Below are 72,089 nucleotides of genomic sequence, written 5' to 3' on the forward strand. Positions count from 1 at the left end.
ACTTTATTTAACCGACTGACTACTGAATTCTATGAATAACCTAGGCTTCCTTTAGGGACCACCTGGGGGGTGTTTCACAAAGATTTAAGTATGACTTAGGTCGAACTTAAATGTCGACGCGTACATGATATGCAACGCGCAATCTTACTGATCAATACGCAGTAGTGCGCGTCCTCTTGGCATGATCTGACCAATGCTGTCATGCCTTTTATACTGCATGCAACTAGACATTTAAGTGCAACTCTAAGTCATACTTAAATCTTTGTGAAACACTCCCCTGCTTTCAGTTGGCAACAGGTTAGAAAAAGAAGAACAGTTTATAAATCTACTGCATTCAATATGAATCTATTGATGCTCAATAAATTACATATCCTCAAGGAGAACTGCACTTGTTTTCACTATACTAGTACAAACCAATGACGTCAATCAAGTTCCATCAGCAGCATCTTGTCTTGCTGCTAATAGACAATAAATAAATATCTACACATAACTGAAACGACCTTTGGGTGATGATGTGCATTTGGGGGCAGTAAACAAGGTACAGGATACCTATATCGTGATGACAATTTTTTTTCTAAAGGGAACAAAGATTCCTGATAACACCCACAATAGAAAACCATATGAGCCAACCTATGTGAATGTCCTCTTGACATTGTTACTTTGGCATCACACCTGTATCTTGGTCAGTTTCCTATTCCTAGTTGGGCGTTGGACTGATCATCGGTGGGTCACTTCAAGCCTACCAAATCACGGAACAAAGCCTAGCTCTTCGGATCCAGGTGACACTATGTGGGAGAACCACATGGATCACTTGTATGGAGTCTCTTCCTCTTGATTAGGCTTTTGATGACCTCAACAGGCAGCACTTGCTTCAAGACCGTCCGGATTCTGGACTTGGATAAGCACTTTCAACTCTGTTTGGTTGGACACCTGATCACACTACATAAATAAAAGTGTCCCGACCTTGGCCAGTGATGCCATGCTATCAAGATCCTATCTTTGTGACATCATCGAAGACTTGCTTTTATGTAGCAAATGACATCACTTGCTTCAAAACATTCAGCGAGTTTCTGGACTGGGGTAAGCACTTCAGGTCAATTACATAAAGGTTGACTACAGGACACTACTGGACACGCTACATGAATGATCATGTCTTGAGCTTGGTCAGTGATGCCATGCTATCAAGATCACATCCTTCTGGACATCATCAAGGATTTCGCTTCCATGAATACCTGAGGAGTTCCAGGACTATGGCTAGTTTGGACTTGACGAAGGATGGATTCAATACAAGACAGACTGCTCATACCAAGACTCTACCGGGCCGAACAAGGATCCAGGATGAACGACACCGACTGTTATCACAAGCGACCACCATGGTCCTACAAGAACTGCAGCTATCGAGTCTTTGTCTCGTCAGTTATTCCTGCATGGCTCACTTGTTTGAAAACCTATCTATGAGTTCCTGGAGCGGCGCCAGCTCCTTCCGGTCGATGAGGTTGAATTCCTGGACAAAGTAGATGAAGTGCTTGAATGAGGTGTTTAGGTGGGCTTCCTCCTGGAGGTTGACGATCTCGTCAAAGTGTTGGTGGTAGATGTGGGCATACACCCGGAATAACCTCTTCAGAATCGTCTTTGCTATCGTCATGAAGTTCTTGGGGAAAGGCACACCTGTTGAGGTATTTAGTAGAGAAAGTGAATGTGATAGTGAGGATCAGAAAGAGAAAAGTTGGTCAAATCTTTAATTAGTATGACCGGTAATTGATAAAATGACTATTAGACGTATGGATTATTTATTGACAAATTCTCCCAAACCCCTAAGTTCAATCCATGTAAAACCCTTTTTTGCAGCCAATAATTAACAGCCGTAAGATGTATCTTCACATAATATTTGAAGACAAATGAATTCTCCTAAACACGGATTACCCCCCTGGCACTCTTGCATGAGGTAGAATATATATCTCTATAGATCATATCTGTTGACTGATGTACTGGCTCATGAATTTCCCAAACCCTACCTGTAATTTTCAATACATGGATGAAACCTCTGATGCCAATGAATAACAGCGATAAAACTCTCTGGCACAAGGCATAAAATAGTATCTCCCAACTTTTCATCTGAAAACATGGATTTTTTTGTCTCCATATTTTGCATTTTACATTCTCACCAGTCTTGAAAGAGAAGCTTGACATTTCAGTATGTATGTTCTTACTGTCTCTTGAGAGAAATAGAAAATGAAGGAAGCATGCCATTTTAATACACACTTGGAACGAGACTTTATTCACAAAACAGATTCCAGGGGGTGTTTCACAAAGATTAAAATGCAATTCAAGTCATGCACAAAGCCAAAGCACACCCGGACCCCATCATACGAAAAGTTGCGATTGATCCGATCAGCAACAACTATGGATGGCAAGCATCGTCAACCATCTAAAATGCAAACTTGTTCAAAATGTTTTCTAGATATGACATATAACCACACATTCACGATTCTCACAGAAATTCAATGTGATTCTCTTTGTTTACTAAGGAGATTGTGCAACTTTCCAGTACAAAAAAATTATGGTTTGGATGGATTTCCATACAGTTGAGATTGATTGGATCAATCGTAACTATGGAAATCCAGCAACGTCATCAATCTAAAACAAACATTTGTTCAAAATACATGTATAGTCTTGATATGCTATATGTTCATACATTGTTTTCTTGAAAATTCTGTGTGCTCCTCTTTGATTACAATGGAAAAAGTGTACATTTCGTGTAGAAAAATTTATACCATTGAGTTGATTCTGTATGAGGTTGATCGGATCAATCGTAACTCTTGTAAGACAGGGCCCGGGTATCAACCTCATTGTTAATTATGCAGTACTCAAGCACACGTCTTTAATACATGGTCTGACTCATGCAGGGATGCTTTCTACATGGCACGCAGCTGGAAAATTTTCAGTATCGCTTTATGTTTTGTGAAACACCCGCCTGCAGAACAGAACTCATTACAAGATTATAGAATGGATCCTCGTACAAACCTATTTTTGAAGGGAATATTGTTTCATCGTCCAATTGATCTTGGACCCACGTCATGAGGTAGTCGATATATTTAGGAGCTGAACATTTGATAGGTTTCTTCACAGTCTGACCATCGGCCCAATGGTATTCATATCTGTAAAAAGATAATAATAATTAGTCACAGCTATACATTTTACGTACAACCAGTAAATCTAATAACCATTTAGTCTATATACTGTAGACTATATGTGGGAGCGTCGTGGTCTAGTTGTTATGACTCTCATCTTTCAATCACAGGGGAGTGGGTTCGAATCCAAGGCATGGTGTATTTTCCTTCAGCAAGAAATGTAACCACATTGTGCTGCACTCAACCCATGTGAGGTGGATGGTCACCCGGTAGAATTTATTCCTTGAATGCTTTTAATAGAGCCTAAAATGTATACGGCGGCTCAGCTAATAATGATACCAAGTATCAAGCGCAGTAGAGTACATGTACATGCAATTATAGTAGCTGTGCTATACAACTGGAACATATTATTATTACTTTTTATTAAAGAGGAACTGATAATTATTGATCAAATGGCTTTGAAACAATTTAGGGTACAATCTACAATGATGATTTACGGTTTGAGCCATTATAGCTAATTCTGACATTTTGTGAAAACAGCCCCCCTCCCCCCCCCCATTATCTATCAAGGTCTGGTAGCAAGATAACACAACCTAAATTTTCAAACCAAATATTTTGCAAATGGCATGGGATAAATTCATGAAAGACCGTCTCTTTAGCGGATCTCTTGAAAGTTCAAAGCTTTAAAAATATATACAGTACACCCCTGTCCTGAAAATGTATGTTTTTCAAAGTTTGACAGTATCAGGAGTAAAGACTTACTTTGGTCCGGCGGACATGACAGGACATTTATCTGTTGTGCAGAACTCTGTGATGGTACCATATAACATGTTGATTTGATTGAAGAAGTCCACAGCTGTAGAAGGAAAGAATCAAAGAAACAAAGAAAATGATAATGATAATAACAATATTATGCTTTCATGTAGAGCTATATTGGAATTAAATAAATTACAGATTACCCTGATCGTCAGATCCCGGCTTACCTGTACATAAGGCAGTGCTGCACCATCCCGAGTTTGCTCAATCTCAAGATTTTAGTCCGATCAGAATGCTCAGTAGTGAGCATATTATTTACTAACAAGCTATACTTACCTATACCATCTCATCAAATTGCTATTCGTTACCCTGACTCGAATAGCCACCGGTAAAAAACTCCCCGAAAGAGGCTAACTGCAATCAGATAGCCTGGGAAACCCGTCACGGGACGAGACCCATAAAACCCCCTCGCCACATATAAGCCTCCTCTTTCGTTGCCAAGGAGGGGCGAGGTCTGCTGGGGAGGACGGGAGGGGAGCTATAGGTAAGTATAGCTTGTTAGTAAATAATATGCTCACTACTGAGCATTCTGATTTACTACACTGCGCTATACTTACCTATACCATCTCATCAAATTGCTAGAATAGCACGGAAAAACTGGAGGAGGGGCAGAAACGAGACCCTTTCCAGACAAGTAGGCAAAACAATGATAAAGAAACTGATTTACTATAAAATTGAGTAGTCTCCCAACTGGAGAAGCTACTCTTGTAATAAAGGGATAAGAATCATCAACCACGTTAATGAAATATATCAACTGGAAATAGTCTTGGAAAAATTAGGACAAGACAAGAACCGCCAAGGCAAAACCTGTGTCTTGGCTATTACATCAAATAAGTAATAAGATACAAGATATTGAATAGGTCCAATAGGATGCCTGGAGGATCTCCTCCAAAGAGGTACCCTGAAAAGTGCCCAAGATGCTGCTATGCCCCGTGAATCGTGGGCTCTAAAGGATCCTGATAAAATGGCATTTTCTCCATCTGACCTGATCCCCTGCACTAACCTTCGAGAAATTGTAATTGGATTAACAGGGCTGTGAGGTTCTATTGAACTAATGAACAGTTGGTGGGAAGTGCGAATGTACTTTAATCAATGTACCACTTTAAGGCACGTACGGGACAACATAACAAAGGCCATATCGGCCAATCGACCCATATCGGCCAATCAATCAATCAATCAATAACCTATCTTCGGAAACTGACGAGAGACTGTAAAATCACATTGTTCACCCCAGGACTTGAACCTGGGACTCCAAGGACGCTAGTCAAGTGCGTTATCCATTCAGCCATGATATCCCCCTTGGAAGAACATCACAGGATTTAGGGGTTTCTATTTCTTAGCTAGGAAATCAGGTCTAGGGATCAAGCGGACTCTGTCCTTCTCCCAACGAATATGACCCGGTCTCACCGTGGTGTATGAAGCAAACTACGTCTTAGACTTGAAGCTATAGTCAACAAGAAGGCTGTCTTAATGGAAAGATCAAGGGAGCAATTATGGGTTTAAAGGGGAATTTGGCTAGGGCACCGAAGGACTCTTGGCAGGTTCCAATTGGGGAAGAGTCTTCGGCTGGGAGGAATCTGTTAAGAAGGGTCTTGTTAGTCTGGTAAGGACAGCTGAGTTGAGGTAGTTTCCCTATTATAGAAGCCTGAATGAATGGCTGCTATGGTTGACCAGTAACCCCTTATAAAAGAGACTGATAAACCTTCATCAAATAATAAAGGAAATAAATCTGCTATCTGACGAGGCAGAAATTGGATCAATTTGTAAACTGCCACACCATCTGAAGTATCTCTGGAGTCTAGAATCATGAGTGTTCTAATTAAGATGTATATTCATGCATTCATTGTTTCCTTAAATTTTCAATGAGCTTCTCTTGTTTACAAATGACATGCAAATTTCCTGTAGAAAAAAAAATTTACGACACTGATGGATTTCAAATTCATGATCAAACCAATGACATTTGCATATTAATGAATATCGTACAGATGATGTGGAGCGTTGTGGCCCTGTGGATTAGTCTTCCAACTTTTTTTTTTTTTTTTATCCACATTGCGCAGCACTCAATCCAAGAGAGATGAATGGGTACCTGGCAGGACTTTATTCCTCGAAAACCCAGGGTAATAATATCCAGGTCATTGGACATAATGTGATATGTGCTAAACAAGAACTGATTTATTATCATTAACCAATTCCTGATGAAAGTTGCAGGCAAAATATATGAGATACCATATTGGCCTTCAATTTGATGTAGGCAAAAAATTGACCACCCCTTGTACACTTCCAGAACCAGTTAGTTGGATCAGTTGGTAGAATGTACTTCTCACAAACAGGTGTGGGGGGTATTTGCTACCACCCTGTTCGGCGTTCAACATTTAGAGTACAGAGCCTCATCGGTCTGGAGCTGCACAGTGGCTGCCGGGCTCACAATAAATTGGGTAAAGAGAATTATGGAATATTTCTTAACTCAGATTTCTATTACGAACATTAAAATATTATCTTAATCACAATCCCTGATTGAAAACTCTGGGATTGTATGGGAATCTTTATCATTGGAACACACAGTAGATTTATGTCATAAATATTTCCAAGGAGAAGCTGATATCATTGTGGCAAGTGTGGTAGAAACTGATGGACAATAGCAGCAATTCTTAAGGGTTCACTACCCTCAGGCCTTGGTTTGAGATCTCAAGACTGTCTGAGCATCCAAAGACCACTCCATAAACCACATCTACAAGTTACTTCTGTCATTGCTTTGTAAGCCAAAAATAGTGTAGATATACACCTCAGATGCCACAAAATTATCAAGAATATTACTAGGTCTACATTCTATACAAGTGAACGCAACTTTGTAAGTAACCCAAGTTTGGCAAGTTTTACCATTATGCCTGTATGATTTGCCTGGTATGATTTTGACAACCTCATCCATCACCACTATTTCCTCCTTTCTACATTCTTCTGATATGAAAGGGTATTTTTTTTTTTTTTTTTTTTGGCACATGAACACCTCAATATTACATATTGCTGAGGACTTGGAACAGATTTCAAATAATGAAAAGTAAAGGCAAAGAAATAGTCTTCTCCCTACTGCTTGTGGGGAAGGGTTAGTGTTAGATTGTCATAAGTCCCGGTTATGAGTGGGGGCCCTGAAATATGGTGCATTGAAAGAACGCCTGGCGGCCCCGTTCCCCACCATGAGGATTCCTATGACTTTCCCAGCGGCCCCTTTCATTCCTGGCGTCGCTACCAGAGCAAGGGAAGAGGGGGATGACCTTTTAAGTTCATTATAGGTCTAGGGTATGGAGCTAGAGCTAGCGTATGGAGGTCTCTGGTCTGGGCCTGGCCCTGGACTAGGGCCTGGCGGACTACATGTGTAGGTCTACTCGAGGAGAGCTAATAACAAGTCTTGTCAGCTGTGGTGTTGGCTGAAAAAGAATTGTGCAATACTTCATGAAAGTGTCCATAAACAAGTCCTTACCTTCGCAAGGAAGCTTATTGAGAATGAGAAGTCCAGCTCAGTAGCTGCCCCTTTCTCAATCATCTTGAGAGCATCTAGTCTTTAGCCCTCCTTGCCCTTGTGCATAGCAGTGTTGATTGCTGCTTGCTCATACTGGAGATCAGCGATTTTGTGACTCTAGCAATAAGTTCTTGTCATTGGTAGAGACTCAGTCCAAGCCGCTCAGCTTCACTACGAGCGGATATCAGATACCCCTAGTAGTACATCGCGAAAACCATACCGCTCCGGGCGGCCACGTCCAGCGCTGCAACTGTAAGCTGATAGTCGGCTGAGTGGTAACCAGTGCCGCGGCGAGGGTTACGGCCCGATCTAGTCTTCCTCGCTCCCGCATCCCCGACACGGAAAGCAACGTCCGGGGCCGAAGGGATGCACAAAAAATCCTCAAAGTCTTGAGCGGTAAACCGATAAAGTTCGAGACTTCTTTACTGATGGGTATAGGCCGAGAGTGTTGCTTATCTGGGAGCGGACGTCCCGAAAGCAGGATCTATATACGGAACGTCCATCTTGATCGCAGACGGACGAGTTCAGGCGGAAGATTGACTTCTCTCTCGCTCATTATTCGCTAGCTACGTATACGCTACTGGTATACTGTTTTCGGCCCGAAGATGAGGGCAGTATTTAAAAGGCATGTTCCCACTAGTCGGAGTATCACGTTTGAGTAAGCCAGAACTCTCTCGTACCCCTAATGGTGAATCTCTCGATCGAATCCCATTTGCTGGGCAGCTTTCAGGGAATGCAAGGAGCTGCTACACTGTTAGAAAATTTATCCTTAAAATAAAAGAAGTTCCTGCAGCAGAGTCTCGAGAACACCTGTAATCTTAGCGAATTGCGTAATCTTACAGGAAATTGGTATTTGGTGTATGGAGACTTACATATTTCCTTGAATAAAACACCCTTTTTCCCCTTTTTAAACAGACCTGTTCTGTAGAATTGCAGAAAAGTTCCTGTTTAATGAATTTACAGAATGATTCTGTTATTGCTTTCTGCATAATCTTCTGTTTATTTTCTGTAAAATCACGGTGTTTTTTTTTTTTTTTTTTACAGTGTATAAGGATTTGATTGGGGGAAATCGCCCCCAATCTCTTCTAATGAATTGGGTCGGTGGTAATCGAATTCCGAATCAGATTCTCCCACGATGGAAAACTATTATCTACGGCTAGTACGAGGCGAGTTATCATTAGCCCCAACTCCGCGATCTGTATGAGGCGATCTAGGCCTCTTTCTCTCTACGTCTAGAGCATTGAATTATGGTCTAGAATGAGTCGAGTTTTCATTAGCTCATTGTCTCGGGCGGCTAGGGGTCGGGATGGGTCGATTGCAGCACCCGATGGGGGAGGATCGCCTGCAAGGCTTCCAAGATCCAACTACTACAATTGTTAATAATTTCTCTTAATTATTATTTTAAACCGCATGTACGTAGAATAGATCTTAATTCCACAGCACTGAATGAACTCCTGCACAATTCTACAAGTACGATGATACACCAACCTGGTGGACTGTAATGATAACTGATGATGACCCGTCTCGGCGGGGTCTGGCAATGAATGGACTGACCGGTCACAATCCGGGCCAGTCGAAGCTTCTTATAAAATATAGGGGTTGTAGTGGGTCGTTAACTCGAGCCTGATTGTCATTAGAACACGAGTGGTCATCGCGAGGCTTCTTCTTGCCCGCCCTATACTCTTTGATGAGAAGTTTTAGTTACCCCGATCGGAAGGAGTGTAAACAGCTTCTTCCGATTTATCCGTACCCTTGTCTACTTCCCGCCTAAGGGGCTGGGTGTCTGATTGTGTAGTGTCATTAGCCGGCGTTGTCTTGGCCGGGTTACAAGTGTTAGACTTCTTATTCTTCGGCTTTATCTTGGCCGCCTTATCATCGTGCTGTTATTATTTCTCGGCTTTGTCTTGACCGAGATAATGGCCCTCGGCTTTATCTTGACCGAGTTGATCTCCCCTATTTATTGAGATCTTAGGGTTGGAAAATAATGTTTATTTCAGTTATTTCTTCAGACATCGTGATTCATAAAAAAATAATTGCGCGGTGGCTAAACGTTTCGAGTGTACTCAACGACGTCGCGGTAACGAAAGAGGAGGCTTATATGTGGCGAGGGGGTTTTATGGGTCTCGTCCCGTGACGGGTTTCCCAGGCTATCTGATTGCAGTTAGCCTCTTTCGGGGAGTTTTTTACCGGTGGCTATTCGAGTCAGGGTAACGAATAGCAATTTGATGAGATGGTATAGGTAAGTATAGCGCAGTGTAGTAAATCAGCCCTCTTTGCAATTAATCTTGATATTAAAGAAACCTTGTCTCCACCATCGCAAGAAGAGTGATTCCTGCTTAAGTGAGGCATCGATGCATTAGGGTCTGACGCCATGAATAAATGATCCCGAGTGCGTCTCCACCTACGAATTAGCGCGATAATTCGTAAAATAGCACACTATTTTGCATATAATCCCAAGTTGACTTGGGATTGCAATCTCGAGATTAATCCTACGAACTAGCACGGTAATTGCGTCTCCATTGCAAATAATCTCGAGATTGTTCAGATTGAGATAATTTGCCGGATCAGCAATAGCGCGCTAATTTGAAAACTCGGGATGGTGCAGACGGCCCTATAATGTGTATGCACCTTTTCCACTCCCAGGGGAGCATGATAATAAATGTATGTAGAATATGGAGTGCTTCATACCAATGTACTTCACCTGGGGGTATTAAAGATGAAGAGTTGGAACTGCATTATTGATCTTCACATTCTCAACTGATATCCTTAATGTGGGTTGACAATATTTTTCATTGTGGATATCAAAGCATCACAATCAATACAGATTCTGATACTTCAGTATGTTTCAGACTTTCAATATATTATCTGAAGGAAGAATTTCAAAAAAGATGGGAGAGAAAAATAGATGGAGGTGGGTGGGGATGGGGATGGGGGGGGCAGAGACTGGAGTTACAGTAAAGAGGGGAAGCATTAGGGGTAAAAGAAAACACAAGCATTGGAAGATAGACTACCTCAGCGAAGAGATGAATTACTGATTTGAGTGTTGAGTCTACTGGGGCCTGTTGCAGAAAGAGTTGCAATCAATCGCATCTCTAAATATGTTGTGCATCTCTAAATATCATGCGCAACTTGATTTTCAACCAATCAACAGCGCGCATTTGGGACCTGCGATTGATTTTTGCCTTGCGTTAAAACGCAACTCTTTCTGCAACATGCCCCAGATTTGGAGTTGAATACAGCCATAGGAAATGAAATCTGAGACACGTTTACAGGGACATTGTGTAAACACATCACTCTCACTTATTGTCACATTCATGATGTAAGTAAAGCCTACAACTTGCTATAAAAAAGACCCCTGCAGTTAATGATTAATCTCAATTAGCATTTGGGATGATCCATTATTATTAAACTTCCCAAGAGGATGGAGACCCATGGGGAAAAGAGTGAGAATTAGAAAGAGCGAAGGAGGGAGAGGGAGAATGAGAAAGAGAGAGATACAAACAGACAAGACAGACTGAAGGCAAAACAAACAGACAGATAGACAGACAAACCCTCTAGAGACAGAAAAAGACAGAGAAACAAGATTAAAAACAGTTTAGATAGTCTTGTCAATAGCATATTAAAAAATGAGTTTTCTTTTATCAAAAGTACATGTATATTTGACCAAAAATGCAAAAAAGCAATTTGATCAATTTACGTCGATCCATACTGTCCAGCATGATTTGCATACTTCGAAAAAAAAGGGATTAAAGAAATTAAATGAATTCTTTTTATTGTATTTGTGAACTATTTCTTTATATTCATTTAAAAAAATAATTTTATGTTAAGGGCCAATTTTGATTCATCTTTTATTACTGATTTAATAAATGATCTTGAAATGAACTGTGTGAGTAGCATGCTCTGTGCATACTTTACATTTACATATAATGTAGGCCTACACATAATACACACGTATGCCAGGGGGGGAACTCAAATTATATTTTTGATGGGGATGTGCCTCATGAAACCCTGAAATGAGGGTCTAAGGAACTGACCACAAAGTTAAAATACTCTTGGGAACTAAACATAGGACTATACCACGTGTCAGTGTGAAAAACAGGGTCTACGGAACGGGATCGCAGTAACTGGGGTTTTGCAAGCGGGGCGATTTCTGAATGGAACTTTTCCTCATTCGCAGTATCTAGAGAACTGAAAATTAGGTCTGAAAAAGGGGGTCATGAAAGCAGCTCGTCCCCATAAAAAAAAAAAAAAAAAAAAAAAAAAAAAAAAAGTCATCAACTACAAATTTAGGGGGGGACTGTCCCCTCCTCCTCAAATTTAGGGGGGGACACGTCCCCCCCCCGCTTCCGCCGCCTGGGCATGTACATGTATGCCCTACTACATTACAAGTTCATTCATTATACGAACTATCTTCCTCTACTTCCTCTGATCCCTGTCTATACCAAGGATACACACAGAGGTAATCCCTGGCTGCTGGAGCTGAGGTGTTCGGGAGGATAATCGCCACATAGACCCCATCATGCATTACATAGCTTGCATTCTTCTAATAGATTCTCATGGATTTTGGCCTACGGTGGCAGCATTACATGAGAAGTGCGCAGAAGAGCTTGATGTACTTACATGCCTCCATTGCAATGCATTATGTACAGTTGGCTACAGCTGTAACATTATGTACAATTAATATTCATATTGATCAGTTATTTCTGGTTTATTCTCATTTGTTTTATTGTTATTCTCTGAACAGAAATTACACATTGGTTTGTGTTTTGTCACAATGACAAACTAATTTTGAAAATATTTACATAAAAATATTTTTTAATGGAATTGAACAAATTCTTGCGAAAGAAGATAACATTAACAGTTGAAATTGTTGAATGCCCCCAACCTCAAGATCATTTCCAATGAACTATGTAGTGAATTACAATGTATTGCATTTTCATTTTTCAAATCCAAATATTAAAATATTTTTGCCAACTTTCAAGGTTACAAAATTTTCATAACATTAAACAAGATGAAATTTAAATGTTAAATATAGATGACCATATGGCAACGTTGGATGGAAAATTAATCTGCAATCCAAATTTAGAGAGGCAGCTTGTCAACTCTGACACTCCGTTCATTTCATCGGCAATGCAAACATTACAGTACCCACGCAAATCAGCATGAGTTTTTGCCTTGTGTGTGGGCCGTGCAAACACAGCTCTCCTGATGATTGAGTGAGACGATGGATCAATACCCATCTAGGATTGCATTTCCAATTCACATCTTTCATCTACTCAGTTGCCAAGGACACAGCCGAGGGGCTTTGGTGATGAGAATACGGAGCATTCCCTTTTATTCCCCTTGCATAATGTCACAAAGTGTATAACTTGACAACCCCCCCTCCCTTAAAGGGATGGTCCAGGCTGAAAAATGTTTATATCTAAATAAAAAGAGTATTAAAAATTCACAGAGCAAAGTGCTGAAATTTCATCAAAATTGGATAACAAATAACAAAGATACTGAATTTTAATGTTTATCAATATTTTGTGGAAACAGTATATATATAGGTGGGCTGATAATGCCACATCCCCACTTTCCTTTTTCTTATGTTTTTTTTACATGAAATCATAAATGTTTAATTTTGTCATACATGTGTAAATGATGTATCTCCATTATGATGACATAATTTGTGGCAATAAATAACTAATGCACTTTAATAATCAGTTGTCAATCCAATTGTTTATATAGTTCTTGGTAGAAAATGTTTGAATAAGCCTACATGAAATTTCAAAAACATGTAATAAAATACAAAAGAACAATTTTGGGGATATGACATCATCAGCCCACCTAATGAATATTCATAAAGACATGCCCAGAAATGTTTATTATCTGAAGAAAGAATTAAAAAAAAGATGGGAGAGATTTGATTTTGATCAAATTTTCAGCATTTTGCTTTGTGAATTTTACTCAATTTATTGAGATATAAATATCTCCAGTCTGGACTATCCCTTTAATACCAAGGTGGTGGTAGAGCAATATCACACAATAGGTATTTCATCAGTTGGAAAAAATAAGGTGAATTACCTAAATGAGATACAAGTATTGCAATTTTTATCTCAAATTGTAGTTTTGTAAACAATTTGTAACATGATACCACTACAGAGAAATTAGAGTATTCAAACTTAACACCACAATTCTGTATAATGTACATAACGCTACTAAGAAGTCATTATCATCCCATAATTTCCTTTTCCATGTTTACATGTATGGCTATTCAGGTTTAAAAATACATGTGTACATGTAGGTACTTTCAAAATGGCATTCATCAGTCCATGTTCAAGTATATCTAACTCTTTTATTAATACATGTATTAAAGTCTACAGTTGTTTGTTTTCAAAATTTCCATGAAAATTATGTCTTTTTTCAGCCCAGCTGTTCCAACCAATCACCCTAGCTTGGCTTCAGGCATAAAACAAAATCCTATCCACAAGATCTTGCTTCAGAAATCCCCTGATAAAAACAGGCAAATATTTCATAACAGGATTATGTATAAGATTATTTTTCTCAATGAACTTTGCCTGACTTGGGGTCGGTGAGTCATCAGCAGGGCATTCCATTATTGACTCCTTACACTGGAATTCCTCTGGTTCCACTAGAATTCCTTTACTATTATGAAATATTTTTTTATTCAATCAAAGTTGCTGCACTGGCAATATTGCAAGTCTTGATTAAAATATTTTTTTCACATGGAGCTCTTTTGGTTGCCTCTGCATGAATGCATGAGGGACGACAGACATAAAGAATGTTGTGTCTTCAATAGAGCGACAGCCAACAGTATTATTATGAGAATTAAAAAAATGGCAACCAATAATGGTGATAAACCTACATGTACTACTACTACATGTAATAATAATACTAAATACATAATAATAATTTAATAGAAATAGAATAATAATAATTATGAAAGTAATAATTACAATAATAATTTACTAATAAATAATTGTAAATATATGTATGAATTAAAGATACAAGCAACCCATATACAAATAAATTAAATTTTGTTCCTTATAATGAGAATAATGAAATGCAAGTACAAATTACCCTCAGAAGCTTGGTCAATTCAAATGTCAACATTATGAATTTAATCCTTGAAAAGCTTGTCATAAAGCACTTGGCAAATAGGCTAAATTCAATTTAAGAGTATCTGCCATTCATCATCAATAAAGCCATCTTTGCAAAAGTCAACAAAGAGCCTTTTATATTCAAAGACCTTCTTTCAAAGCAACAAGGACAGTGCCCTTTTAAAATTCAAGTACATGTATCCTTTGCTCAAGGAAAAATAAAGAATGTTTTGATTTTCAGATGCTCACCATTACTACAGGTACATGTACAAAGAAAGCAGTTTTGACTCATAAGTATGTCAAAAACATATCAGGGTTCCCACAGAAATTTGAAAACAGAATTCCATGACTTTTCCATGGCTATTAAAATTGCTGCTTTCCATGACTTCCCGTGACGTTCCAGAGAAACTTTGGGATGTCACAAAACTGGGAAAGCCTGAAAACATGAACATCAACTACATGTATAATAGCAGAGTATGATCACAGAGTATGAGAGATGCAAGACACCACAAACTGGAAAGCTGCCCCAAATTCCCTGACTTTCCATGACCACAAATTTTTCCAGGATTTTCCATGACTGTGGGAACCCTGCATGAGGATCTACATACAGTATAGGTGGTTTCAGACCGCCTCGAAGTTCGCCAGTTCCAGGTATTCTCTGATCGGGAAATATACCCCGATCAGAAAATACCAGGTATTTTGGTAATGTGAAAGCAAACTACGCGTAATTTCCCCGAAAGAAAATACCCGCTAAATAGTAGGTACTTGGCGAAATTACGAGAACTTTCGTGGGGATTTTTCCAAGGTCGCAGGTATTTTGGCGATGTGAAAGCAAATTACGGGAACTTTTAGCCCAGCGTGTCGTTGGGCGCGGCGGCGTGGGTGGCTGCTGGGCTAGTGGTTTTGAATCTCGCGCCTTGCCTGCTTATCAGACCATACTGCGCATGCTCGTAACTTCGGGAACTTATCCCGAAGGATGTGTTTCGGGGCGGTGTGAATGCAGGAATAATTAACGGGTATTTTGTAGCCTTAAAAAGTTCTCGTAATTTAATGGGGATTCTTGTGATCGAGGCGGTTTGAAACCACCTTTAGTCTTATTTGTGTGTTTCCAAATATGCCAGCAATTACATTCTTTTTAATAATCAATTCCCCATCCCCCCCAAAAAAAAATGATACAATGTTTACAAGTCATTAGCGGTATTTTTCTTTTTCTCTGATAAATGCGCCTTTATCAACCGGACCATGCAATGCTATGATCCTCACAAACTCACAGAACTCAGTTTGGCAACCTACAAATACCGTGTTTACACAGTGACACGGCTCGGGGGTTCGACACGCGAGCAGTGCTCAACACGGCAATTTTATGCTGTGTAAACGCGATCAGTGTGATCCGCGAGCCGTGTCGAACACGGATTTTTTTGATCCGCCAAAATCGTAGGTTTCAACCCGCGAGCCGAGTCAGACTCGGCAATTTTTTCGTGTGTAAACAGAAAGCCGTGTCGAACTCTCTTGACCAGGTCACTGCGCGTGCTTTCACTTTTGGCATTGTTGTTGTTCGCACGGACAAGATTCGATTCCGGCGGTGAATTTCCCGCGTTTAATTTGCGACGTCATAATTCTTCTTCCGTTCGAGATCCGCGAGCCGTGTTGAACTCGCCTTTTTATATGTACGTATAAACGCGATCTCTGATCCCTTCTTCGCAGTGTTCAACCCGGCTCGCGGATTCAACACCCGAGCTGAGTCAATGTGTAAACACGATAATACTAATAGTGAGTGACTTTCTTTCAGGCAATTGCTCTCACCCCCCCCATAACAAAAAAAAATGTCTACTGCTAACTCGTCCACACACCACATGGTCTATATGTATTCATAGTCTATGCCACTCTGACCATCAACATTTTGTCTACAACCTTTTGGTCCAATAACCATTTGGTCCAATCATCACTTCGTCTTTAATCACTAGTTCGTCTATGACCATTTCGTCTCAGTCAGTTGGTCTAATATCCATTTTATTTTCATTCATTTTGCCCAATGAACACCAGTCTAATTAGACCAAATGGTATGGACTAAATATGGCTATTGGACCAACTGGTTATTAGACTAAATGGCAAGTAGACCATGTGGATATTGGACGGACTGATGGTAGACCAAATGATAGTTAACAATCAAGTTGGCAATTGGACATAGTGGCATCAGACCAGATGAAAATAAACTGAACCACGCCCAAGGGGCCTGTTGCAAAAAGAGATGCAATCAAACGTAACTTGAAAATGCGTACAAAGAGGGCAAGTTTTACAAAATTCAACCTTTTTTCAGCGAACAGCCCAAGGGACAAGTCTTTACAGTATTTTCATGAATTGTGAACAGAATTAAACTGTACCAACTACAAAGTACAAATAATGGAAGACCAACTCTAGTTTATTGGCTATTATACTGCACTTTGACGCAATCAATAATTCAATATGCTCCAATGTAGGCACTCATAACAAGAACACGTGTAAGCTATTAAAGACGAGAACTACATGTAGGATTACTACTTGATCTTTATCTTGTATCATAAAAAAGGGTGTGGGCAGTTAATAATAAAGATTACTTTATTTGAGCACTACATCTGTAAACTAATGATACTAGTTTTTGTGTGTGTGTTTTCCAGTTAAACATTATGTTGTGGTAACAAAATTATATTATATATATATTGTGTATAAATTATAGTTCTATTCAAAGTTGTAGATTCTGGTATTAAAAGCGATGAGAAATTACCCCAAAAATTACTACAGCTAATATTATCTACATGTACATGTATACTGCTCAACTTTGGCAAAAGGAAGCAAGTGACACATCAGTCAAATTTGAGTTATTGTTATTTCTGAATCACCCATGTTGCACGTTCAGGCAAAATTTGGGGAAGAAATGATCGTTCTGTGGAAAGATATTGAAGAAAATAGGCTGTTCAATTGCATTGACGCCTAAATGACGAACACACATTGCTCATTTACAACAAATAACACTTTTGTAACTTGCTTCCTTTTGCCAAAGTACGGCAGTATACGGTATTGTTTAGGTTGTATTTATAGGCCTTTCTCTATGCATTATTGCCCTCTGCGATTCTTTAGCTTTAATTTTTTTTTCCACTTAGTTTTGAAATTTACATGTAAGATGATACATGGAATCAAAAAAATCTTCAGAAGATTATCAAAGTACATGTACATAGGATATGGACAGGAAATCAGGAATATCTGAGAAATATCACAGGCTTTCCCTTTCAGATTTCAACTTAGAATCTCATGTACATTAATTAGAAAGCCTGACATGATACCAGGTGGGTGTTTCATAAAGCTGTTCGTAAGATAACTTGAGCAACTTTAAGAACGACTGGTGATCCTTTCTTTTGGTAAATGCAATACACCATTGGCGATGGTTTAGCGCGTAAGAAAGGTTCACCAGTCGCTCTTAAAGTTGCTCTTTACTTACGAACAGCTTTATGAAACGGCCCCCTGATACTACATACACTACACATGCTTTTTTTAAGAACCTGTAATACTGGTATTACATTATTACCGGTGTGTTGGCTCAGTTGGTAGAGTGTCATAAAGACGTAAAAAGATGGGAGTTGCTGCTACCCTGTTTGGCGTTCAACGGTTAAAGGGATAGAGCCTCATCGATCTGGCGCAGCACAGCGCTGCTGGGCCCAAGATCAATTAGGCAAAGCAAATTTTCAGAGTATTTCATTTCATGTCTATTTCGAACAATATTTTGGCTATTAAAGGCAGTTTACACGTACTGCAGTAGATGTGTGCGCAGGACTATACTGTACTTACTGTTAACGGCAACCCACTCGTTTATGTCCTCTCCGTCCGGTAAACTGACGGCCTGCCGCAAGTTACCGCTACCGAGCGTTGCCTCCGCATGCTTCATCAACTCATACTGATGGAAACCCTCTGGAATGTGCTTCTTGGATTTGGTGCGGAGCGTCTTGTTGCGATTCGAACTACTGCAGATTTCGAGAAAATATTTTAAAAAAAAAAATGAAATAACAATACACTGTAATGATTGCTCCATGAGTGTTTAGCGCTTTTCACATTTATGGCTCAAAGCGCTTTCCAACATATTATTACCCTGGTCATTGGATTCATTTCAATCCCGCACAAAAGTGCACAACTTCCACTCCCTGGGGACCATTCCTTGCATTCATCGCAGCCTCATAATGGCACTGGCAGATTCAAACATACAATAGCTTTCGCATTCTACCGGGCACCCAATTAACACTGAGGTGGAGAGTGGGAAATGCAGATCAACGCCTTGCCAAAGGACGCTAGCGCCGGGTGGGGTTTGAACACACAACTCTCTGATTGAAAGGCAAGAGTCAGAACCGCTATACCACGACACCTCTAAATGTAAGTCATGGAATAAACAGTCAAAATGGAGTTCTTGCTATAGACATAAAACAGACTTTATGTTTTAATTGGGCGCCTCTCACTGTCTTACAAAATTTGGGTAAAGGGAGGTGACTGCCACGTCTTCAGCTTGCCAGGATTTTAGCCATCCTCTCACAGCAGTTGAGTATCATACATCTAGATTTTAAAAGTACATGAAAGAATATCAGTGTTGGGAAAAGATATTCAAATATTAAACTTTGATGTTAACAGACTAACATACATGTACATACATGTAGATGTAAAATTGCCTAAATTTCTTATTCTGCTATTCACTGCAACGTTTATAAACAACTCGACTTCCTGATGTAACGATCGTCAGATCATGTACAAAAGCTTGTAATGTAGCCTTTCATAAAAAGCCTATTTCCAAATATATAAACTTAAACTTTATACTTGCTATTTTCCCAATGCAATATCAATGAGAATCATCATGAGAATTCATTATTTCAAATTTCTCTTCTGATTACTCTATTAATGTGTTCTCATATGTTGTGTAAAAATGAAAATTTAGGTATATGATCCCCCGTCGATACAGAAACAAGCCAATTAAAACAAAAAATAAAACTTTAGGAGAGTAAAAATCTCAAGAGATTATTTGCAAGCACACGCTAGGGGTTTCCCTCATTAAAATCAAAACCAGATGAAATTGAGAGCATAAATTGGTTTTGATTATGGGAACAGTGTGTTAAGTTTCTTCATGGACAGCATTATAATTCACAGCATGAATGCAAGTCAGAAAGAGGGAGAAAGACACCGTTCTCACTACCGTCCTAAAACTAGCTATACTGGAAACTAGTATAGTGGAAACTACATGTAGCTTGATATGTAATGAGAACGGTCGAAGCAGTCTTGGAAGCAATCTTCCAAACCGGTTCAGAAACCACCTCGCGATGTACATTAGTTGTCAAGATTGCACTGCCTCATTAAACTGGTTTAAGAGTGAGGACACAACCGTTCTTCTAGAAGCAATCTTTGCACATTTCGAGCACGCTACTCCACACACTGTGTGTAGAATGCCTACGCTGCAGTTTCAAATTTCGTGCAAAACGTGTCACCCCACTGAGAGTGTTCCCATAGCGACAAGACCGCTTTATTTGAAATGGTTGAAAAACACTTTTGGGTGATCAGATGGGAATTGGGAACGCTAGCAAAACGATCTTCCAAACTGGTGTCCTGAACCGGTTTCTAGCAAACCAGTTTAGAAGTACAATGAGAACCGTGTCCAGAGGGGATGAGGGCAACAGGCTGTGTGTGACCGATGTAAAATAAAACAGAACAGCTAAAAAGACAAAAAACAGTTCTACAGCCAGGAATAAGAACCTTTTTAACAGCATACATGTATAAACCTCATGGTCACTTATAGAACACCTATCTATCACATCTTTTCTTTTATAATGTTCATTCACCTTCATGTAAAACACGCAGCATTGCAGGTTTTTATACTCCACAAAACATTTCTGAACCAAACCCCCAACTGATAAATTGTTCATAGTTTTAATGTCATTATGATCTTGTTCTATTCTTTCGATTAAATTTGTGAATACGAATATACATGTAACTATGTTTAAACATGAGGGGAGTGTTCATCATTTTGTGCCAATGCAAACCATTTCAACTCCTGAGACATGCCTTCTAACAGGAGCAATCGCTTTAATAAGTTTGCGCAATAAACAAGGACCTGACCAGTAAAAATCCAATTTTCATGACTGATTGCAATCAACAAACTACAAAAACTCGATGTTCATATGAGGGCACTGTCTGGTACGAGGAGGGTATTTATAATATTCAATTTTAGTTTTCCTTCGGGTGATTGAATATATATCTAACAATACTACAAAAGAATTTACAAAAAAGATTGTGAGAATTATTTGCTTTTAGGTCCGTTTTGCTGTCTTCAACAGATAACAAAGTGAGCGGAAATCGGATGAATAGCCTTGGCATAATTTCATAAAGAATTTTTTCTGTCCATGAATTTCATGCGATACAGCTGTGCATCCATGAAACTAGTCCATAATTGCTACTAAGTTATGAATGAAAACCTTTCTTTGTACCTTACTCTAAACTTGACATGAAAGAAGCTTCTTTGTACCATGATGTCAATGGATGCATGTTCTTGAATGATATGTCTCACTAGCTTCCGTCATCGAAGTCTTTGGCCTGCTTTAACCTTAATAGCCACACAAGACAGTGTGCTTGTTAAAAGCCACAGAGGATTGAGGGGTTGAGGGGAACCTTTGACCCCTGTTACATCTGAAAGTTTCCTACCCGAGACCCGACCGAGTCCACTTGCAACCTTGACTGGATTATTGTTGGATTAGCTTCGCGAACGGACCGAGTCCGAAATGTGGTCTGTTTACATCACAGTGTTCATTCCCTCCCCTATCACCCTATCTGTACTGTTTCGAGCGGCATCCGATTGCTGACACCTTTAAAAGGCGCTCTCGATCTATCTCCGAATAATTCGCGCGCGCTAATTGAAGTTACCCGAGATTCTGAAAGAATGCTGATGATCCCAGCAGTCGTGGAAGATATGATCGACTTGAAAAGGATACGTTTAAAATGCTTCTTTTCACTCAAATCAAAGACTTTATCAATCACAATTCACATGTCGCATGCCGCAAAAACATTCGAAGAACGACGGGGCTGGGGAGGGGATAGCACGCACTATATGACGTAATTTGACAGCTGGCGAACGGACCGAGATAGGTTCGAAAGCTTGTGTGCGTTTACATCTACCAATCGGTGGACCGGGGCCGGCCCGATACCTACCCGAGACTACCTCTGGATGTGGTCTCGGGTAGGTTCGCTAAAAGGTGGCCCGAGGTAGGTTTGGGATGTTTACATCTGATTTCTTTCCGACTCGAGGTAGGCCCCGGGCCGGCCCGAGGTAGGGAATCTCTCAGATGTAACAGGGGTCTAAGTTCATACAGCTAGAGATGCTGAAAAGAGTCTGATATACTAAGGTTTTTTACCCGACTGCTAAGAAAGCATGAATGCCTGTGAGCAAGCAACAAGGGGACCAACAGCTTAAGGTCCTCTCCGAGGGACCTGGTAATGAGGATAAATGCCTTACCAAAGGGCACTAGCGCACCTCTTGGGAATCGAACACGGGTCACTGGAATCTGAAACCCCGCTCTACCGACTGAGCTATCGCGCCTCCCTCATCAACTATCAAGATCGATTTGAGGGAATCTGGGAGTTGAAACATTTTGGGAATTCTGAAACCTAAAAATGAATTGGATCACACCCTTGTCCACCGAAGTGATGCTTACATTTCATAACAGAATGGTACATCAAGTTTAAAAGCTTTGCCTCCCTCAAAACAAAGTTACTTTCCAAAATGCAAAAGAGACGATGCAGATGAAAATGGTACCAAGTCTTATCACATGTAGAACACATCACTTTGGCCCTTGAATTTACATTCTGAGCCCCCCCCCCCCCTCCCTTCACTTCCTACTGTACATAAAGACACATTTACACTTGCTTGCTAAAGATCAACTTTTTTTCAGGGGGGGGGGGCAGGGAAAGTCTTGAAATTACAAGGAGTTTGCCAGTGTAGTGGTAGATTTTAATCCGTCATGCCAACAAATTTGGTCTGACATCTAAGCTTCCTTGAACGATGTATACAAAATGTACATGATGTAGGATGTTGACTCATCTAGATGTTTTGACCCAGTTTCTTGATTTCACTTCTTGATTTCAAAATTTCTAGGAAATGTACACGTATGTAGGACTCCCACTTTTTCAATCGTAACGTTGATCTCAACATCGATGCCCCAATGGTACTACATGTTATACACAATATCTTCAAAGCCCACAATGAGCTTCTTTCCTTCCGAACTTATGGTATGAGGATGCTATCCCTCAGGCGGTTGGAGATAATTTTCCTGACATTTGAACCTGAAATGAAAATAATCTTCAGCGCTGCACACCACTTCCTGTTGTTTCCACACGTGCTTTGTTTCCATTGCAGAACCATGTGCGTCATTTTCTCTACACTAATAATAATAATAATAATAATAATAGGCATTTATATAGCCCCATCTATCTAGATATATTCTATTCCGAGGTGCACAAGAAAAGAAAGAAAGAAAATTTGGATGAGTGTCAAAGTGCTAATAACTAATACTGTTAGAAAAGAACTAGCTGCATAATGATTAAAAAAAGGAATAGAGCAAAAAAAACATTACAGCATCAGGAGGGAAAATTTGCAAAAAGATGTGAGTGAGCAAACGGAACGAGCCATAATGTTGACCTAGAATGAAAAATCAAGTTTTTAATAGAATCTGATATAATGTTCAACAAATGTATACCATCTTTTTCCTTTCCAGACCTTCCACTACTTATTTCCCCTTGGTCTGGCCATCACTAAAGGGAACTTTTTTTTGGGGGGGGGTAGGGGGGTACATCTGCCACCCCCCCCCCTCCACCCCACAGATAAGACACACCTTCAGAGCTGGAAGGTTGGAGATGTTCATGTGATTTAATTGTGGGTGATTACCAACACCCCCCCCCCCCCCCCCCCGTAATGTCTGGAGATGGGTTAAAATTTGTCTTTGACAAATCCGGATGTTTATATAAGGTTTCTGAATGACCATTAAAAAAAACACTGTATACATTAAGGAATCAAAGTTTGATGATAATCACCATAATATTTCTATGGTACTATAAATCCATGTAGGCCTATCTGTTTATTGGTGCAGTTTCTTTTTTAAAAAATTGGGTGTTCAAAGGTTCAAAAAAATTGTATTCTTCATGAAGTTTTGAAGCAAGGGGATCTGTAACACAAAGTGTAGCAATTGATAGCTGAACAATTGTTTTATGATTGATTGCAAATCAATGACAACAATGTACAATCAACTGTGAAAATCAATCAGTCGCAATAATAAAGCTTTGTGCCCAAGGACCCAGGTCAAAAATCAAAGAAAATATCACAAACTGTATGCCATATAGAATTGGGAATACAGTTACATGTAAGGCATGCACCTTCTGTACAGTAACATGTATATTGGATTAGAAAAAAATGCAATTTCTCTATGCATGGTGCTTTAAAGCGATCACAGCATCTCAACATGTAAGTCCATATACAGCAAGGAGCTTCAGTCTGCAAACCCTATTCACCATTCATTGTATATATCGTGTCACTATTGTTGAACTTTTCACTGAATGCTCCATGGATCAGATCACTTTGGGGATCTAAACACAAAGTCAGTAACCTTCTAAAACTGATATACCGTACATATGAATTCAGGGGGCCCGTCTTACAAAGAGTTGTGATCAATCCGATCCCTCGCAACTCTGTGGAAATCCCTGTGGTATAATTTTTCTACAGAAAATGTGCAAAATGTCCTTTGTATAATCAAAGGAGAACACACCAAATTGTCAAGAAATCAATGAATTTATGATATACATTTATATCTAGAAATTTGGTGAAGAAACATGCATTTTATATGTTGATTTTGCTGGCTTTCCATAGTTGCAATTGCCACTGTAATGTTGTGCCCTGGATTGATTCACAAAGATACCACTTTCATCATACTACCAAGAATAGTACGTTATAGACCAAAAATGCTAGTTTTTAACATGTTCATATAATGTTGGGTCTACTAGTTTCATGATCTGAACACCCCCCCCCCCTTTCCCCCCCCCCCCCCCCTAGAACCATGGACCTAACCCCTCATTCAAACCTGTACAGGATGATAAGGCCATCTGAAATGTCAAGTCCACACCAGGGACACATTGAAACAGTTTATTTCCAATTCGTCTAATGCCAGTTATGCCAGTTCATCCAATGACCAACTTGTCTAAGTTGGTCTACCATCAGTTCATCCACTCACCACATGGTATAAAAATAGTCTAATGCCATTCCATCTAATAACCAATTGGTCAATATAGGCATTTAGTCCATATAACATGGTCTAAGTAAACTTAAGTGTTAATTGTACAAATGAAGAAAAAAAAAGGGTTTTAGACCAACTGGTTATTAGACAAAATGGTAATAGACGAACTGGTGATTAGACAAAGTGATGATTGGACCAAATGGTTGTTAGATGAAATGTTGGACGGAATGGCATTACACTAAATGAAGGTAGACCATGTGGTGAGTGGACGAGTTGGCAGCGGACGAATTGGTAATTTACCCATTCAAACAAGTAATAATGTTTTTGTCATGATAGGATTGTAAGGAAAATCAGAAAGGAAGCTATGACATTTTTAAGAACATTTTGCTTATTTCTTCCACAATAATCTTTATTATTCAAAGGAGCAAAGATATCAAAATAAAAATAAACTCCAGACTTCACTGCTGGTCAGATGCAGTCTCTAATATTAAAGGCCAAAATTATAATTAAATTTTAAGTGATTTTCTAGGTAACTGAAAAGAGGTTTTGAGACAATGCGTGGTCACAAAGAGTGGCCAATGACCTCAAATGGTGTCATCTAATCTGCTATTTTGGCCAGAGGCTATCCCTTACATCAAAGCCAGTACAGAAATCATATACCCAATCACCACACGGACAGGGATCTCTAACAATGCACTTGTATTGATGGTCCAATGGATTATGCCTCTTTGGTTATCTTCTGATGACAAGAAGAAGAGGTCAAAAGCCAAATGAAAACAGGCAAAGAAGCAACAATGCACCACCAATCACAGAAAAAAAAACATCGGAGAGGTTTGAAAACCCTCAATGCACTAAATGAAATATCAAACCACAATCAATGTTTCTGGAAAATACATTCATATTCCAAAAGTTGCAACAACAGTAAAAAACTGATTGAGCACTAAAATGTACATGAATGACTATTGCTTGTCCTGAACGGTATTGAAATTTAAAAATGTATCTCAAAATAAACTAATTGAACAGGATTTGATTCAAGAATTCATAATGCAAAGTTGCAATAGATATTAAAATTATTGCTTGACATATTTTGACATTGGGTCCAACGTGTAACTTGTCGCACATCTCATCATGTCTTGCTTTAGTTGCTGTTAATGTGCATGTACAGCAATAAATTTGTTGACTTTGATTCGGTTGCAGTTTTAAAAGTACACTTTCTGACTTCTTTTATAGGCAAGCCTACTCTTGCAAAAACTAGTATAATTTTAATACAGAATGTATGCAAACTCCATTACTATCACTGGGGGCTATTAAGGCTTTCATTGGCCCCAAAGATCGTATGGGCAATACGGTACTCTGAGCAAAAATTAGCGCGTTAAAAGCCTGAGCTACGTGTACGCCCCCAAAGCATTTCATAAAACAAATAATCAGTGATATTCACTATTTGTTATAAGCTACTGAAATCCTTGCATCTGATTGGCTCTGAGCAAAGTTGACAGTGTAAATCACTGTCAAGATGTTTCATGGAACATTGCCCCCGGAGTGGTGCCTCCCACTCCCACCATGATCTCCTAATTAATGAGAAAGCAATCTGGGCTACATTTGGATTCCTCGGATACCTCTAAGATCAGATGACAAATCAGCACCATTCATCAACCCTCATCTTCTCTCAACTTTACGTTTTAGAACGATCATTAGAGTAAAACTCACCCCAAGATCTGTGCACTATTAAAGGCCAAGTCCACCCCAGAAAATTGTTGAATTGAATCAATAGAGAAAAATCAAACAAACATAACGCTGCAAATTTCATCAAAATCGGATGTAAAATAAGAAAGTTATGACATTTTTAAATTTCGCTTATTTTTCACAAAACAGTTCATTGCACAACTCGGCGATATGCTACTGAGAGAGTCGATGATGTCCATCACTCACTATTTCTTTTGTTTTTTGTTTGAATAATACCATACCTCAAATTTTACAGATTTTACACCCAATTTTGATGAAGTTTTCAGCATTTTGCTTGTTGGATTTTTCTCTTTTTTTTCAAATCAACTCTTTGTTGGGGTGGACTTGTCCTTTAATAAATTAAGCAAGCCCTCTTTTCTCACCCTTACAATTAGAATGATTAGAGTGAACTTCGCCTCAAAATATGTGCTACTTGAAAATGAAAGTGCAAGCTTTCAATGATTTTTACAAGTCCATGCGCTATTGAAGCACATCTTTCAGTTCAGAGATATCAAACTGCATAATAATTGGTGTTAACACATTTTTTCTGACTTTAACATAAAGGACCATTTTTTTTTTAATTACTACATGTATTCAATAATAAAATATATACATTTCCAAAATCAAAATTTAAATGCTTTACTACATGTATATTACATCAAGAGTATTATTTTAATTTAAAAAAATAATAAATTTAAGAAGTTGGCATTTTCTTAAGATCATATTCATTCATATTGGAGAGAAAACCGTTCAGAATCCATAGGGAAGTCTGTGCATAAAAATATATGGTGCAAACAGAAATGAAAAGAGGATTGAGTATGTTCAAAATGATGATGCTATGAAAAAAAAAAGTCAGAAATTAGTTTCTGTATTAAAAAGTTATGAATCCAGGGCTGATTAACATGTAATATATCAAAAGGCCTTGGAGGTAAAAAAAAAAATCATTGGGTTAAGGACTAAAGAAGGACAATTCAATGAACTTTGAATTAAGTCCGATCGCTAGGCATACAGGTGGATCCTTACTCAAGCGAATATGCTTCTACCATGAATAAATTTGCATTGAAATGTGCTGAATTGCGTGAAGAGCAGGCCTTGGTAAATGTATGTCTGCTTAATGTACCATCAAATATCATGTTCTACACTTTTTCTATCATTCCCATGTACATGTAGAGTGTACCATAGACGGTGAGAGAGCCACAAATTACGCCCAAGAATGGTTTTGACGATTGAATGACCAAATTAACAGAGAGGTTGATTCCTCTGATCTTCCATTTGTGTGATGGCTGCAGACTGGAGATCTACGTACACGCAGTCTGTATGCATGGTTATTACCATGGCAACAGCACACAACATGACCATGTATCTCTAAAATAGAGAACTAATCAAAGACTATGTACAGCATATTTTTTCAAATTCCTATTTTCGTTTTGAATTAAATTAATCACAGACAAGTAGAACATATTTCAAAATGAATTTATGGTTGGCTGGGTTTTAGAAATAAAAGAGTTCTGAGATACTCAATAGGATGTAAAAAAATTACCTGCTTTCTCTTTTCTTTCGCCTGGAATTGTTTAACCTTTTACCGAATTACAAAAGCTGAGAACAATTGGAAGTACATTGAATCATACTTCTAATCACATAAAGTACTTAATTATTAAATCAAATGGAGGCATTGTGGTCTATTGGTTATTAGACTCTTGTCTTTCAATCTAATAGACATGGGTTCAATTCCCAACCATGGCTTGTTTTTCTTCAGCAAGAAATTTACCCACATTGTGCTGCACTCAACCCAGGTGAGGTAAATGGGTACCGGCAGGAAGTAATTCCTCTAAAAGCTGTGAGCACCAGAATCGGTGTTCTACATACAGGAGCACCTTGAGCACCTACTGTAACAAGGAGGATATGTGCGCTATATAAATTCTTTATCATTATTATTACGTACATGTATAACACAGCAGTTAAATAAACTGTTTTTTTTCATATTTAACACAATCGTAGTATATCTGAAAACAAGATCATTGGTTCTCCAGGCATGGACCATTTCACCCCTAAAGGGGAAGTTCACCCTGAAGAAAACTTTGTTGTAAAAATAGCAGAAAAAATAGTAAAAAAATATTGGTGAAGGTTTGAGGAAAATCCGTTAAAGAGTAAGAAAGTTATTAGAGTTCAAAGTTTTGGATTTGTGACGTCATAAACGAGCAGCTGCCCCATGTGTTATGTAATATAAAATGCATGAATTTCAAATTTTGTATGGTTCCTGATGACTTAATTTTGTTTTCTATTCATGATCGGGTGTGAAATGATTTGTCTATTGATATACAAAAGGTACAGTGAAAACCATTTTCAATTTTTTGAGAAAATGACATTTCATTGATTTTTTACCATTCGCTAGTGTAGGAATTCTGCTCGCATATGACGTCACAAATCAAATAATTGAAATTCTAATAACATTTTAATTACATGATGAATTTTTCTCAAACCTTCGGCAATATTTTTTGTTATTTTTTCTGCTATTTTTACAATAAACTTTTTGTCAGGGTTAAAGGGTGCATGCCCTTACCCTGGTCAGTTTTATAGGTTGCCAATTTGCAGCTTCATCATGACCACAAATGTTTGATGGATAGGGTGGTGGAGAGATATTGCTCTGGATGACTGCAGTAGTAACTCTAGTTTGATAATCTAGTTTGCAGATACATGTACACAGTACACATGTACAGAGAAAGATTTTTAAAATCAGGGGAAGTGTGAGTCCTCACTGGTAAAATTATTAATTCATTCATTGCACCCCCCCCCCCCCCTCATAATCAATGTTCAAGTGTTGGCAATAAATCCCTTTTTGATATGCACCTCTCTGTGTCTATTCAATTGACTGAGCATTTTTAAAAAGTGAACATACAATTATATATCTTTATGTTGACTTCATTACCCTTTCTTTAACCTTTTTTTTTCTCCCTATTTTTTTTTTTGGGGGGGATGAGGGGTACATGTAGGTGGGGTTACTTTTTGTCAGTTTTGTCTATTTCTCTGTGAAAAAAAATCTGATTAGAAAGATTAATGTATTGCAAGGTTAAATCTTTTGTGACGTATTGAAGAATGGCATGTCTAAGACGTGTTGTACATGTATGTATCCTTGTTATAAGCTACACTGTACATGTATACTTTCAACTTCCCTGTCCCTGACACGCATTACTACGAACTTTTAAGAAGATTTAATGAGAAGGTGAGACAGTGATGCCTCAGTCACATTTGCTCTATGTCAGATGCAATGTTCATGTACTACTGTAATAAAGAGATATGGGTGAGTGACAAGTGGAAACAAAATAAAGGATGGAGAGAGAGACTTACCCCCCCCCCCCAAAAAAAAAAGAGGGGGGAGAAAATGCACGATCAAGAAATCAGGGGAGTATTTCATGAAAGGACATGTCAGACGTTTTATCCGACAAGTCCCATTTTATCCGACAGTTACCATAGTTACAGTGCTTCTCAGCCAATCAAAATCAAGGAAAGATGTCAGATCTGACAACTTGTCGGACAAAAATGTTGATGAAATGCCCCCCAGAACACAACTACATTGTACAAACAGTACTTTTGTACATGAATATCATTAATAATATCAAAAGAAATATATCTAGTAAAGGAGATGGCTGAGGAGAAGACACTGTAAGGCAGTGGACATTACCCATGTCATATCATGGTATCATTGCAAAGCAGTCTTTACTTTGCTCATTTAATATTGGGTGTGGCACAGTTTACCTGGTATAGAAACTGAGTCATAATAGAGGATGTACATGTAATAATATCATACAGGGATGCTTGATGCATCCAGTGTACAACAGTATTGTATTCAGAAAATAATTCTTCAGCATATTGAAGGTGCATGTACATACAGAAGCTTTCAAATCAAATAGAGTGCTAGGATAATTAAAAAGCCAAAATGGGTTACAAATCTGTCATTACAAGCAAATGGATATGAATCCATCTTTATCATGGTGTTGGCATTGAAAATGACAGCTTTGTACTGTACATGTATGTTGCAATCCAATGTCTGTTTAATTTCACATGATAATTTTTGTTAATAGCCCATCTGATGGCATGTGTATAGGACTACATGTAGGTGCAATATTAAAAATGTAAGTAAGATTTCAAAATCAGGTATAAAACTTGCATAAATTCCCATACATGTATATCAACCTAATCTCCCGACAATATCAACATAGAAACATGGCTTGAGCTTTACACCTGTATATTTGCATGTCATCACATCGTTCCACAATCATTCATGAATGCATCAATAGTAATGAATACTCCCGTGGCAAGTTCATCCACATACAAAATTCATTCCCAATATGATCATTGGTGTCTTGAAAAGTCTGTGGGGGTTGTCAACACCCAAGAATAGAGCAGACTTCAGATCTAGGCTCCTGTGTGGCTGTATGCCGTGTATGGCCCCTCTTCATTGAGGCTCGTAAGATTTTGTTTACCTCCATTGTAATCGAACTACGTCATGCCTCACAAATAAAACAACCAATCTATATTGATGCATTGGTGCGTACAGACTTTACAAGTTGTTTATTGGAGGTCCCTTACACATTGAATGAAATGAGTGGGTTTATAGAGTGATATACATGTATCTCCTTGCTTTTTAATACAAGCCAACAACTGTAACTGATTGGCGAAAAATAATACAAACGACGTACAGAAATTTATACTCTTTGACAAAAAATTATGGCAATTACTGGCATACAATTTTTGATCTTGCCTAAAATCAGGTTATTTTATGATTCTGGTCTAGTTTAGTTAACCTGAGCCAGTCTATATGTGCCCCCCCCCCCCTCCTCTATCCCCAGGGGTTTTGAAAATCAAAGTTTAAAAACCAAAAAGACTTAAACTTTGGGAAATCCATGTAATAAATCAACAAGTGCTGTAGTGCGAATTCAGTTGTTGTTTTTTAATTCATTTAGGCTAGCATCATTAAAAATACAATACTTGTTATTTTCTCATGATCATGAGGGCACAATTAACTGGCTTAAAAAGAACTGCTTGTGTTATAAAGTAAACCACTGTTATTATTTAGAGGAAAATGATGACAATAGCATTGGAAAATTAAAGGACCTGAAGGCAATGGTGGTTAAAACCCATTCAAGATGATTATACTGAAGAGAGAAGATACAGTAACAAGTCCAAAAGGGAATGATTTATGCCCAAACACCTCTTCCTGGCCTTTGTTATAAAAAAAAATAGGAAAATATACAACCATACAAGTTATCAACACATCAATCATGAACACAAATAAATTCAAGAGGATGATAAACTCTATGCACTTTTCAGGAAAATTGGAGGCAAAAATAAAAAATACATATGTAAATGGGATTTGCAAACTTTAGAATATCATTCAACGCTCTACGTCTTTGTTTCTTTCATGATACACCTTCATCATACACATGTAGGCCTAAAGTGGTGCTCAAAAGTTTAATAGTGAACCCCACCAAAAAATAATCATATTTTAAGTATTCAGGTTCTATGGTGTTTTAATTATTTAATTGTGAAGTGAGGTGAAATAATACTACATTCAATAAAGTTTGTTTCGCTGGACTCGCCGAACAATTTGTAATGATGTTGTCTACATTTAACCATGGAGCTTAATAGCTCTATGATTTAACACTTACATGTACAATGAAGGAATGCATTCTGTGCTGGTGTTCACTCTCTGTTAATAGCTCCATGCTTACACTGTGCAGTACAAGTACATGTAAATCACATAAATTTTTATCCGGGTAAAAATAATTCTTTTCACATGGGATTATTTTTCACATAAGTTTATTCCAAATGACACTTGGAATTGAAACCAGGAGCACTTTACAGGGGCTCTTTTGCATCAAAACAATCGGGGCTACAATTTTCTTTTGTTTCCATTTATTTATTTTTTGGAGGTGCCCTCTGTCCTGTGTATTTTTTTTTTTTGGGGGGGGGGGGCTGAAGTCATCCAATTTCATCAGGCTTGCAATGAACTGTATAGGAATGCATATCAGACAAGACAGATCGGTCGGGTAAAGGATATTCTTGGCAAGAAGACTGATGGTTCAGTTTTTTTCTCAATTAGGAAATGCGATTATAACTAAATGATTTAATGATTAGAGATTTTAGGAGGATAGGATAAGCTGCACAGGTCTAGAATTTACATGTAAGGCTCTCAGACTATGAATAAACGCCCTGATAAACACCAAGATAATTCTGTCTGCAGATGGTACATAGAAACCACCAAAATAATAGGATTTCTCAAGAATTCATAGATTTGAGACTTTCCAACTACTATTCATCCAGACCTCTTGCTTTTGTTATGAGATTTTTAAACTGGTATTATGCAAGACTATAATCACACGACCATAAAAGAAGAGACGCCAAGAGGTATATAGTACATGAAGTGAAACAAACTATAGATATAAAATGAAAGTGCAATATTATATTCATTCACAAAAGACACAAAGTAAACTTCAAATAATTTTAATGTATTCCATTTTCATTTCATAGTCTGATGACTCAGATCAATGTATAATAAACCAGGTAGGCAATAATTTTCTGACAATAGATTTCAAAAATCTTTTTTTAAAGAGATGTACATGAACATACAAGTAAAACAAAATAACGAAGGGTACATTCAGATGATTATTAACAGATAGAAGGGAGACACAAGAATAAAATATGCCAATAAACATGCATATGTACATGTACATGTAGTCATGGAGAGTAAATTAATCGCTGAGAGCAGTGCAACTGTCAATAATAAGTTTTAGCATAATTGTCAACACACAATTCAGTCAGAAAGCTGTCATTAACATACAATCCAGTCATCCAATTCAGAGACTGATCACTTTCTATTAAAGTAACAGTGTCTCCAACAGACACTGTGAATCTACTTTAGGTGCTATTCAAATATCAAATTTCCTCTAAATTTTCATGAGATGTGTCTTTTAGCAATCGTTCCAAAATGGAGCTCGATTCCGCAACTCCGGTTGGCAGATGTGTGCAGACAGAAGCACATTGGTGACACAACAAATGCCAACCATTGCGGTTTCACAACCATTGTCATAAAGCAGTGAGAAGAATGAGAAAAATGAATGGGGAAAAATAGCCCATACATCACACTTGACAAGTATACCATTTATTTTCTATGCGTATAAGAGTCAAGACATTTATCAAGAGGGGAAAATATTGGAGTGGACAACAAAATAGCGCAATTTTTGAAGTGCAGGGTAAACAACGAGTACCAAAGGTCATACCCATATATTAGGCAAGATACAGGAGCACTACGTACATTGTACTTGGGTTACCTATGTACAGCAGAATGGGCTGTCCAGAGACAAATGCCTGTAGAGAAGGGAACCCTACCAAATCAATGCAAACTTGATATCAAACTTCACAATTTCCCATCAGATTCTCATGAAATTTCACATATTTTGCCAGGTTAATTCTACTTTATTCACATTATTTTTTAGCCTAGAGTATCCCTTAATACTTTTTGCAAGTGAATATATACTGTGTTAAAGGAAATCATCTTGTTTTAAAGTCCATTAGTCCATGGTCTAGGTTGTTTGGGCCCGCTTAAGATGTGCAATTTGTTTATTTTCAGTTGGTCTAATGCCAATTCGTCCAATTTAATACCAACTCGTCTACTATTATTTGGTCTACCATCAGTTCGTCCACTGTATCCACATGGACTAATTGCCATTTCGTCTAATAACCAGTTGGTCCAATAGCCATTTAGTCCCTATACCATTTGGTCTAATTGGACTAAGCGTTACTTGGGCAAAATGAATGAAAATAAAATAGATATAAACGGTATAGATAAACTGGTGATTTTACAAAGTGATGATTGGACCAAATCGTTATTGGACCAAATGGTTGTAAGACGAAAGTTTGATGGACGGAAAGGCATTAGAGCTTTAGACTTACTGAAGGTAGACCATGTGGTGAGTGGACGAGTTGGCAGTAGACGAATTGGCGATTTCATATAAAATTACAAATTTCAAACAATGATTCTGAATCATTGAAAGAGGGTACTACATGGAGTATAACGAACCATTTACTGTAGAGGTGTTGTGGCTCAGTGAATTTGCCTTTGGGCTTTGAACCACAAAGTCCAGGGTTCAAATCCCACCGCAGCACTAACTTCCTTTGGCAAGGTGTTTATCTACATTTGCCACTCTCGACCCAGGTGTAGTAAATGATTACCCGGTACATGTAGGAAGAATTTCCTTGAATGCTTGATGCGCCTGATCAGGGTAGCCGTGCTAAAGCCAGGGTAATAGTATGCAGCACTTATACCCTTTTCATAAACCTATCCTCCAATTAGCCGCCTAAGAGTAATGCGGATAATTCAATAAAAATTGCGTTCATAAACTCCGAAAATAAGCCGCATTATTTTTACGAGCGCCCGTCCTGAAAAAGGCGGATAATCGCCATGACAACTGGACACGCCCCCTCCAATGCGGTTGTGTTGGAAAAGGGTGACCTTGTGACCGCACCATGGCAATTATCCGCATTATTTGGAAATGCGTTCATAAACTCAAAATCTTATCCCGATGCCGCTATTATGCGGATAATAGCAGCATCAGAGTAATGCGGATAACTCTTGTCCTCCTCCAATTTTACGACCAAATTATGCTGCTATTAGCCGCCTAATTCATTTTAATTGGGTTTATGAAAGGGGTATTAGAAACACTTTTAAATCGCTATACAAATGTTGCATATTATCATTATTACTATTACACATGCAGCAGTGATCATGATTGGTTGGTGACATTGATTTGGCATTCAATCGCAACCCTTTATACAACAAGGCCCTTGTTGCTTGCAAAGTAACAATGAAAAGGTTAATTTAGAATGAATGATGATGGCACTGGGTAAGGGCACATGAATATTCAATTATATCTGAAGGCAATTCCTAATGAAAATGGAATAGGGGCAGGCATTATTGGTATTAGGGTCTACAATGTGTATGCCCGAGTGCTGATGTCAAAGAGAATAAATATGTACAAATGTTCATGTACATGTACATGTATACTGTATAACTGTTGACATAATACTAAAAAGGTAGGAGACAATTAATTGGAAAAAAAATTGCAATTTAAAGATTGTCTATAAAATTTTTCAGAAAGAAATTGTCAATGAAAATAATACCTGATTTACAGTATATCACATTGATTCTTTGTGAAAATATGAATTTGAACATTACATTTCAATGAGAATTGGTCCCTTTCATGCTATAGGCCTACAATGTATATAATTTTTTTACATGAAATAAGTGCACTTTGAACACTTATCCTACAAAATCAAGTTATTTCATAACAAAACACCTCCATGTAAAAAGAAAAGGTTTTAGATCTGGTAAGTTTCCTCACAAGGTTCATCATATTCTGTGCTTGTTGAGTTAATTTACTATCAAAATGAAAACAAAATACATGTATTATATTTAGATTAGGCCTATAAAATATTTTAATTGTATTTTTTCCTGTTTCCATCACACCTGTGGCACAAGCGTTGATTCACAATCTCTTTATTTCATGTAAGTTTCTACAAAAATTGGTCCAGTCATGCTTCACATTTATTTAAAATTTAATTCATAAATGCCATGAAATACAATACATGTAAGACATTCCTTCTCACATCACATCCATCATACAAAATACTACAGAAGATGGGACTAGACTTGGGCTACCCTTTCAATCAAAGTACCAGCATTTCCTTCTTGCATGGTGCTACCAAATCCCTGGTGCCAGTTTTACAAAGAGTTGCGATTGATCTGATCAATTGCAACTATAGAAAGTCAGCAAAGTCTAGTATATGAAATGCATGTTTGTTCAAAAAATTTCCTAGATATGAATGTATATCCATATTGATATCTTGACAATTTGGTGTGATCTCCTTTGTTTACAACGGAAATTTTGCAAATTTCCTGTGAAAATTTTTTTGACACTGATCAATGGATTTCTAAGGAGTTACGATTGATTGGATCAATCGTAACTCTTTGTGAGACGGGGCCCAGGTGCTACCGTGCACAAGTCTTTTGGTAGGCTTTTTTTTATTACAGTAGGGCCTCCTGAGCATTATAATTTTGTAATTTAATACTGAATAGTAACTGTCCATTACAATTCTACAGTATGATTTTCAGCTATTAATCATACGTGTACATGTATATACTGAAAAAATAATTTACACTTTAATAACTATATTTATGATTGTACAGAAAATGCATCTAGTTGGAGGTTTTAAAAGAAATAAAGGACTTACTATAGCCAATTGGTACATTTATTCAAGTCCGTCAGTGTGTACAGTGCACACATAACTATGTTAAGCTCAAATGAGTGCCCCCCCCCAACAAAACATTCACACTTCACAAGTGTATCAAACTGTCCCACCATGGTGACATGTACATGTATGTCCATGTAAAATAGACAATGTAAATAGTAATTAAGGTCCATCCGACAATGAACTGAATGACACAGTCCTTATTCAAACAACATAGGCCTACTCTACATGTACAGTATGTAGGACAAACAGAAAGTCAAATAATGATTACATAATCTCGTGGGAACAAACACCTGTGACATGGGCCATAGGAATGTTGTTTTCACATATAGTATCACTGAAAATGTAATAAAATTCAATTAAATTGTTTTAAAATGTACTTTATATATATTACATGTATAAGCAAATCTTTCTACATGTGCAATTGTAACATGTAATATAAATCAGAAGAAGGTGTAACGGATAAAAGCACACCCACCATGGGTGCATTTATGGAAGGAGGGAGTGGAATGGGGAGAGATGGTGGAGTGTACCCCAAGTGAACTTCTCGCCTCTGGACATTTTTCAGTTTGTAAACTTACAGTGCTCAACCCCATGGTACATAATCTTCATGTACTTTTCAGTGTTAGTACAATAAAAATAACTATAAAAGCTCGAGCAAATTCAGGTTTTGCAATTAGTTTCAGATAATATTAAAGACTGGGGTCATCCTGCACTTGGTAAGTTTTCAACAAGCTAAACTGGAAGAACCTTTTTATGAATACACCATGTATTCTATGATTCAAATTCATGCAAGATTTCCATTCCAATCTTTACATTTTCATGTACATGTAGGCCTACATGTAATACATCTGGTGTACACAGTTTTTTAATCTCTCTATGATTCAGTATGGAAAGTGGTCAAATCACAAGACTAAATGGTAGGCCTATTATTGTAAACTACAAACAAAAAGGCCACTTTCTATTTCTTTCAATGTAGAACAATATGCAGAAGCACACTCCTTTGTGCATGTGTGTCTCTCTCTCTCTCTCTGTTCTACCTGAGCGCCTGTTGATTTTTCAACTCTAACAATAGAAACTCAAAGACTGTTCATAAAATCAATATCAGAAGAAGGTATTATCAACGTACAGTACATGACAGAATAGGATACTGTAAAACAAGATGTTTACAAATAATAGTATGTCCATTGACTCTGTCCATACATACATTGTGGGAGTATAAAGACAGTTTGTGAAATCTGATAATTACATGAAACTGCCAAACTCAGAACACTGGATTGCTTATCAAAGATTGTTAAACAATGGCAATTCACATGTTCAGGGAGGAATAAAACTTAACAAATTATTTTCACCTGGCAATGAGGAGAAATATTTCACATTTTAATTTCAAATATAAAAAAGAAATAGTGAGTGATGTCATCACTCCCCTCATTTGCATGTACCTACAAGAATGTGCACATTAAATTAAGCAAAACTTTATTACCAAAGTTTAAAAGGTCATCTTATTTTGATCCAATTTTGATGAAATTTTGCATTCTGGAATGAATGTACCTTCCAAAAGATTCCCGACACTATTTTGTGACCACCTTGCCCCCAGGTGGTAAAAAATCATCACAAATTCACACTTGTCTTCTCCAAAGACAACACTCCACAGCGCTCTATGCTCTTCTAATATACTCTTTAATGAATCAAAAACTCACAGAAAACAGCCATTCATTTCATCTTAGCTCTTGTATATTCATTACCAAAAACAACACCAGTCGATGCATTCAACCTAAAGTCTGATGAAGCATACTGATTATTAATAATTATGATAAGACTTCAGATGAATCATTAAATACATGTATCAGGAGCCCGTTTCTCAACACCATCATAAAATAAGTCTAACTTCTTGACTAAATCCGTCCAACGTACAGCTAAGCGAGGTTGGCCTACCATTTCTTCTATGCATTTCTTTGGCACATAAACATGATCTATTTTGCTACTTTTTCAGAAGTTATATGGATTCTCTGTAACTTAAAAGTAATTTTAATTATGTTTTAGGACTTGAAATTAAATTAAGAGCTTTCTAAATTTTGTTGTCTTACTTAATTTTGATTTTTTGTGGGCTACAGACTCATTAGACCAATAAATAGGTCGTCCTGTCAAGTATATGCTCTGCCGAGACTTCATCTGGCTCTGCGGCATCCCCTGTCAATAGATTGATGACCGGCAATGGACTCATAATAGTGGAGCAAACAACCGCCGCTTAACTACAGCAGCGTCTATGGAGAAAGGGTGCCCAGCGCACCTAGCTAGGCCTAGGCGGCTTCTTGATAGTAAAAATCATTTACTGACGTAACGTTACTCTCAATGACGCCAGATATTCCTATCCATTCATTTGTGTGTAGGCCGCCAAAACCTGAGATTTTCGCCCCAGAGATTTCTACTTTCCTTCTAAAAGGGCTAGATCTAGCCCTAAATCATGTACATGGGATGCAACTTCATTTCCGACATTTCTGCTTCATCGATTTTATTTTTAAACAAGAATTCATTAAAATAATGAGAAAAATATCATGACAAGACGAAAGAGACTTACCAGATGTTTACGCCACCATCTTGTTTCCTATTGTTCTTCGCCAACGTTACTTTACAGACGCGTGCGTCGCGTAATGTTGGCGAAGAACAATAGGAAACAAGATGACGGCTAAGCGCCTGGCTAAGCGCACCCTCCTTGATTATTCCTAAATTTTGCTTTTTGATGAGGAAAAAAAAAGAATAAAGATAAATTCATATTTATAATACATTCAGCTTACCATCTTCCTGAAAAATATGCCGGAAAATAGCGAATTTTTATGACAAACAGATCAGGATCAGCCAGGTGCTTCTTCGACAAGTTCAACTTCAACTCAAGTTCGATCGCTCGATCGCCGTCAGCCATATTGCCAGCACAGCTACAGCGTAAGAACGTGCCAGCCAATTTCGTGAATTGGGTTTAGTATTAGTAAGATTAGTAAGATTGGATCTAACCCCGTGGTTGGTAGATATGACTATTTTGTCAAGGACAAGATGTTGAGAAACGGGCCCCAGCCGCAAGGCAAGTTAGTATTAAACGGCACCCGCGCAGCGCCAGCGGCATTCCCAGACTGCATCACCCCTTAACTCTCCGGGCGCATTCTGTCAGTAAATAGAATGGTAACCAAACAAAACAGCGTCGTTTTCGACAGGTTGCAATACTTACAAGAAACTCATTTTCCCTGCCACGGTGATGGATATTGGAGAACAGCAAGAGGGGACAAAAATTCATCAGCAAATGAAGCCAAACAAAGGGTCAGTTTTAATCCTACATCACTTAATAAAATCTTGAGGAGATACCGGTAACGTCAATAGTCGTTTCTTCGATATCCGCGCCTGCATGCAGCATCTAGTGGAATGTGCGCTCGCACGGCCCATCGCATCCGATACGGCGTACGCAAAAATACTGAAACTGTCGCCTATTTCCTGGGTGAGCCAATATGGAATGAACGTTGTAACGGCAAACTGGATAATAAGAAGAAAAATGAATAAAAATCATATTGTGATTTTTGGTTTAATCGGCAAAGTGTAATCTCCAATTGAATGAATGAATCTTTATTTCCATTTCCACAAAATATCTCAGGAAATACATTGTAATACCGTACTACCGAAATTGGTCACTCAAACAGCGAAAGGTATCAAAATTATTTTTTATAAAAAGTTTTCACTTCATGTTTTGATTGGTTGATTCCGAAGTGATTCATTCATTTGTTTCCACATTTCATTAATAAACACAACAAAATACATGTAGTGCATAAATGGCATAACAAAATTTAAAGGACAAGTCCACCCCAACAAATAAAAAAAAACAAAATAAAAAGAGAAAAAATCAACAAGCATAACAGTGAAAATTTCATCAAAATCGGATGTATAATAAGAAAGCTATGAAATTTTAATGTTTCGCTTCATTTCACAAAAAAGTTATATGAACGAGCCAGTTACATCAACATGAGAGAGTCGATGATGTCACTCACTATTTCTTTTGTTTTTTATTGTTTGAAATATGAAATATTTTGACTTTCTCGTCATTGTCATGTGAAATGAAGTTCCATTCCTCCCTGAACACGTGGAATTCCATTATTTTAACATTTCGTGCTTCAGGCAAGGAGGTCCTAATCATCAAATTCGTAAAAATTGAAATATTGTATAATTCAAACAATAAAAAACAAAAGAAATAGTGAGTGAGTGACATCATCGACTCTCTCATTTGGATGTAACTGGCTCGTTCATATAACTATTTTTTTTTAAATAAGCAAAACTTTGAAATGTCATAACTTTCTTATTTTACATCCGATTTTGATGAAATTTTCAGCATTGTGCTTGTCTGATTTTTCTCTATTGATTCAAACCAACATTTTTCTGAGGTGGACTTGACCTTTAATACAATATATACATATCTGCATATATATATGCATATATTCCATTGCCAAAAAAAGAATATCCATTTACATAAAACAATTAACTGAAATCTAATACTTATTTAAAAACAGCCAGAAATGTGTTAATGTGGGCCGGGGTCTCATTTAAAAAGTCCAAGACTTATTATCCGACATCTGTAACAATAAAATGTTTTAGATTTTCAGAGAAAGACTAGGGAAAAGCAAATGTGGAAAAATAATCAGATCGATGAGGGTAATTGATGTAACTAACTAGTGAATTAAAGAATATAAAGTGTTTGAAGTTTATATTTGAAACTTTAGAAAGAGCGGAGCGGTGTGTGCTCTGAAACCATGCATAATTAAGATATCATTCTGATTATTATTATTATTTGTGGGGACTAAATAAAGTTCTATCTGATGCAATATTTATTTGAAGACCCCCAAAACGATAATTTCAAAATTGAGGTATGACAATATGCCTATTCAGATTTGGGGTTTATACACTCTTAAAACAAATCAGTCAAATTTACTATAGACAAGTAGTCAGCTGGGTGCAACTGATAGTCTCAAGTCACATTTCTGTAAAACACGACTAGGGAATAGTTAAATATACGACCAAAATAACAGTTGCACCCAGCTGACCCTATTAACTAGTTATTTTTTACTGATTTGTTTTTTAGAGTATATGGTCTATAAATTTTAGTATAATTCAAACATTGGCTAAACCTATATTTGATCAATCAGATTAATTTGATTAATCAGACTGAGTTCTCACTTTAGTCCAATTGATCTAACTTACACTTCGTCTACTCATTATAAAAATTTGTACTTGATTTAATCCTTCAATAAACAAAAAAATACTTTAAGAATAATGCAGTTCTTGTATAGCGCATATTAAGTTGTGACTTAAAGGGGTACTCCGGGCTATATTAATATCCAAATAAAAAGAATAAAATTCACCGAGTAAAATGCTGAAAATTTCATCAAAATCTGATTACAAATAAAAAAAGGTATTGAATTTAAAGTTTATCAGCAATATTTTGTGAAAATTATATACACGTCATCATTAATATTCATCAGGTGGGCTGATGATGTCACATCCCCACTTCCCTTTTTCTTATGTTATTACATGAAATTATAATTGTTTGATACATGATTTTGTGTGAATGATATGCCTCCCTTAAAATGAAGTTGCAGCAATGAATATCTAATCATTTGTTTATTTTTAGTTATTGGTACATTGAATAAACCTGAATTCATGTAATGAAATGCAAAAGAATAAGTGGGAATATGACATTATCAGTTTGCTCATCGAATATCAATAAAGATATGCCTATAGTGCCCCCCCCCCAAAAAAAGTACACTTTTGAAATTGCTGCCAAATAAAAACAAATACATCAGTTTGGGTGAAAACACTTACATAATTAACTTTCAAATGACACCAAAAAGTTTGAAAACTATTCATGCTTGAGCGAGCACTACCCACTTAAACAAATAGTATAAAAAATAGGCTGGGCCAACCGCGTAGCCAGGATTTAATTTTGGAGGGGGCAGTAAGTGCACGCGAAGCGCGCTCCGGGGGGTGCAGGGAGGGGGAATTTCCCGCCTCCCGCGCGGAGCGCGAAGTTTTTGATATCTCATCAAATTTGAATCAAAAGAATACGTCTCTTGTGTCTCTAATACCCTTATCAACTCGAATTCATTTGACTTGCTGTGATTAAAAACAAAACCTGTTTTCAAAAGAAAAGTTGAGCTCCCCAAAAGTGGGAAAAGATTGAGGAATTCAAAATAATTCCTCTTACCGCGCCAAGCGCGAAAGCTAAGATGGTTTATAAAAAGAAATTGAGAACAGAAGTGGTATAAAATGCCTACGGCTTAGTCACATCAGATTTGATTGTAGAAACTTTAGCCACATTAGATTTCTTAAACTCGCAAAACAGAGTAGATGCGGGTATATGCAGGGAGGAATTATTTATTCCCGCCAATGGCGATGAAGATCTGAATTTTATAAATTTCTCTGATACTTTAACCTGCTCTAATTTTGATATTTCGATAATGCGAAGAAAAATGTAGCTCAAAACCCGGGGGAATAGGTTCTCAGGAGAAAACCACAAACCCTGATAATAAAGTACATGGCCTATGGAGAAAGTTGCCCTTGCCCTTTGTCATAATTTACTTACCCAGTTGCCAATTTGAAATATACAGAGTATTAGTGATCTCAATTTTAAAGCAGCAATAACTTTCTTATACTGCTTGTCCGATTTCTTTCAAACTTTCACCACTCTGTTTAATTCATTTTCTCCCTCCCAACACAACTTTTTAAGGCCAAGGCTGGATTCCCCTTTAATTGTAATTTGTAAAAGGACACAAAGAAGAGGAATGCCCTTTTAACCAAGTCTTATCATATCTCGCCCTCTTGCTTGTAACAGGCACCATACTCTGACTCTCACGAACACACTGCTGAGGTCCACAGCATAAGCTTAAAGGGGTGGTCCAGGCTGAATATATTTATATCTTCATACACAGAGCAGAATTCACTGAGCAAAACGCCAAAAATTTCATCAAAATCGGATAACAAATAATAAAGTTATTGAAGTTTAAAGTTTAGCAATATTTTGTGAAAACAGTCGTCATGAATATTCATTAGGGGGGCTGATGATGTCACATCTCCACTTTCCGTTTTCTTATGTTATTACATAAAATCATATTTTTTTTCATTATTTCATACTTGTGTGAATAATATGTCTCCCTTATAATGAAATAAGTTGCAGCAATAAATATCTAATGCACTAAGTCAGTTGTCAATCCAATTTTTCTAGTTCTTGGAGGAAAAAATTTGAATAAACCTAATTTCATATAATAAAATACAAAAGAACAAATGGAGATGTGACATCATCAGCCCACCTAATGAATATTCATGACGACTGTTTTTACAAAATATTACTAAACTTTAAAGTTCAATAACTTTGCTATTTGTTGTCCGATTTTGACGAAATTTTCGGCATTTTGCTCAGTGAATTCTACTCTATTTATTAAACTATATATACTTTCAGCCTGGACCACCCCTTTAAAATGCTACACTAAAATTACAATTTTTGTTCACTCATGCATTAAATTTAAATTAAGTAACTCATGAAATTCGCCTAAGAAACCAAAAGTTATCCCACTCATTAATTTAGCATAGCTTTGCAAGTTCCAAAGGAATAACCTCCCAAAAAACTGGAAGGCTAATCCTCTCAGTTGGAGAGAAGTGGGGGGGGGGGAAGGAGGGAGGGGTGGCTTAATGTTCTGTTGACCTTTATCCTCGTGATTTATGTTTTATTTGGCACCCATTTCCACAGGGGCCGCGGAACGGTTTTCAAAGTGGGGGGGGGGGGGCTGATCATGCAAAAGATCACAATCGTATGGTCATTTTTACGTTTTTGTACCATGATGGTTTTTGAAAAAAAAGTGGGTGGGGGGGCTGAAGCTTCCGCGGCCCCTTTAAAAGTGTATAGTTTTGTAAAAATAAATAATGCAAATCTTTAAAATGCCCGTAACTTAAATTCGTTATTCCTTGTCAGATTTTGATCAAATTTTCACTGTTTTGTTTGTCTGATATTTCTTTATAAATTATGTTCAAATCATTTTACTTTCAGCCGGGAGAACCAGTTTAACGTCCATATATATGCGCTTCCAAATGACTTGGACATTATTACCCTGACGCTTTATAGCCCCATGACTTTAACAGCGTGGAGGCATTTCATTAAGGGAATAAGGCTGCCATGAAACCCATTCCCCTCACCTGGGTTAAACAAGGGAAGACCGAGGACAATTTTAACAAAATTTTCAAAATTTGACTTATGAATTTTGTTAAAGCTATTTACTACCTATGCATATCTTAGCTTAACTTATAAAAAAGTTTCGATTAAGTTAAACATTTAAGTGTAATTGCCAGGGGCGTAGATAGCGGGGGGGATGGGGGGGATGCATCCCCCCCAGAATTTTAGGTGGGGGGGATGGTGTGTACAATCATCCCCCCCAGGTTTCTGTGGGGGAAGAAGCAAAACTATACAGTAATAAAGCAATGAATGCTAGTTAAAATCAATCAATAATAATAGCAGTAATAATCATAACGTACAGCAATGACAAACATGATCAAAATTGGACTTTTATTCAGAGTCAATCATCTTATATGCATTTACAACTTGCAAGTTTTAAGTAATAACAACTGTCTTGCGTCGTCATATACATTTAAGGATCGTTATTCAGAGTTTCACCAAGTACATTTCCTTATAATAATTATGTATTTGCAAAGGAGAAAAGTTCAAAATATTTCATTACAGATTTAAGAAAGTGTCGCTTAATCACTCCCTTTCAGAGCAATTGCTTTCATAACACATTAACACTGTTCAAACGAATTAATAAAAAATTACCTATACACATACACTGACCCTTTTCCCTGCTGGCCATGTCCCCAACCCCTACTTTGCAAAGGAAAGGTGAAAATTTTCAGTCTCTAAGGAGCGAATTAGTAAATGAATGATTTTGGAATGAAAGTGCAAATTTTGGATGGCCTCAGTGATCATGGTGATATCCGAGGTTTTTTTCACTCAATATTCACTCTTTCATATATTCACTCCTTAAAGAGTGAACTATTTCACTAATTTTTTCAGAGTACTTTGCGCTTTTCAAAGAAGGTAGAATCATCCAATATATAGACATGCCTTAATTCACGAAGGCAGATTGAATCAATCCATGGATAAGATTAATTTATGGTCTAAGATCACTGAACAAGCCTAACTCGACCCTCAGCGTGTTCATTGTCGGACCTTTGACAAAAAACATAATCATCTCGCGCATTTACGCGATAAAAATTATCTATACAGTTTACTTCCGACAACCCGGTGAGGTTTATTTCATTTCCATACTTAATTCAATCAAGCCTTTGTAATCATGGTAATTTTAAACAGAGTGTGCTTATCATTTTAGTGTCCGCATATCTGCACGTGGATAAGAAATATAACGTTGAGCTTTTTTTATTTTACCCCTATTACTATAATTGTAATTGATATTTTTTTAGTTATTTGGCTGTTTATTTGTTTATTCCTTTAGTTGTTGATTCATTCGTTTGATCATTAACAATATCGCTACTTTTAAAAGAGTATACTACTATACTAGTAAAATAAGGAATACTAGTTATTCTAGATCATGTTTAGCAGGACTGTCATGACCAAGATGATAACTAGACATCCGACAAATGACATTTCTCTTATGATCATCTTTACTCATTGTCATTAATCAAACAAAAGATTACTGCCATGAAAAATGTGCAAGGAAGTTTGTTTATTACTGGATGCCCTGTTTATTGCTGAAAGCAAAGTGATTAAAAGACACACGAGATAATCCATGAGGCAGATCGTGTTACTTTGTTATCTTTAACTCGTCTGCTTTGGCCCATGATATTTTGTTTTTATCGAGTACGTTATCTCCTTCATTCTTTGTATTTATATATTAATTATATATATATATATATATATGTATATATATATATATATATATATATATATATATATATATATAATATATATATATATAATGAGAGGGGCGTGGTTATATGTACCAATCGCTTTGATCATTGTTTATAATATATATATATATATATATATTATAGTAGAATCAAGGATGAAGCAAAGTATACACTATGTTGTAAAGCTTTCGGCCCTGGCCTTCTTCAGTTTTTATTTGCTGACATGGGTCATAGCAAATTCTCCTGAACTAGGGTGGTGTTGTGTACCGTGCGTGTGTTATTTACAAAGTTTTTTTTGTATATATATGTATATATATATATATATATATATATATATATATATATATATATATATATATATATATATATATATATGTATATATATATATATATATATATATATATAAAGCAAAATACAATGTGAATAAAAACAACCGTAGATAGAAAAGTTGATCAAATTTTCGCCCATAGGGCTTCATCAGGAAATGATGAATTTATTAGTCAACAACACCAAGAAACGCAGTGCGCAAAACGCAAAGCGTAAAAAACAACGCGCTAAGAGGTAAGACGCGAAGCGCAACAGTACAAAAGAAAAGAGAGAAAGAGAGAAAACAAAGAAAAAAGAAAGAAAGGGGAAGGGAAGAAAAAGAAGAAAGCCGGGGAGACAAAAGGAAGAGAGAAAACTGAAAAAGAAAAAGAAAACCGACTAGAAGAAAAAAGAGAGAGAGGGAGAGAAGGGGCAGAAATAGAGGACAGCTGGGGAGAAAGAAAGAGAAGAAAAAGAAAGGGAAGGACAACAGAAAGAAAGGAAGAAAACAAGAAAGGGAAGCAAGAGAGAGAGAGAGAGAGAGGGAGAAAAGAATATCACATCACGGGAAAAGAATGGAAAGACGCATTCATTCCATCAGGTTGGAGAGAGCCGAGTGAGTGGATGAGGCGTTCCTCCTTCTCTTTCCTTATCCCATCTGAACGAAAACCAGCCAGAAGAACGCACACCTTGAAGTACCCGATGTTATGGTCTGGTTGGTTGAAATGATGCGCTACCGGCAACCCTGCTGACTTGATCCTGATGGAGCGAAGATGTTCGGTCACTCTGTCAGCTAGCCTCCTCGTTTCTCCGATGTAGATCTCCTTGCACTTCGAGCAGTAGATGCAATATATGCAATCCTTGGTGACACATGTAAAAGAGCCGTGGATATGCCAAGTACCCTTTGGTCCGGATATCTCTGTCACTGAAGAAATGACCCCACACGTGTTGCAGCGAGGTCTACTGCATGGTTTGCTTCCGACACCACATGTAGCATTGATTGGAATGAGCTCGGATTTTACGAGGAGCTGGCGTAGGTTCTTGTCCTTCCGGAACGAAGTCAGAGGGGGTTCGGAGAAAATTTCTGTAGTGGCAGGGTGCTCAGTTAAGATGTGAAAGTTATATATAAAATTATATATGACCCAGCTAGGGATCATCCCCCCAGGTCTAAGGACCTGTCTACGCCACTGGTAATTGCCCCCACAACACGGGGTAAATGTAACACATGAAATTGTAATATTTTGTTGTTGTTTTTTTTTCTTTATCAAAGTTTATGCACTTGCACTTCGTATACATTCGTAATTCCGAAGCTTCGTTATTCCGAAAGTTCGGATATTCCGAAGGTTCGATAATCCGAAAACGAAATAAGGTTCGATATTGCGAAGGTTCGTTAGTCCGAAAACGAAATAAGGTTCGTTGTTCCGAAGGTTCGTTCGCCCGAAAACGAAATAAGGTTCGTTAATCATTACGTTTTCGGATTACGAACCTAATTTCGTTTTCGGATTAACGAACCTTCGGAATTACGAACCTCACTTTGATTTCGGACTAACAAACCTTCGGAATTAAGAACCTCATTTCGTTTTCGGACTTACGAACCTTCGGAAATGCGAACCTTTGGAATAACGAACCTTCGGAATATCCGAACCTTCCGAATAACGAAGCTTCGGAATTACGAATGTATGCGGAAGCTGATTATCTGCTCACACCTAAATAAAACGAAATATGCATATCTCAGCTTGACTTATAAAAAGGTTTCGATTAAGTTAAACATTTAAGTGTAATTGCCCCCACAACACGGGGTAAATGTAACACATGAAATTGTAATTTTTTTTCTTTATCAAAGTATGCACTTGCACTTGACAAATCCAATATGTTTAACATTTAAGCAACAATAGCCCATTATAATAAATATAACTATGCATGAATCATTTACATTTTCCACTATCAATTGTTTTTTTTTGGCTTCAGTCACCCTAACTGTAGAACTATACATCAATTTCTATTTGGGTAACTCTGTATACTTTAAATGATTAATATCCACCTACCCAGCATATCTCTTTAAATGGACGACTGTGGTAAAACATTATGTATATTGTGCTTTTTAACTTTAATATATTCATTTCCAAATAAAGTAATTTTATTTCTTATAGAGGAGAAAGAAAGCTTTGCTTAAAATCAATCTGTTTCTGTTTCTGTTTGTGGTAACTCCCGTAGGAACTCGGCAGGACAGCATTTTTTTTGCTGGTAAACGCCAAGCAGGCATATAGCCAATTACCTATGAAACGTTTTACGTCTAGGTTAATCAGTCATAGTGGCTGACGTTATAGACGACAGATATCACTCTCTATCAAAGTGAAGACAATGGCAGAGTTGGGATTCGAACTCACAACCTTGCGATTATGAATCCAATTCTCTAACCACTGGACCACAAGACCCGTAAAATCAAAAATATATTCCGGACAAAATCAATGTTTCTTCACCTTGATAACAAATAAATCGAATCCCGAATTATTTTAAGGGCGAGCTCAAATATTTGGCTATTTGATGTCTTTAGAGCCCGAAATGATTTTTTTTCATAAGCGTGAAAAAGATATGCAAGCACGAAGCGCGAGGTGAAAGTTTTGATATACTGACCTGATGATTTTATTATTTTTTTTTATCAAGTTATTAAAAAGAGTGTGCTGTGCTGTGTGATATACTTTTGTTTTGTGTTTGGTTTCGTTTTTTTTTTTTTTTTTGGGGGGGGGGGGGCAGGGTCGATGATCTCGGATACGAGCTGTTGTATATATATAGGATCTTACTGTTTATGTTCTGTAAATAATTGGCCCCAAACCATTTAAACTTATTTTATCGTAGACTATATAGCCTATTATGTAGACCTAAATGCCCTTGTTATGCGCATGACTGGCGGAATGATGGTGATGGCCGGGGGGGGGGGGGGAGCTTGCAATGTCCTCTTTCAAAGTTTCACAGCCAGGGAAAAGAATAAGAAAGCAAAAGAAAATTATATGAAATATGACATTGATATAAGTCTATATATCAGATTGCTGCAAAGCTGTCGCATTAATATATTTTCATTTTAAAAAGTTATTGTGGCAGGGGCTCGCTTATTAATTTTGTTTCGCTCTCCTTAATCCGGCCAGAGCTCCCTGAAATTTCCCATTTCTAGTGCACACCATGTCAATCTACCCTCTGGAATATTCTTACTCATTACTACACAGATCTTAAATACTTCTAATTTGGGACACAGGTTCTGCTATAATGCCTATTCAGGGGCGGATCCAGCTTTTTATAAAGGGGGGTTGGGGTGGTATGCGAGGGAGCGTAGCGACCGAGTCCAAGTGAGCGAAGCGAGCGAGGGGGGAGGGTGTGGGAGAAATCTTTGAAAATCTGTGTGTGAAAATGGCGTTTTCTTGGCATCTAAAACACCGTTGCCAAATTAACCCCCATGAAAATTTGTAAAATTAAGTTGCATTTTCCTGCAATGTAAGGCCAGTTAACAACACAGATACAAAGAATTGGGCACCTTGGAATAAGCACTGTCAGCCTAATACTTTTATTGTGAACGACTTGTCACTGATACTCACTTGTGAATACATAGAAATAGAATATAATAAAATTACAGGTTAAAAAAAGATAAAATGAAATTTTTTTTTTTTTGGGGGGGGGGTTGCAACCCTCCCAACCATCCACCCCCTCTAGATCCGCATCTGTATTTTTTAGTGCTCCACTCATAATACTGGATATATGAAATAAGAAAAAGGTATAGACTTTCAGAAAGTAGTTGAAAGTTTCAGTTTGCGTGCGTAATATTGCGTGGGAACCGGAAGTAGGTTTTCATAAGAATGGCTTCTTTCAATCAACCGACAACTCAGCCAAATAACCCTGTATCAGGAAGAAGCAGGATGGCGACTTCAAGCCCAAGAAAAGTACTTTTTCGTTCACCAGTTTCTGTAGAGGATATACGGTCTACTGGTGAGATTTTTACATTCTTTCCTTTAAAGTTCAAGCGATTTCTTAGCCCCTGTAATTATTATACAGTCCCACATGTTCATATCTATGCATGCAAGAGGGTGACCAGATTTCACAAAATGAAATACGGGACAATCGACAAAGAGAGAAAAGGTAAAAAGTAAGAAAAAGGAGGGAAAAAGAATAAAGGAAATGAAATATTTCCTTCATTCTTTGAAAGAAACACAGGAAGGAAGGGAAAGAAAGAATAGGGGAAATGAATGGAAGAGAGGGAGAGTGGCCCAACAGGCCCAAAACGAACAACAACAAGAGGGAGGGTGGAAAAGAAAAAAAATCATGGAAGGAGAGAAAGAACAAAAAGAAAAGGAGATGAAGCGAGGAGGAAGCAAAGAAAAGTTTAAGGAAAGAGAATGAAGGAAATAAAAGATAAAAATTCAAAAAAGAAGGAAAGAAAGAAAAAATGAACAAGAGAGAAAGGATCAGGAAAGAAAGCTAGGAAATATTTGAATAATAGATGGAACAAAAAAAAGGCAAGCAGCTAGCAGGAAGGTAAGAAGGATAGATAAGAAAGAAAGAGGAAAAAAGTTCAAACCTCGGCAATTAAACAAAAGCAAACATCTTAATGATATTCATATTGTTTTTTTATATATATATTTAAATTGTTTTAAATAAAATCTTTTAGAAATGAATAAAATTTAAAGTGAAACATTTTCAAACTTAAAAGTTAGATGAAACATTGTGGCATCACACACAGGCATCTCTGTCTCTCTCTTGACTGATCCCTCCACTTCTTTGGAGATTCCTGGGGAGCGTTTCATCAATATTTTCATCCGACAAGTTGTCAGATCTGACATATTTCCTTGATTCTGATTGGCTGAGAGGCATTGTTCCTATGGTTACTGTCGGATAAACTGGTACTTGTCGGATAAAATGTCTGACAAGTCCTTTCATGAAACGCCCCCCTGGAGTCCAGATGGAATGTAAAAGTATGTAATCACAGATCCGGTATTAGGAAATTTCAAGAGACATAGAACGGGAGGCATGGATTTTGTGAAGAAAAAGAGGGATAGTAGGAGTAAGCTATTGTGAACTTCAGATGACAAGCGGGGATGGTATGATAATAAGGTGGCACAAGTAAATTGGTGGGGGTCATCACTGTCAAAGGTTGTGACAATACATGTGGTCTACTAGGCACTCCGTAGCTTTGCTGACAAAATCCACACATATATATGCATCATCAGCAATATACGGAAGAGAAGGTAGTCCTGTAAGTCTTCCGTTCGCTTCTTCTTAAGGAATTACAGACGATACAGCTTTGAGGGTACGCTAAAGAGTTGGATCACGTGCTACATAGTGAAGGTTGGACCAATGAATGTCCAATAGTCTTTTGAATGTATTTAGACTAGGTGCAGTGACCACTGACTCGGGAAGATTGTTCCAGTCATTGACAACTCTTTGACTGAAAGAGTGCCCTCTGAGGTTGAGTCTGTATTGTTGCTTAAATATTTTCAATGAGTGACCTCTAGTTTCGCGGGCTTGGTGCATCGTGAAAAACTTATCAACTTGGCAGAAATCAATACCATGAAAAAATTGTAAACTTGAATCATGTCTCCACGTTTTGTTTCAAATATTTGAGTCTCTCTTGAGTCTCTCTTCGTATGGTTGAGATTTGGAAAGGGTCTGACAAAATGCTCCACTGTTTCATCTGCAGAGTTGCATAAGAGGCAGATACAAGTAGAGGATTTCTTTAGAGATGACTTTGAGTTAGGTACATACAGGACAGTAGTTGGGCTCTAACCATAATGTGTGACGAATTGTAGGACATAGGAGGTTAGCTGAAGGTGGGACCTTGTCTATCCAGAGCCTGAGTGAAGATTTACAACAGAATCCTTGTAGAGTGAGTTGTCTTACAGCATGAAGCACTTTGTATTTAGACATACGTTTCCAGATGGGATATGATGGTGGATTGGAGATGAGACTATGCAGATCAGGCAGGTCATACTCAGAGCGACTATGATCAAGAGCAATGAGTTGCCTGAGTAGCAGTAGCCCATCGAGGTCAACCTTTGAAGAAACTGGCATGAGATTTGTTAGCAGGAATACATTTTCATCTGCAGCAGAATTTGGCACCCCAAGAATTTGTTTAAAGAGGTGGGACTGGGTCTTGTCGAGCTTCTGCAGCATAGATTTTGTGAATATGAATAAAGTAGAGCCTTTACAAGTTTGCACTGATCACAAGACTCAAAACGGAAGCTGAAACAAGAAGATATGAAAACTCAATAGGCTTGCTCCTCCGATTACATCACTAATACAGTAATCTTAGAATCCATTATAAAGCATAAAAATTTCCTGCCTATTTTGTGATGTGTAAAAACTGTATATCATGAATATTGAGATTGTTTGCACCATTGAGAATCTGCTCCAATCCTACGACACACATGCTGAAGGCCAGTGCAGGCCACGTGCATGCTGCAGCATGTACATGTATGTATGCTGACTAAGCGTGGGTGTATGTTTGTGTGTAGATCGAAGAATTTTTTTGTAACTATTTGTTTGCAATGTATTAGGTAGCAAGGAAATGACCGCAGTCGGACCGCAGAACTTGCAAAAGTTTACAGTTATCCATTTTATTGTTGTCTCTGCTTTATCATCTGTTGGTTATTTGATGAAAATTATTCACACTTCTATGTATTAATTATATTTTGTTCAATATTCTGAAATAAGGGACAAATAGGCGTCCCGGGAAGGGTTTGTCGAGACGCCGGGACAATGGAGCAAAATATGGGACGATCCTGGGAAATACTGGTCAGTGGTCACCCTGGCATGCAAAGTCAAAACAAGGACACTTGCACAGGTGGCTATGTATCAGTGCAACCTGTCTGTGGTGAATGAGTCTACATACTTGATCATGCAGCATACAACACACAAGCAAGGTCTTTGAAATATCACTTTTCTAACAAAATGTATACTTGGTTCCATCCTGGCATTAATCTTGTTTTCAAATAGTCGGGCCAGGAATCTGGGATTATTATTTTAGACTAAAATGCCCAAATATCGGACACTTAACGACAATTGGACCAAAACAAAATACAATCATTGAATCAAATAATCATGTGTACTTCCGGAGTACAAATGTTGAATATTAATGTCATAAAAAATAGAATTGTATAAAATATGGTAAGCGCAAATTACATGTATTTACTTAGATCTATGTGTATACCAGGCATGAGGCCGGCAGTGTGCTAAAAAACTTTAATTTTGTCTGTAGTGTTGACTGTTGAGCATATTTTTGTATTGGTAAGAGGTAAAGTTTGTCTGAAATAGAAAACCACAAACTCTCTTTTGATTAAGAAAAAAATTAAGACAATCCAATTTACTTTCGAGCAAAGTTATGGAAACTGACTCAAAATCAAGCATTTATCCCCAAGAACAATCAAGAGAAAATAGTTCAAATATTGCCAACCTTTTTTCACCACACAGGGGGTCCTAACTACGGACAAGGCTATATCATAATCTTGTGCATTGGATGAGTGTAAAATGCACACTCAAGGAACCTACAACAACATCACACACATGTCACCAAAGAATTTGATGGTGACGTTGTTGTAAGTTCCTTGAGTGTGCATTTTATACTCGTGAATCATGATGTCATGTTATTTATTAAAATTTTACTCTTTTTAAAAATCTTTTTTGCTTTCAGATGTGCAGATGGATAGGCTGGAAGTTGAACAACTGACAGAGACCTGTCTGAAAAAGGTCCAGGGAGGTAAATTATTATTTTTTAAATTTCTTTTGTTTTTGGATTTTTTTTTAGTCCTAGACTTACAGTAAGAACTTAAATTTATAATAAAATGTTTAGAACCCAATAAAACTTAGTTTCAAGGGCAGTATTTTAAAGCTGTTGTAGGTTTGTTTTATAGGCCTATGATATGTTATACAGAAAGCTTTCTTAAAGGAATGGTCTAGGCTGGAGATATTTGTATCTCAATAAATAGAGTAAAAATAATTCACAAAGCAAAATGCTGAAAATTTGATCAAAATCGGATAACATATAACAAGGTTATTGAATTTAAAGATTTGTATTCCGGTGAAACAGTTCTAGGCATGTCTTTATGAATATTTATTAGGTGGGCTGATGATGTCATATCCCCACTTGTTCTTTTGAATTTCACTATATGAAATTAGGTTTATTCAAAATTCTTCTATCAAGAACTAAAACAATTGGATTGACAACTGATAAGTGCATTAGTGACTTATTGTCACAACTTATTTCATCATAATGGAGACATGTCATTTACACATGTATGAAAAATGAATCATTTATGATTTCATGTAGTAACAAAAGAAAAAAAGAAAGTGGGGACGTGACATCATCAGCCCACCTACTGAATATTCACAACAATGTGCATATAACTGTTTGCACAAAATATTGGTAAATTTTCAAACTTGATAATTTCGATATTTGTAATCCGATTTTGATGAAAATTTCAGCATTTTGCTCTGTGAATTTCACTCTATTCATTTAGATATAAATAATTTAATCCGGACCATCCCTTGAAGTCAAGAACGTCGTGACTCAACTTCTGAAGTCCCAAACTATTAGTAGGGTTGCTTAAAGAGGATGGTAAAAGACATAATTACACTTTTCAGGAGATCCAATGAAAAAATGACATCGGCGAAACAAAAATACATGGGTCAAGAGCAATTAATTTGTTGCTTTGTTGGATCATGGACCGATTAGAGATGGACACCCATCGATTAGTTAAAGGGATGGTCCGGGCTGAAAATATTTATAAATTCAACTTTCCCATGACGGATTAGGGAATGAAGTGAAAGAGAAAGGGATTTTAGCTTGTTATCTTTAAAATTTCTATATTGTTTTATCTTTCAGAGGTTATTGAGCAGAGACTGAACGACCTTCGGAAGAAGCTGACTTGGCTGTCTGAGACTGACTGGAAGTACAGGAGACCGGAGGAATTGATTGGCCTGGAGAAATGAGCTTATTCACCGACATCATTGACAATGTCTTCTTCTTCTTCAGGGTAGACCTGTGTCCTTCACGCTTGAAGATTAATACAGGCGATTTGTGGGTCTGGTGCAGTTGAGCAAAAGTGAAATCACAGGTGGAAGTAAAAACAATTGCTGGCATTTTAGGCTGCCTGCATCACCATCAGTCTCTGCCGCAAGGACTCGACTGATGGGGCAGAAATTACGTCATTGAGAATGTCATTCACGATCCAAGATGCCCTAGATACGTAGGTTTTTAATTTATCTTGATGACCTTCCTTGTCTATATGGAGGCAAAGATTTGGGAATGAAAACATAATGAGGAGGTAGGCGCTTGGGATGCCGGTAGTATGATTAAATCCTCATCTTCATGATAGGCTGCAGCGCCCTTTGAAGATTACAGCAGATGAAATGCTGTGAAAACAAGTTTTTATGTACACGTGTCATTGACACTGACATTGAGTGTGTCATTGAGATGACAGAAGGTCATCTTTTGGTACGAAAGGAAGATGGTGAATTGTTTAGAAAGTTGAATTTGAAGGAAATTGTCATTTTGTTGAAGAGTTAAAAGAAGGATTGAAAACAAATTAGGACAATTTCATTGAATGGATGATCCAGAGATGAAATGGTTGTGTGTGATACCATTGATGATATCATTGGCATGGATTTGGTATGATTCGGTCACTAAGTCTTTTATGACGAGGACGGTTAAAGGCTTTAGATCATATTTTAAAAGCATAATGATGGAGGTGTCGAATAAATGATGGAACTGATTTATTTTTCCCTACCAGGCTCTGTGGTAGAATGAAAGGGAAAATCAGCTTGAAAATCATCGTAATGATTGTGAATCTTGAATCATCGTAATGATTGCTACTGTAATTGTGACTGTGATTAGCGTTCGTGATTCTAATCATGTTCTAGTTTGGTTTCACACGTGCTAAATATTCGTCATTAGCCTTATTTTTCACTGGAATCATTCAAATTACGATTTTTGTACTGTGTGAAAGGGTGGTTAATTACATGTATGTTTAGAGCTTTGAGGCTCAGTGGTTAAGTGAAGGAATCACAAGGTCCGGATTTTATATCCCTCCTTAGTATGCATTTTATTTGGCAAGGCATCGTTCATGTACATTTGCCACTCTCCACCCAGGTGTAGCAAATGGGTACCTGGTAAGAAGGAATTTCTTAAATCCTTGCTCACCTGACCAGGATAATAGTATAATAATAATAGTATAATAGGTGAGGTAAATGGGTACCTGGCAGGAATTTATTCCTTGAAACGCAGTGCGCGTAACAGCTGCACTGCTAAAGCCAGGGTAATTATGCTGCATATACTGTAGAGCGCTTAGAGACTTCTGACAAAGTAAGTGTTAGGCGCTATATAGTATGCAGTGCTTCGAAATGTTGTATATTATCATTATCATGAATTCTCATCATACACAATGCGGGTTTTCTACTGTTTGCTACATCTTTGAAGTTTGAACTAATAGAGCCACAATGAAAGTTATCTGGTGACTGGTGTATGCGCAAACTGAAAGGGTATAACGTTGTAATACACTTTGGTAAAAGCGTGTTGGACTATGTATTATTATCGCAGATGAAAGTTTGTCGTACTATGAACTCTCTGACCCAAATGTGTATTTCAAGGTCAAGTCCACCTCAGAAAAATGTTGATTTGAATCAATAGAGAAAAATCAGACAAGCACAATGCTGAAAATTTCATCAAAATCGGATGTAAAATAAGAAAGTTATGACATTTCAAAGTTTCGCTTATTTTCAACGAAATAGTTATACGAATGAGCCAGTTACATCCAAATGAGAGAGTCGATGTCACTCTCTATTTCTTTTGTTTTTTATTGTTTGAATTATACAATATTTCAATTTTTACGAATTTGACGATTAGGACTTCCTTGCCTGAAGCACAAAATGTTAAAATAATGGAATTCCACGTGTTCAGGGAGGAATGAAACTTCATTTCACATGACAATGATGAGAAAATAAAAATGTTTCATTTTTCATATAATAAAATACAAAAGAAATAGTGATTTCATCAACTCTCTCATTTGGATGTAACTGGCTCGTTCATATAACTATTTTGTTGAAAATAAGCGAAACTTTAAAATGCCATAACTTTCTTATTTTACATCCGATTTTGATGAAATTTTCAGTGTTATGCTTGTTGAATTTTTCTCTTTTTATTCAAATCAAGTTTTTGTTGGGGTGGACTTGTCCTTTAACAAATAAGTGTGCATTCCCAAGATAGTTGATTCCTTGAAGCAAACACATGCGTGCACTAAACCCCAAAGGGCACATGTCTGGGACAGATTAAACTTATTTGTTTTGCCCCTGAATTTTGAGCCATATACGATTTTAAATTACATGCATTTTTTTTAGAGAAATTTTTTTTCTGAAGTGAAATTTAAAGCAAACAATCACTCTCCAGTTTACACAAGTTCTCAACTCCTCAGTGATGTGAATGTATTAAAATGCACACACATTTCCAAAATACCTTAGAAATTACACTATCCCGTCACTTTCATCAACATCAATTATTATCTGATAATTCAAACTGGTGAATACTGGGCCCTGTCTTACAAAGAGTTGTAATTGATCCAATCAACCACAAGTATGGAAAGCCAGCAACATCCACATCTAATATGCATACTTGTTCAAAATGTTTTCTAGATATAATGTATAATGTCATACATTCATCGTTTTCATAATAATTTGGTGTGTTTGCATTTGCTAACAAAGGACATTTTGCAAATTTCCTGTAGAAAAAATTATGACACTGATGGATTGATCGGATCATTGTAACTCTTTGTAAGACTCCCCCTCATATATCTGTAATATACATACAGCGACTACCAGTTTCGAAAGAAAACAAGTAAATGGAGGGGGGGGGGGTGGTAATAATGATTATTATTTATCTACAGTCAAAACAAAAAGATACGAAGCTGTGAATCTACAAATTTGTGAATGTACAGAATTATATTTTTTCAATAAAATGCTTTAAAATAATATGGTTTGCTATGAGTATTGATTGAAACATTGAACGAATGGCATTATGTTTTGGACTAATTTAAAAACCACAAAACTTACAGAGAAGTTTGTCGTGGAATGGGAGATAGATGGCTAAAGGTGAGAGAGGGAAAGAAAGGGTGGGGAGAGCTTGTAGGAGGGACAGAAAAATGGAGAGAAGGTGTAGAGCGTTATGTAAGAGCACATCGAAATACAAAATGATAAAAAAAGATAGAGGGATATGTACAGAATGAATGAGATAGAAAAGTAAAGTAGGTGAAACACATATATGAAACTATTTTTTATGTATGTGTATATATATCCATCCATCCATCTATTTGTCAATCTTATCTATCTATCTTATCTTTCTATCTTATCTATCTTATCTGTCTATCTATTTGTCTATCTTATCTTTCTATCTAATCTATCTTATGTATCTATCCATCCATCTATCCGTTTGTTTATTTCTTTCAGATATTCTAAAGAAGGGTAGCCCTATCAGCAAACAACCTAGTTTTCGTTTGGGCCTCTTGTAAAAAAAAATCAACATGCTATCTTCAAATATAAACAAATACTAATAGTTGAACATAAATGCAATGGTTTGTTTTGTATATCAAGTTCTCCTTTTAAACGTTACGTTACACTGAATATTTTTTTCTTCAATGTGTGGTCTATGTGATCACCGCAAGAACTGAAATAGACTAAAGGCAAGGATATACATGTATGTTGAACCAGTGGCGTTCAGATGGGGGGGGGCTTGGGGAGCTTTCCTCCCCTTCCCCCCAAAAAAACGAAAGAAGAAAAGAATCCCATCGAGAAAAAAAAGAGAAAATGAAAAATAAAGGAGAGAGAAAGGTGAAATATATCATTTTCTCAATATCATTTCAAAATCTATCACAAAATATGAGTATTGGCCAAGTATTAAAGATGAGAAAACGTGATTTAAAGATGAGAGAAACGTGATTTGTAAATAGTGGAAATAGAGAAGATATATCAAGTCCATTCTGTGATAAATCGAGTTCAGGAGGAAAATGATTGAATACGAGTTGTGTGCCCTGTGGATAGATGTGGAATAGCGCCATCTCTTGTTGATTCATTGACATAGAAATCTTTTTGTCGATCAGCACTTTGCCATTTGAATGATCTATCTGGGACGTTGGAACGTATTGGTCTAGCATTCGTCAGAGAAAGACACTGATATTTATTTTCAGTCATCAAAAGTGGAAATAAAAGATAAATTGATCTTCACCATCTGAATTTCTTCATAAGTTTTCATATTTGTTGAATTTATTTTCATTTTGTTCATAATGTTAATGGGTTATGTTCTTGTAAAGCAACTGTTCGACAAAAATGATTCCATAATTATGTATGCCAGACAAGAATATTAACATTGATTTGAAAGTATATTTATTTCCAACGATAAAAGCATCAATCAGTTTTAAGAACTTTAACAAAACAATGGAGGTAGCAACTCAGAAAGCGCAGCTTGTGATGAGTGCACCGTGACATAAACAATAAATACAGGAAGAAAAACTTATCTAAACTAAAATTACCGCAAATCACAATTTAGGGACCAGACGTAAGTTGTAACCATAATTAGACGTAAGTTTTAACCATAATTTTATTCAGTATAACGATAAATGCAACACCACCATTGTTTTTACGTTTGTAATTTTTATGTAATTTTTTTGCAATTTTATTTAAAATAGAATATAAGCCCTAAATGAAAATTTGCACATTGACATTAATTAATGCATTAACACATTTAATTCAAATAATTTTTTCAATGTAATCCTTCAAAATGATCCCTTCTCTTCTCATTCATATAATATAATTATGTACCATTCATCTCAATAAAATTAAGTTTGTAAAACCTTTTGCATAAATCGTACATGTATATGGCTGAGTCGGAGCGTTCTTAGCAGTCTGGAAATATACGACCGCCTGCGCTCGCACTGCTCGTGAAAGTGAATTAGCGCCCTCACACTAGTTCTTCTGACGACAAATATTTTCAGGTCTTTGTTGTGGTCATAATCATTTGAACTGTATCCTCTTTCAATTTCTGATGTAGGTTCGAATTATTTACAGGTATGCTGTATATAGGCATGTTCAGATATTTTGTTTTTATTTCCTAGAATAATACAGTACAATATTCCATTCAGCCACTTCGCGTTCTATTTTTTCAAAGCCCCTTTTGTTGTTCAAAAGCGGGCTTTGAAAAATGATAAATGTCTGTTATTGTGAGGCCTACTTAATGATTATTTAAACAGTCTTCTGTTCTGTTAAGTTCAGGTATTGGAGGGATTTTTTTTTTTTTGGGGGAGGGAGGCTCATATATGAAATTGAAGGCAATGTTGTGAAAACCGCAGGTTTATGTAAACCTCTTCAAATTAATGTTCCAGGAAAATGAACATGTCCTGTTCTCCTGTATACCATTTCCATTGTTCTGCAAGATTTACAATGTAAGAATGCGTTAAACTTCGAAACACATTTCAGATTTTAGGGGTGAAAACGAAATTATTGCAAATATAATAAGGTAATGACAATGAAAGCCTATTTCTTAGACATCAGTGAACATATGGTATTATCAAAGATATTCGGTTTATGCTATTGAAAGTCACGCAGCTACGACAATCAAATTTTGGCTTATTGGCAGAGAATTTTGTTTTACCAATTTTCACCAAAGTTATAACCTGCGGAATATTTTGTTGTTTTTTTGTATTTTTTCCCCCCGAGGTGCGTTTTAAGAGCGGTAAACAGAGGACGTTCAAACTTCAATAAAGTCCTCTGATAAAAATAATAAAATAGGCAAAAATGGTAATATGATTTTATTTTTTAAGCCAAAATGCAATAACCCACTGTGATTTTCTTTGTTTTGGCCACATTTCTTTTTATATGGTGGAGATACCGTCTCCTCCATTTCCGTATAGATGAAACGACTTTGTCTGACCACGTAAGGCCCAGTATCACTATATCAGTATACTATCACACACATCGGATGTAGATAATAATATCAAACATCTTGTGAACTGTTAACCATTCTTGATTGAGTAAACGATATTTCCGCTTACTAATTCTACTCCCCATGCATGAACACAAATTTTAGAGAATCATGCTTGCTCGCGACCAAAGAAAGACTGTATCGGCGAGTCTCAAGCCTCCACGGCTCCATCCATCTATCAGCGCGGCCACAACCAGCAAAATTAATGGCTAGCGTCCCGGCTCCCCCTATCCCCTCACGCCTCGCAGCTTGGCGGCTTATTCGACTTAGATGTCTGTTAGCAAGTGCTGTAAATCACCGGAGTCGAGGCGGCACCTTAGCGGGGCGGGCTCGGGTTCTTTGGCTTCCATATGTCCGATGGTTATTTTTTCCCCTCCATCCGATGTGTTTACGGAGTGACGGCTGCAGCGCCGAGTAATCTCTGCCGTATTTTGTGTGGCATGCCTGTCAGATTTTGGTCAGATGTAGGGCACGGTTTAGAGATAGTTAACAGCGATGATGGGCTGGATTAGGAAACTGTTGATGTATAACCTGTTTTTCATTCGCCAGTTTTTTGTCTGATTTCCATACTGATACTGCCACAGAAATAACTGCCGGTAATTTCATGATGATGTCAATAATTATTCTCTATCCTATGTCTTTCTGCACGTTTCCAAAATATTTTGACATGGTCCAGCCCCAGTCTTATTATTTATTTATTTATTTATTTATTTATTTATTTATTTATTTATTTATTTATTTATTTATTTATTTATTTATTTATCTATTTATTTATTTATGTACGTAATATTTTGTTATTTATTTATCTGTTTATTTATATATTTATGTACGTATTTATTTAGTTATTTATTTATCTATTTATTTATTTATATGTAGGCCTATGTATTTAATTATTTTTTTTTACCAGATTAGCTTATGTTTGGTGGTTCAAATTTAGTGTTTCCTTAGGGCCTTAGGCCTAACGTGTCTCTGAAATTCTGACATGGTAAAAGTTCCCAAATTAAGGGGCGCCGTCCCTATAATGATGTTTCAAGCACTAACGTATAAAAAAAACCTGAAAGAAGAAGAAACCAAGGAGAGACATGAGAAGAAATGAGGAGAATGGAATGAAAGCCCTCATTCGAACAAGTGGGCTTGATTGTTAAGTATACTATGCCCGATATTTCATTGAGGGAAAAAAATATATCACCTTATAGGCCTATAAGTTCATCTCGCCCACGCCCCTCCGTAAAACATACCAGTCATTGCTCCGGCTATAGATTTATCTCTTCTTTTTTTCATTATTGCAAATTATTGCAATATGCAGTTCAAAAGTGTTCATTTAGCACCTGCCTAAATATTATACATGGTACATGTATAGGTCCATATATGGATAGGGCCTACCTCTTGACATTATGTAGGCCTATAAAACATTGTATGGTATAGGCCTATTTATGAAATACGTGGACATGATCCATTTATGTTTTAGGCCTACCCTATACTGCATGTGCTTGAATTTTAAAGGTTCGAGGAGTATCTTCATTTCCAAAACAGACATTAATATTAATAATTATGAGGTAGAATAAACGTCCATCACTTTATATCCAATATTAAGTAGAATATAAAATATTCAAAAGTATGATCTGTGATCTATCCCGTTTTAAATGATTACTTATTTGTACAAAATAACCCCCCCCCCCAAAAAAAAAAATGTATAGCCTTAGATAAAATATGTATATGTACGTATATATGCTTTAATGTTGACTGGACTTTGCTCTTCGGAATAAGAAAAAAAACTCATTTTATGCATGAGTATTCATAAATCATTTGGAAAAACTATTTTTTTTTTCATTTCAGTTTCGTTTTATATTGCCAAAGGACAGTGACCCCGAGGTGTTATCTCCCCGTAGCAAACTCGCCCACGGGCCAGCTCACGTTTCGACCCCGCCTCATAGACGCTTTCTCGAATTTACTTCCGGTTTCCTCCCTGATACCGAAACAACGTTCTCCATTTCGCTCTCTGGAATTATCAGTCATATTCATTTGGTATTATTGTAAATAATACAGAATTGAAATGGCATTGAACGCTTGAATAGATGAACAAATCTATTCATAAATGATAGTTTATATCAGTGTTTTGCTTATCCTCATGTTAAGCATAGTTTTTTTAAGTTATATATGATTTTCAGCTCTCACTTCCTTGCTATTTTCTTCTTCTTCCTCCTCCTCCTCTCCTTTTCTTCCTCTCCTTCTCCTTCTTCTTCTTCTTCCTTTTCTTTTCTTTCTTTTTCTTCTTTTTCTTTTCCTTCTCTTTTTTTATACTTCTTCTTCATCATCTCCTTCTTTTTCTTCTTCTTCGATCCTCTTCTTCTTCTGCTTCTTCTTCGTGTTTTTTTTTATCTTCTCTCTAATTTTTCTCTTGATTTCATCCTCGTTTAGGTTTTGTGCTGCTGCAGACCCCTCCCTCTCTCTCTCTGTCTATATGTTGTCTCTTATTTTCATGCACTTCATTTTTTTTCTCCTCGTCATCATTATCACCCTCCTTCATTATTCTTTTCTCCCTCTTTTCTGTGAATGTTACATTTTCTATACTTTTCACCTAGATTATACTTTTATCCCCCAAAAGTACAATTTTCCCACATCATTATGCATATACAGTAATTTATGTTTCTGACACACCATACTTTTTAATATTATTTGTGATATTGATGTCATTTTCGTTATGTACAATGAGAGACAAGTGGAATTATAACCAGTATGGTTAGTAGGGCAGAGCATGTCACAGAACCCATATTTTCCCCTCGAAAAAATCTTGTTAAAAACCTCAACAGCAAGTTTAGTATTAGAGAGAGAGAGAGAAAAATAAACAAGCGTTAGTATAATACTAAATATTCTTTAAAAGCAGACGTTTGAATTACGGTTAGGCTCCTAGAGAATTTCGGTTACAACACTCGAAAGTTTCTCTTAACTTCACAAAACAGTTGCCATGGTTACTTAGTATGAACGTATGAATATGATTTGGTGATATGCAATGAAAGAACCGATATGAAAGAACCGATGGCGATAAGACAATCACTATTTTTGTTTATTTTTATTTCATGAAATGTTGACTTAAAATTTAAATAATGGGATAAAACTAATCGCCTCCTGTTTTCGAATCATAATCATGATTGCATTTATATTGGCCGAACTATAATTTTATTAGGTTCTTCTAAAGTTGAAATTGTATTTTTTTTCTGGGGGGGGGGGGGCAGCCTTCTCGATAGTCCATGTACATATACATCGGCCACTGGTTGTAATGATCTTGCCTCCAGGATCATCTAAAAATAGCTATAGCCTACATCATTGTGACGTAACGACACACCCCCGTTTGACGCTTGGATCACTACATACTCTAAACATGAAATCATATCATTATGACACAAATTCCTCCCAATCGGCAGCATTCCTGCCAGATAAGGTATCTTCGGCAAAAAGATTGGGGCCAGGCGAGGTTTTGAAACCGATTTCGATTATTTTTTGTATGTCAATATTGTTCTTCGTAATTATTTTCGTACGGATTCCCATCTGACGATATCCCCCTATCGCACGCTTCGGTTAGAGGTTCAAGTTCCTTCACTTCCGGGTGGCATCAGAACTAGGATTATGGCGGGAAATTACTGTTGTGATTCATGTAACCTGAGATTAATGAGAAAAACCTTATTTTTCTGAATTTCAAGAAGAATAGAACAGAATGGCTTTCCCCTCTTTGTGCGTCAAAGAGTTGTGGTTCGAACACCAATAGAAACCAAAGTGTCAAATCCAGTATCCATTCGATATGTCTACTGTCACTCACAATTTATTAGCGCCCTATTTTTTTTTTAATTCGAACTTCAGTTTTTGTGACGGCTTGCAAGACGGTGAAACCTGTATTCTGTTTGAATTATCCAGACGTTCTATTTAAAGGACAAGTCCACCCCAACAACAAATTGATTTGCATAAAATGAGAAAAATCCAACAAGCATAACACTGAAATTTCATCAAAATCGGATGTAAAATAAGAAAGTTATGACATTTTAAAGCTTCGCTTGATTTCACAAAACAGTTATATGCACATCCTGGTTGGTATGCAAATGATGAGACTGATGACATCACCCACTCACTATTTCGTTTGTATTTTATATTATAAAATATGAAATATTCTAATTTTCTCCTCATTGTCAAGTGAAACGGTGATCATTTCCTCCCGAACATGTGGAATTAGCATTGTTTAATACTATATGATTCAGTCAAGTCGGTCCCTATGGTCAAATCTCTAAAAAAATGAAATATTGTATAATTCACACAATAAAAAAAACAATAGAAATAGTGAGTGATGAACATCATCGACTGACTCATTTGCATGTCACAGAATTGTGCATATCACTGTTTTGTGAAAAATAAGCGAAACTTTAAAATGCCATAACTTTCCTATTTTACATCCGATTTTTACATTCTATTTATTCAAATGAACATTTTCTGGGGTGTATTTAAAATATTGCATCCTATAGATGAAACCAAGGGTGAGGGTGTATTAAATTCATTTTGTAACATCATGGACGACAAACTCAGTTATGTCGTGTAATGTCAATTTTGAAGTAGTTCCCAATAATTATTGTCTTTTCTTAGGGGAAATTTATAGTCGTGTATGAATAGGTGCCTGATGAAGATACGATTATGATAATGTCGCTAAGCTACTTTCGTGTGACGTCATACATCACGATTGGACTCCTTATTATTTGATTTTCGACAAATGTACCCGAGAAGAATTGTTTAGATATGATACATGCCTAAATTTTGGAGGACCCACCCCCCCCCCCCTCCGTGGATATGGGGGATGGTATAGAGGGGGTATAGAGGCTCTGATTCATTTTTTGAATATATAGGCCTTTTATTTGAGGTCTCGTAGAAACTGGCAAAACATACATAAGAATCCTAGAGTTCGGGAATCCACCTGTCCCTCGTCTTGTGTGTATATACTATAGTTAGGCAAAGAGGGTTAACTTTTTTCCCCTGAATATACTGTTAGAAAGATAAAGTATACAACTCTTCCCAATACGATGCGAGAAGCATAATCGTAAAATATCGAATGAAATGCTTTGTCTATTTCTTCCCTATGATTACGATGCACGATTATCATTAATATCATGTAACGAGAGCTATGGTGTAAAATATGCATGCCGTGTGGAGTCATGTTCTCGGCATGACATAAAAATTACAACGCTTGATTCGACACGAAGATGAAGTTAACGACACATTTCGAGAACTTTCTCTACGGTGGCTGTAAATCAGGAATAAAATGGCAAGCGGACCCTTTTACGGTCGTTCTACCGCCGTAAATGTCGCAATTTCGGCGGGAGTTATGAGGCCATATATTTTCATATCGACGTTGATAAAATAGAATGTCTCGGCGTTTTATTGCACTCGTCATACCGACTAAAAGTGGAGAGAATTACGAGACATTTCTGCATTTTGTCTAAAATGGTATAGAAGGATTGAGAGCGGGGGGGGGGGGGGGGTGGGGGGGAGAATTTATGGAGCGGAGTGCGAGTGTTGCTATATATCACGAGTGTTCTCTGTTGGTGAAATACATGAACATTTCCCAAATGAGACAGGGAAACTGTCTGGCAAGAGACTAATAAATAAAGGGACATTATGGAGCCGTAGTACCTTTTATGGAACGAATGTCATCAAGCAAAGATGGCAGGCAGAGATAACCCAGACTGACAGCTTGGATCTAGGAGATAATGAAAGAAGTGAGGATCGAAGATGAGTAGAAGAGGGGAAAGAGAGAGAGAGAGAGAGGGGGAGAGAGCAAGGCGGAAAGAAACGTATAGGCCTACATGGTAGAGGAGAATAAAAACAGTGATACTTTAGGGATCCCCCCCCTTCCTCGTTTGAGGAACCTGTCTGTGTATACTTCGAAAATGGTGATTTTTGCAGTGCGTTGCTGCTTGAGTTTTAATAAAATTAAAACAAGAAACAGATAACCTCCGCAAACGACAATTTAGTGATGCAAAAACATGTTACTGTAGAGGGAGAGAGAAAGAGATTGAATGACCAATGAAGGCGTGAAAAGTAGTAGAGGGAGGGAGAGGGGGAGGGTGGGGTGAATGCGTGTGTGTGGTTGGGGGATGGTGTGTGTGTGTGTGTGTGTGTGCGGTCGTGAAGAATAATTCAAACATTTTTATAACTGATTTCATTGTTTCTCCTTTAAGTTATATATGATTTATGCTGGTATTAAGTTAGTGAAAAATGTCCAAATATGAAATGTAAAATATTATGTGTTTTGAAATGTTAATTTGAAATGTTATATATTTTTGTTCATGGAATCAGAATAAAACAATATGAAAAAAAAAAAAAAAAAAATGGTGTTTGGCATTTGTGTGAGAGAGTGTTCGTGAGGATCTTTTCTGGGGTGTTTGTGGGTGTGCCGTGTGTGCCGGGGAGTGTGTGTGTGAGTGAGGGTGTGGGTGTGTGTGTGCGTATGTGTGTGAATGAGAGCAGGAGCAAAGTATGCAAACATGCATGATAATCAAGCCTGATGCTGATGGTGTCCAAAAACCGACAGACTTCATACAGAGGGAACTGGAAAATTAAAAGGTAAAGTGGAATAAAGATAAGAAGGAGTAAGAGTAGAAGACTGAGGAGGAGAAGAAGAAGACGAAAAAAAGGAGGAGGAGGAGGAGGAAAAGAAGAAGAGGAGGAGGAGGACGAGCACGGAACACGATGAAATAAGAATAGCTCCCGCAGTGACAACATCGGTGGAAATAGGATGTGATTGTTGATCAAAATAATTTAGTGTCATTAGGTCTAAAACATGAAGGGAAAATATCATGAGGGGTGAAAATTAGAAAAAAAATGTTGGTGTGTATAATTTTGACACCCCAAAATATCATTTAAAAAAATGACACCGAGTGGTCGAAGGTTTCCAAAGAAAATGCTTTGAATCATTTCTGTTTTAGATGATTATTTTCATTTTATAAACATTTCCTTCAGCAGTTCCCAGTTAAAAGAAAATAAACGTTTGAAACAAAAATGTGTGATGTTACATGTGAACAACTTTCCCATTACTTTTGTGTACATTTCACTTAAAATTCCTCTTTGAGCACATCTATCAGTAAATCATGTATTCTTTCTATGAGGAGGGCATGTAATACAGATTTTCAAAGAATACATTATGGATGAAGACTTTGTATCACCATAAGAAAGAGCAAAAAGAGACATTATGGGGGTATTCTATAGTCCATCAAACATGTCAAAGGCTAAGTTTGTCCACATGTGACATCACACATCTTTGTCGCATTGCCATTGAGAGGATCTACATAATAATCATGGTAATAGCATTAGTGATTGCAATATTCAAATGCTCATAACGATTTTATCATTTGTCGGATTTTTCTCAAAGTTTCTTTGATCTTATTCTTTGTTTTTTCTGTTTCCACACAAGCCCACTTCTTCCAAAGGTTTCATTTGTCTATTTGTATAAAAGCTGGCTGTAAATTATTATTGTATGCAGATGATAGCGTACTACTTTGTTCAAATTCCAACCCAAAATTTGTTGAGGAAAAACTTAGCGAACAGCTGTCTACATGTGTCGATTGGATGACTGATAATAGATTATCGTTACACTTAGGCAAAAGTAATCATAAAACTTCATTTGAATTTGAAGTATCATACAATAATAAGATAATTCAGAGGAAAGAATCTGTAAAGTATTTAGGCATTGAGTTGACTAGCTCCCTTTCATTTTCATCTTTAGTAGAATCAATCGTAAAAAAGGCGAATGCCCGTTTGAAATTTTGTACAGGTATCAAAGTTGTATGGATCAAAAAGCAAGGCGTATTCTCTGTTTTGCACTTATTCAGAGTTTATTTGACTATGCTAACCCTGCTTGGTTTAGTGGCATAAGCGAACTCGATAAAAAGAAGTTGAAAATTATACAGAATAAAATGGTTAGATTCATTAACTGTTCTGGTCCCAGAACCCATGTTGGCTATACCGAACTCACTGGAGCAGGTTTTCTTGAAGTCAACAAAAGATCAAAGCAGCTTATTTTGCACCACGTGCATAAAATCTATCACAATAGATCGAACCATTACATTGGATCAAACTTTAATCTCGTTACCGAAATACATAACTATAATACAAGAAACAGCCATTTCAACTTTTGCTTACCAGAAAGGATAGGGAGTATTGGTAACTCCTTTTATTACAATGCTATAAAACATTGGAATTCCCTTCCCAATTATATAAAGGAAATAGGAAACTTTTTGCATTTTAAGAGGAAATTGAAAGAATATCTTTCACTTGAGAGTCAAAAAGAAGATGAAAATGATATGTTATACGGTTGATTTAGCCTGAATACTGACCTAGGTCTTTTCTCTTCTCTACCAGGTATTATTATGTATTTTACATAGTGTGATTGAAGCTTCGATATGTTCTTTCTTCTATTCTTTCTATTTCTTTTATCTCTTCCTATTCTCCTCTTCGTGTTGTTATTGTCGTCACCGTTTTTGCTGTTGTTCTTCTCCTTATTTATTTTCCTTCGTTATCAGTTTCTTCCGTCTCCTACTCCTCGTCCCCACTATTCTTCTGTTGCTCCTCTTCCTTCTCCTTCTCCTTCTTTTCTTCTTCTTCTTCGTTATATTCTTGTATATATCTAATTTATTGTCTATATATCTTATTTATTGGTAATACTAAATTCTGATTTTTTCCTTCATTTTTAATATGTAAACCATTTTATTATCTTAATTCAGGACCCCACTGGAAATAAGCTTTCGAGCTTTCGTGGGTCATCCTGTGCAAGCCTGTTGTTTTAATGCTACTGTATATATGTTATGGTGACTTGCCAAATAAAATCAATCAATCAATCAATTCCCCTTTAAGATTGGACCCTGATACTCTATGCCTTCTTAAATTATTATCATTTTACAATACACAGCGATACATGGTATAACCTGTTACCCCTCACTTACTTAAATCCATCAGTATAAATGAGTAACCTTAACCGTTATGATAGTCTAATTTATTTTCAATTTAACTACCTCCATAATGACCCGAGTCAAGGGTAATTAGTCCTTTTCATCTTCATCACGATGCTTACAATGATTGATGGTGGTATTAAAAGGAATAGCGTGACGGTGAGCTCATTGGTGTTTTCATAATGTGGAAAGATTGGTGTTGTGAACAATCGAAGTGAGAAAATAAGTAGAGATTGTAGCATATTCTCTAAAATACACCCAATTCAGTGTTATAGAGCTAAAATTGTCATAAAGAATAAATCAGCATTTTTTTCTGCCCATCTATTCTATTTTATCATTATGAATCCATTCTCTACTTTGTTTATTTTGTCTCTCATGTTTTGGTGTTCACTATCCAGTTTAAAATTTGTTTTTGTTTATTCAGTTTTAGTTTATTTATTATTCATATTAGCCAATTATTTTACCATTTTTTCACTTTAACCTGTTTTGTTGTTATTTTGTTTTATTCATTTTAGTATTTATTTATTCAGTCATTTACTATCCTTCAGCAAGAAATTTGTCCACATTGTGCTGCACTCGACCCAGGTGAGGTGAATGGGTACCAGGTAGGAAGAAATTCCTCGAATGCTCGAGCGCCCCATCAAAGTAGCCGTGCTAAAGCCGGGGTAATAATAACAGGGCCCGCTGGGAGAACAGTTTTCGGAACTGAAGTGGCTACCCTGGGTAAATATGCCGCTAGTATTATTATTATTATCATTATTTCTGGGGTGGAGGGTTCTTTTAAGTCATTATTATGTATGATTGAAACCACATCACAACTCGTAAAGATTTGTCATCAATATATTTGTTACATTACGTTATCTTATGCTTGTTTTATAATTTTGTTCTCATATCACCTTTTCAATCTTTTTAATTGTTACATAAATCTATCAATGTTATCTATATCATTTCCTAAGGTTATTTACATTGTTTTGTTTGTTTCTCCGATTG

The 72,089-nt window shown here is 37.0% G+C and overlaps 2 protein-coding genes across 2 annotated transcripts; one reads left to right on the top strand and one right to left on the bottom strand.

Moving 5' to 3' along the window:
- Window positions 1-247: 247 nt before the first annotated feature.
- Window positions 248-40,273, bottom strand: LOC121431542 (MOB kinase activator 1A-like). The gene is made up of 5 exons (XM_041629062.1): window positions 40,089-40,273; window positions 18,384-18,556; window positions 3,894-3,987; window positions 3,025-3,158; window positions 248-1,668 (listed from the first exon to the last, which is right to left on the bottom strand). Exons 1-5 carry the CDS (start codon window positions 40,097-40,099, stop codon window positions 1,433-1,435), a joined length of 648 nt encoding a protein of 215 aa, XP_041484996.1. The 5' UTR covers window positions 40,100-40,273; the 3' UTR covers window positions 248-1,432.
- Window positions 40,274-50,919: 10,646 nt separating this feature from the next.
- On the top strand, window positions 50,920-56,418 carry LOC121432257. Its single transcript, XM_041630116.1, has 3 exons — window positions 50,920-51,092; window positions 54,790-54,855; window positions 55,981-56,418. The coding sequence occupies exons 1-3, from the start codon at window positions 50,963-50,965 to the stop codon at window positions 56,085-56,087; spliced, it is 303 nt and encodes a 100-aa protein (XP_041486050.1). The 5' UTR covers window positions 50,920-50,962; the 3' UTR covers window positions 56,088-56,418.
- The last annotated feature ends 15,671 nt before the right edge of the window (window positions 56,419-72,089 follow it).

The sequence above is a fragment of the Lytechinus variegatus genome, chromosome 18, assembly GCF_018143015.1.
Source record: "Lytechinus variegatus isolate NC3 chromosome 18, Lvar_3.0, whole genome shotgun sequence".
Classification (NCBI taxonomy): domain Eukaryota; kingdom Metazoa; phylum Echinodermata; class Echinoidea; order Temnopleuroida; family Toxopneustidae; genus Lytechinus; species Lytechinus variegatus.

Excerpts from the sequence above, each read along its gene's own strand:
- LOC121431542 (XM_041629062.1), bottom strand. Across the intron at positions 3,988-18,383 it reads CGAGTGGGTTGCCGTTAACA|CTGTGGACTTCTTCAATCAA; the intron begins GTAAGTACAGTA and ends TTCCTTCTACAG. Across the intron at positions 3,159-3,893 it reads GTCATGTCCGCCGGACCAAA|ATATGAATACCATTGGGCCG; the intron begins GTAAGTCTTTAC and ends ATCTTTTTACAG.
- LOC121432257 (XM_041630116.1), top strand. The coding sequence starts at position 50,963 with ATGGCTTCTTTCAATCAACCGACAACTCAGCCAAATAACCCTGTATCA. Across the intron at positions 51,093-54,789 it reads AGAGGATATACGGTCTACTG|ATGTGCAGATGGATAGGCTG; the intron begins GTGAGATTTTTA and ends TTTTGCTTTCAG. Across the intron at positions 54,856-55,980 it reads TCTGAAAAAGGTCCAGGGAG|AGGTTATTGAGCAGAGACTG; the intron begins GTAAATTATTAT and ends TTTATCTTTCAG.